This window comes from Cuculus canorus, chromosome 6, assembly GCF_017976375.1.
Source record: "Cuculus canorus isolate bCucCan1 chromosome 6, bCucCan1.pri, whole genome shotgun sequence".
Classification (NCBI taxonomy): Eukaryota; Metazoa; Chordata; class Aves; order Cuculiformes; family Cuculidae; genus Cuculus; species Cuculus canorus.
The window spans coordinates 15403736-15475824 of record NC_071406.1 but is presented as its reverse complement, the minus strand read 5'-3'; positions in this window follow the sequence as shown (position 1 = coordinate 15475824).

Here is a 72089-nt window from a genome sequence, read left to right as displayed (position 1 = left end):
CTCTGGTGTCAATTAATTTTTACAGTTTCAGCCAGCGGGGGGAATGAATAGGTCAAGTTGGCTGTGTTTTGTCATCCATGACTCTGGATTTTTGACACTTACCTGAGGGACAGCCCCCTGGTCCCAGTATGTTTCTGCTGCTGTTACCCTGGTTCAAAAATGGCAGCACAGGTACCTTAACGTAAGCAGCCAGTGGCCACTACTGGCAATCATCGTAGTCTCCTTTTTTGCTGGACTAAACTAGCACAGATACTTTAACCCCTCTTTGCACAGTCTATGCTTTTGGTCCCTGTTGTGTTAGACATGAGTAGCTTGGTTTTAGCTACTGCTTCATGAAATGTAAGAATCACTTTGGTAAGTGATTGATGGTAAAAGGCTTAGATTTTGAAGGTAAATCTCAGCCATGGAAAACACTGTAGAGAGTTATCACACTATTACACCCCCTGGGCTCAGCTGGAGTATTAGAGGATGGATTGACTTTATACTGAGTCAGTCCGTAAATTCTCTAAGCAAACAAAGTTGCTGCAGCATTTATATTCTATGTGTGTTTTTTTCCAAAAGATATTCAGGGCTTTCAGATACAAGAAAGAAAGAATTGAATCTAATATTTCACCTTAAACTGAGAAGGTTCTGTTGTTTAAAATTATTCTTTTTATGTCATTTAAAGTCAGTTTACTTCAACAGCTCACTTGTGAAATCATTTATTCATGACAAAAGTTATCACAAAGCACTGAGGACAAGGCAACTAAAATGGTACTCCCACTCTCTCCCTATTAACAGGGATATTGGCTTCTGATCCACATTATAGGTTTGGATACCTTGCAGAAAGTATTAGCAGTCTGGCTTTTGTGGTGCAGAACTAATTTTTTAAAAAGATTGTTATTAAATTTCTTTGATTTTTTTTTTTGTTCTAAAAGCATGATGAATCAGACTACTCCACACCGTTGTTTTGCATGTGCTGTTTTAAATCAAAGTTGAATCTTAGATTCCTGTCTGAATGCATGAGTCATGATTTGTTTGTCTTTTTTAACAAATATACTCCTTTCTTCATTGTTTTCCTCTTTTCCAAAATAACTGCCAAGTCATTTCATGAGCTCATTACTTGCCTGTGTGTCTGTTCATTTAGAGATGAGGGAAGTGGGAGAACGGAAAATAGTCTTTCCAGCTAACATCCAATCTCAAATATTTATTTTTCTATTGAGTGAATCAAACATGAAAAGAACAAATTGTTTAAAATTGAAACCAAAACTTTCAGAAGTCTTTTAAAACATATTTTAAAAGCATATAATTTTCACTGGAAACTGCAAAACCAGAAGCATCCAGCAGTGTCACACTCTGGAGCAGTGGTTACATTCATGAAATGAAAACAAAGCAAACCCTTCATCAACAGTAAACCAGACTGCAGAAAATTCACTCTCCACAGAGTTATGTTAGTCTTTCTTTTTGGCACTGGGGATGTCTTGAGAGAAATTATTCAATGAATTAATATTTGAGGAAGCAAGAAGCAGGCAAGAGAGAGTAAAACAAGAAAATAGCCTGCATGATCAAACAAAAAAGTACCCTAATGGGAAAACAAATATTATTCAGCTGACCAAATTTGGCTTCTATATGAGGTGGCAGCTCTGGGCTCCTGCTGGCTTCACAACTCAAATGTCGCCTTGTGTCATGGGAAGCAGCAGCTGTGCCTCTGGTGATGCCTTGGAACTATCCAGGATCTTGTGACTCTCCCAGAGGAGCACATCCAAGCAACTTGTAGTGCAGGGTTTTGACTCTTCATAGAAGTGCTGCTGCCAGGCAAAGTGAAGCCAAAAAAACCCTATGATTTTATACAGATACAACTCATTTCAAGGTGGTACATCATCCTCTACCTTCTCATTCTGAGCACTCTTTAACAAAGTTCTGATTCATGTTCATGTTAATGCTGCTTCTGATCCAATCCCTTCTGTAACACAGAGGGCTACTGGCAGCAGGGAAATAGTTAATGGATAGGAGGGGTTTGGAAATAAGAGAAGAAGTGCTTTGAATCCTGCTTTCGGAAATAGCCTGCACTTCCACCTGAGGCAGATACATATGCTTGTTCCTGATAACACTTCTCTGATTAACTCTCCCCTGTGCTTATAGAGGAGGGGAAAACCAAACACATAGATTGTCACCACCTCTTGAAAAAAGAATCTCTTCAGGGCTAATTAAGCTCACAAATCAAGGAGAGATGTTCAGATGGAGGCCTGTTCAGAGCACATACTCCAATCTCTGACAAGATCCAAGGAGGAACACTATTGCTACGAGCCAGAAGAAGGGGTGAAAAATAATAATAATCAAACCCCCACATGACTATGATCCATTTTCTTAGACTCCCAGTGGGAACACTCTGATAGATTTTGATGGAACTGGAGTGTTAATACATACAAAGCCAGGCAAGACCTCCAGGTGGAAGCTGCTCTATAATGCAAAGATTTGCTATTAATATTTATTAATCCGAAAATGCGTATTTAGTTTTCAGGCAATTTTTACTCCATTCTTTTCCCAAGCAAACTAACATTAAATGTGGGATCTGTAAATTCTCAGCTTCTCACTGCTGCCTGGGATATAAATTGTACTTCAAAGAAAAATGAAGGAAGTAGAGATGCAAGTTCAGAAAGTCACAATGTGAAGGCTAGAGAGCTGTTTGCGTAGAGCATTCCTGGCAAGTGCTGAACGTTTGGACTCCACATTGATCAACATAAACAAAGATTACAGACCTGATCCTATGGCCTCAATGAAGTTGAAGTCACGGGGAGGGAATTGTGCCCACAGGAACCTCCTCCCAAGGTCATGGATATTTTGATCATGTTTGTACTAATGGGAGTTACTAGAAGGGGTTTCAGGACGTCAAGAACGCACACCATCTGCTTCCTCAGAGCTATGTGGCAATGCTTCAGTAATTCTAGGGCTCAGACAATGTAAATGAGAGGGCAGTTATGTGGGCACCATGGCTATGTATGCACTGCATCCTGGGGAGTCCTAGGAATGAAACACATCATATTTTGTCATTGTATGCAGCTGGGAGACGGCCAGTCTGTGCATCCAGCAGCCAGAACTGCACAACTCTCACAGCAGATTGTAGGATAGCTCAGTCACTCTTACTCAGGGACCTAAGTTGTGCTACTGAGTTAAAAAACTGATAAAAACGTTTTTGTGTTCAGAAAAAAAAAAAAAGAACAGAACCGAAAGCTCCCGCAGAGCCTATGCAGACAAGTAAAAGTTTTCTTTGCACTCATCAGGCCTAAACCTAATGATGAGAAAGATTAAATGAAATTTGCTGCCTATCTCAATAATTTGAAGGAAATCACCCTTAAATGTGACTTAAAGAAGGCTCATTTTTTTAATCAAGCTTAACAAAAGGAGACAGAAACTCTACTCTCATAAAAGATTATTCTATAAATGGCCAACATCATTTTAGTGAATGAGTTCACCTATTTTTTTTTTGTTCCTTTTGAAAAGAAAGAAACATGGAATCTTTTTAGTTCTTCTTTTTCATCTATCAGTCATATAACTTCTAGGAAATTGTTGGCTCTGGAAAAAATTACATGTTTAAAGTTAAAAGTAAAATAATGGCTTATTTCACCCTTGACATGAATATGCTTCCTATTACATGCAAATATTTTGAATAATTGTCCTTGCTTACTCAAGAACCAAGATTCTGGCTTTTTGCTAGTACAATTAAAATCTTTTTCTCCCACCAAAAAAAGCAAATATTTTTTTACCTCAAATGAAATAAAAACATTAACATAATTTTCAAAGAAAAATAAAACAAGAGAAACTGCTCCCCAGTCACTGAGTCTCTATGTTAGCATAGAATTATTAGAGACATTCCACCAGCAATTTGTATCTCCAAACATAGGTTGCCTTTAATCTAAATGATCTAACATGAGTTGAAGTAAACTCACTTTTCTCAGACTCCTGATGGGACGCGAGGTGTCTCAAATTCCCTATCATATTTTAGCAGCACAAGTTAGTACGAGAGACCACCCATCAAAGAGAACTTAGAAAAAATGTAAGAAGAAAAGCCAAATTAAGTTTTCTGATTTCAGCAGACACTGTAGCTACTTCTGTCTCCTAATCAGATTTCCACAAGTTTTATATAATTACAGATTTAGCACTGACTGAACTCTTGCATGGCAGAAAGGAGAATAGCTGTGGATGCTGCAGCCCAGCCCTCTAACAGGTACCCTGCACTCAGGTCATTCCAGGGCAGCAGAGAGGCTCTGACCCTGCGCTCTGTGAATGTTTGCATGGGAAGTGCTTGAGGCATAGGATTCACTGTGCCTGTGGTTGAGCCTGGGCTTCTCCTCCCAGGACAGATGGTCTTTCAGGTGACCACATCCTTCTCCAGTCTGGATGGTGCTTAAGCAAAAAACTGCCAAGTGTTCTCTTTTCCTTACTGCACATCAGTGCTATCTTCAGTACAGATAATCCTGCATATATCATGACTACTCTGAGGGGCTGTGTTGTGAATGGCAGTTATGTTAACATCCCTTCCCATCGTGCTCTGATTTTACTCTACATCTTAAAGATATCTGTATGAGTACACTTCAAAGCTTTCTCCATTTTGAGAATACAGCGCACCTGCAAATGTAACCTCTGGCTCCCATTCTTATTGGAAAAGTAGAAATGAGTGGATCTTCATATTGTGTAGTTATTTGTCCCCTCCGTTTATGCCAGCTGGTTGTTGTTTTACTCTCAGCTCCTCATTCTTGCCTTGTATTTTTACTAATGTTATAAGTATTTTCTCATATATGCATCTTTATATCTAAAATAACAGAAATGTGTAACAGCACAGCAGGAAGAAAATCTCTCTCCGCTGAAGACGTTGCTCATACTTCTGCACTCTTCAGAGCTCCACAATGATCTGTGCTCCCTCAAAGTGAAGCTTTTCTCAGTGCAAGCTTTGTCAAATTTAGTAAGACAACTGAGTATAACACTGTATAGCTTTTGAAATCTTTCCTCCTCTTTCCTTCTTTTTAGGCTCTGTGCTCCTCATCATGTAAATTCCTTGTGAGCTGAGGACAAATAGGCTCACATACATGCACACAGCAACACAGTTCAATTATCATATTGATGTCTTTCTGTGTTACAAGCTGCTGGTTAAAAGGTAAAGTAGGTTCTCCTCACAGTACATTCAAGGTTTAACTTCGGGAGAACTACTAGATTCTTCCAACATGACATTGTCTGCAGATTTAATACATATATTCATTTCATCCTCCAGTCTCTTAATAACTCAGGCTGTATTAGACTCCTGGGGAACCCCACACCATATATTCTTCTCTTTTTAACAAGGTGTAGCGTGGACTGGCTAAGACCAGCAGCACTGTGAGTTGCCAAAGGCCAGCTCATTCTGCAAAATAAGCTTGACTTTTGCAAAAAGAGAGCGGCTGGCAAAGGGAGAAGCCTGGTGCTGCTTCAGGTAAAAACAAAGACACCCCCAAAAGCACAGACTGAGCTCCACACCCCAGAGGCATGGTAAAACACTGAATCCCTGCTTCCGACAACACACAGCACTCTTGTCAAGAGCTAATCAATACATACTAATTGTCTTAGTCTGACTCTATCGAAAGGCGCCAAAAAGTTTTCAAAAGGTATAAAACTGGCACCTGAGACACTTCTTGTTTTGAGAGGAGGAGTCACACTATTACCTTACCTGACAGACAGGTCAGTGGGCCTGGACTTCTCTACCTTTCCCCAAAAAGGGATGCCTTGTTGGAGAGAATTCCACACGTCTGTCTCTTCTCAGATATTCTCCCAGGAAAACGACTAACTTGAGATTTGCCCTCACAGGCAACCAGATTCTGACTTGTGGTAAAACCACAGATAAGCACACACACATAATCCTTAGTCATAAACCATTGACCAAGTCTGGGACTAGAGAATTGATCTAGCTGCACCTACATATCCTCTCTGAGGAGCATTTAGAAAGCAAGGGGGTCTTTCTTGAACCTTGTGACTTGATGGGAGGGATGTTGTCAAAAAACCCAAAGTTCTTAGATCTTTCTGTTCTTACTGCTGCTTTGTTCCATCCTCCAAGTGTCTCTCCCTATTGGTGTGTATTTACAGAAGAAAACAAATTTGATGTCGTTTTGAGTCCTTAAAATGACTTCTCTGTCAAGTGCAGTTAAGTTCCAGCTCAAGATGAAAAGGCACCTCTCATCTTTACACTATGAGAGTCTGTCCCCCATAGCAAACATCCCTACACTTCAGTCCCTGCCTTATCTCTTTAATCTCTACTTGTATCTTCCCTAGGCGTGTTTCTTCTAGCCATGTTTTTCTCCTGAAAAAGTTGCATGCTTCAGTCAATTTTTTATGAGGCATCTCCCAACACACACAATATTCTTCCAGAGAATCTGGGCCTGAGGCTTCTTTGTCCTCCCTGCATATGCCTTGGTCCTTGTTATCTGAACTTTTATCTGAATATGAAATAGTCAGTCTGATTTCCAGGAAACGCAGTTCATATTGTCCTGAAAATGCTGTTTGGGGAAGAATATTAAATTAATTTAGTAATGACGACATGTTTATTCCACCATACTCTTTAGATGTTGGGAAAAGAGACCTTGGGATCACCAAAAGCAGATCTCCCATCTCTAATATAATGACGGCTAAGACTTTGACTTAGAATAATCATAGAATCATTGTTCTGAAATGGTTTGGTTTTCTACTTATTTAGAGAAATTCAATAGCAAAGGCACCCAGGAAAGCAAAGGAAGCCTCCAATTGCATTCAGCTTGCAGTCAACAGGTAGAGTCCACTTGGTAGTGTAAAATATTTATATTTGGGTAGCAAATCAATTTTCATTCATTATTCTTCACATGTGCAAACACACACACATCTGCTTGCTGCAAAAAGCCTTTGTAGCATGACTGAATATTTGGTGTACCATATATATTGTTGGGAAGCAAACCAGCTCATGCTGTTTCTGGCAAGAATTCCTTTCCTTAGGGTGGTATCTCACCTTTTATAATAATGGGAAAACTATTGATCACTGAGGCTATGGCACTGAAAGAAGTGGGCAACTCAGATATATAGGTCATATTACATATAGGTTGTTACCTTTTTAACAATTTTCATTTGTCTGTGTTCCCCCTTCCACTCACACATGCACACGTATACAGTTTCCTTCCTTCCTTCTGCTCTTGATTTTAGGATCCCACACCTTAGATGTGTTCGTGTGCTGCTCTAATGATTTTGGAAGATTCTAGCGCAATTAAGCAAAACTAGAAGACAGTGGAGAGATGAAAATAGCTATGCAGTTATTGGTGTCAAATGTGGAATGCTTCCATAGGCAAGTTTCAGTAGAAAATGAAGGGGTGGTTGTGTGAGCTTCTGGAACATGACATCTGTGTCTCATGGAGAAAATTGTTTAGGCCCTGGCTGTAAGGACTTTTTTTCCCCGAAGAGTGTGAAAAGGGGAGATGTCAAACTTTCTGTGTGAAATTTATATAAGAACTGCTGTTTCACAGAACACATGGCTTTGCTTCTGAATCCTTTGTTGCATTTTTCCATACTCCTTTATTGGGCAGTGTGGTAAACACTGTTTGACTGCTTCCAGCCTACCCAAACTAATCTCACTTTTTAGGTGCAAATCTCTGTTCAGACACATGCTTAAGCATATATTAGGGCAAGTCACAACTGACCTAAGAATGTAACACAGAAGTAACACCTCCCTGTTTTCTTTTTGCTGTATGCCTCCCATCATGCAGCTCATTTGCTTTTGCAGTGTGAGAACATTGCCAACATCAAGTTGTCCAGTCAGTGCTGGGGCACTTTCCAGACAGAGCTTTATAAAACATTCTATAGGAACAAATGGGGTAATATGAGACACCTGGAATTTAAATTGTTTTGCATGCAAACAAGATGCACCACCTTGTATCTCTAATGCAGAGTTGGATCAAGGAATACGTAAGGCTTTTGGGCCTGTGACCCAAAGCACGGTATGTGCCTGGGCACCAACTTTACTGGATGGCAGTGACAAATCAATTTTCAAAGCATGAATACTCTTTCCAGTACATGTTTCCCTCTCCCATGTATTCAGGATGTTTAGCTCAGGAGTTAGGGTTCAAGTCTCTCTCCTATATAACTGAAGTATGCTGGAAGCTCCTCCTGCATCTGAAGGGAAGTGAGGATTGTTGTTGCCACTGCCCAAACACTCAGTTCTGCAGCTGACCTGATCATTTGGTTTCCCTTTGTGAAGAAAGGATGCACTCTGCTATGCATGCCACCTGATTCTCTTTGCAAAGTTCTTGAAAGTTGCACAATCTTATTCATGTGCCGCACATTGTCACGTCCAACCTACTTGCTAGCTTTTACTGAAGTTATAAAAGTAAATGCACCAAATCTACCCATTCCACAAGACAAATGTTGATATTTTTGCCATTCTGAAAGTAAACTCCTTTCACAGGCATATACCTATACACAAAGGAGAGGTGCTCTTTCCTCACACCTATTTATTTTATCCAGAAGCAGAGAAACATTTGACTGCAAATAAACTAATTTCAATTATTGTTTCTTTTATAACACTGGATCTTTAACATCATCTCAGCCAAGTCAACCCCACGGAACAGCACCCTGTTCTGTTTTACAAAAAAAAAAAAGAGTCCCTATGTTCTCAGTAAATATACAAGGGCTGCATTTGAAAAAGTCACAGGCCTGTTGAAGGCAACATTGTGTAGTATGACCTCTGCTATAGCATAGATCATTGAAATGCCTGGAATTAAGTCCTATTTAGATGAACAACTTCCCTTGATTTTAGAAAGGCAAGTTACTGCAAATCTGCCCCAGTAATTGGTGGTGTTGCAAGGGTCAGTTACTCTTAGGAAGACCTTGATTTTAACAAAGAAATCATTGTGTTCCTCTGAGCCTATTCCCTTTATGGCTACTAAAATTCAAATCACAGTGTCCTGGACTGGTTTCAGCATCCATGTGACCATAATTTTTGAATTTGATCATTAGACTGATTGGATTCTGAAAGCCTGGAGCATTACTGCAATATAAGAGATGTCTCTAATGGAACAGTTCTGAAAATGGTTATATTTTAAGATAATTCATCAAAGTCTTGGACGGATATCACAATTGATGCCATTTGTTCTTTTTTTTTCACTTTTCTTTCCAATCTTATGCTTAACAGCTATTCATTTCCTCCAATACTCTTGCTAAGGAGTGCTACAGATGCAAAAAGTTTGTGGGAGATCAAGACTGAATAAGATTTTGGAAGAGATAACCTTTGGAAAAGCAGACGTACAACATAGACTGAGAAATTCCCCTGAGTTAAAACACTTGGAGGTTGAGGGGAGTACTAGGGAGCAACTATCATATATCCCTGCCTTTTTCTTGTTCTCTCCTAGGAGCTCACTTGAGTTCTGTGCTGGATTCTGGCTAAAGACACCCTGGTAATGAATCAGCAAGACTTCTTTAATTTCTTTTTATATGGCAAGTGCTCATCCTAGGGATGAAGAATCTCTTGATTGTTTTCTTTTGTTTTGTTTTGTTTTGAGGTTTTTTTCCCAGAGGATGCACTACTCTCTTTATTCATTAGGGTGCCCATTTTCCTCAGGTGTCTATTGCTCTATTCAATACCAGAATTCTACATGAATCTTCACATCATCATCACATCATGTTATTAGGTTAGATTCATGCTTTTATTCACTACTCAGATCTTTGGGTAGATGTTTTTAGCTGTGCTACTTCCAATAAAGAAAATGATGGCTCTATCTTTACCCCTATGCCCCTTGTACTAACAATGAAAGAGTGTTTGTAAAGTGTGTTAGGGTCTAAACTGTAGCTAAGATGTTAAACTTTCTGCATTTATTTGTGGTTTCAGCAAGTGCCAAATGTGTCGTTTTAGTAAACTTGTGTGAAAATAGTTAAGCAAGTGGAACTGGGAAGCAGTGATACAACTCCATTCTCTGAATTACCTGGGCTGAGATCACTTGCCAAAAGATATACCACAATTAGAACAGAATTCAGAATTTTACCTAATTTCAGTCAAATGCCTCTGTCCCAAGATAGTCCTAGATCCTTACAGGGTAACTTCAGCGAAAGTTACTTGGCAGGTGAATGTTTTTACTTGGCCAGAATTGTTAGACCCTTAAAAGGTTTTGTCCCTCTGACAAAGGCTTCACTTAGTGTAATTGTTGTACTAATTATCTACTAAATGTCATCCAGACAGATTATTTAATTTTCATTTTCATCAAGACTGTAGCACAAGCTGTCTGTTCACCTTATGTTCTTGTATGAAATGTCACCATTATCTTCAGTGTTGTCTTGGCACAGTTATTAGAAAGATTGATTGATATGATATGATATGATATGATATGATATGATATGATACGATGGAATGAGAGGTGGGTAGTTAGAAGATGCATAGATGCAAGAGCTGATAGAAAAATGTTGCCTAGCTAGCTGTGTAGCTTGTGCCCAAATAACAGCACATATGATTATGCAGAGAGTGTAAGTGGGCCACATATCTTTACCAGTATATGCCAAAGCTGACTATCACAAACAAAAAAGCACTGAGAACAGGTCATGTGAAGCTGGTGTCTCTGGTAGGAAATGAAGAACTTGGATGTGAGCTGAGAAAACAATGAACAGTGCCAGTCCTATCACTTTGGAGACATAGACAAGCACAAATGCTGAGCACTGGGAGGATTGCAAGCTTGATTGCAAGCTTGATTTTACGCATTATTTTCTTTTCAACAAATGCAAGCAAATACAGAACCGTTTAAATATGGTGTGTTGCAAATATATTTCATGGCATCATTAGATCAAAAGAAAAAAGTACACAGGTTATTGTTTCTGTGTGTTCCTATTCTAAAGAAGAGTCGACTCTCAATGGCAGCTCTTTTGAATCCATTAGCTGTCGTCAAGTGACTGAAAATACCTTAAAGCACTTTTTGAATTTTTTTTTTTCCAAAGCATGTGTTTCAGAACCAAATGAAGAAATGGAACTCCACAGAAATGACAAACATCATCTGTATCATTCGATCGAGTCAAATCCTTGGAAACTTTTAAGTACTGTGAGTTTTATCAAGAAGATGTAGAAAGATAACCCTAGGCTCAAGATATTTATGCCCTATATTGCTACAAGGATGGAAAGTATGTATTGCCATTATCCCATTTTTATAAAGGGGGGAAGAGTAGCACAAAGTAACTATGTAATTTGCTGGGTGACAGAACTGTGACAGAGTCAGGAAGGAAATCTAAACTGTCGAGATCTCTTCACCTTGGCATTCCTCTGCTTCATGAAATTCTTGAATATGCAAAAAGATCAGAACTGAACTTATCATTTTCAGAGTGTGGCATAGGACTAGCCTTGGGTTTCCTCAGCTGAAAGTATTTTCTAGCTACAGCTCTTCTATGCCACTGCATGTCTGGTCAGTGCTTTTTCTGTATTTTCTTTAAGAGCTATTTTTCCCTCCAGTTTTAACACTAGTTAAAGACTACTTTGTTGGAAACACAGGCTTATGGCTCAAGCTTTGACACAAAAAACTTGCCAAGACAATTAGCCACAGAGTTTTGATCAACAGAGACTTCCCTGTAGAAATATGGCTGCTTTCAGGCAGAAATGACTGAAGTAGTTGATTACTTAGCCTAGAAATTTTGTCCAACATTAGACTTTTAACTCTGCAATACTTATTGCACATCACATCTCCTCAAGCTAGATTTCATAGAATCATAGAATGGTTTGTGTTGGAAGGGACATTAAAGACCATCAAGTTCCAGACCCCTGCCATGGGCAGAGACACCTCCAAGTAGATCAGGCTGCCCAAGGCCCCATCCAACCAGGCCTTGAACACTTCCAGGGAGGGGACACCCACAGCTTCCGTAGGCAACCTGTTTTATTACTCAAAAGACTGTTTGCCAAAGACTAGTAGCCATGAGCAGAAGTTGTCTGCATGATCTCAAATACTGTGGTTTGACTGAGAGAACTGGAATTACCTTGTGAAAATCATGACATCCTATCACTGACCTGTGCTCGTTATTGTGAAGAGAGGGCAGTAGGTTCTTTTGTCAGCTCTAACAGCTAAGAAAACCTTCATCAAGTATTTCAAATCATCTGTCCATATTGTGTTCCTGACTGCCTCCCTCAGATTCTCCCAGAACCTTGACCCGTAAAATCCAGACACTAAAAATTAGCTGTACTCCACCAGCTGTGATGGAAAGTACCTTCTGTGAGTCAACCAAGGTAAAGTGATCGCTTGATTATTTATCATGTGCAATTCCTGATAAGAAAAAATATTTTTTCTAAATAGGAGTTGGAGAGCAAGGTCTGAATGTCTTAGCAGATCAGGAATTTTCCATGAAGATCTCAACTTCATGTGCACTGTGTTTTATGTTTGAATTGGTGTTATGAGGGAACTAGAATTTCACTGTGGCAGTAAATTTAGAAATTAAATTTTGCTCCAAATGAGATTCAGATGTTGAATATTTGCAGGGATAAAAATCTTAGATCAGGGTCAACTAAATTTTTGCAAACCCTTTTTTAGCTTGATAAAACATTTTACGTATGTTAGATTTTTGGAGAAATTTCACTTGTTTTTAGTTTGGTTTGTTTCATTTGGTGGTTGGTTTTTTTTAGAAGAATTTCCTATTAACACGGATACATTCCCACCTAATGCTTCTGTCCATCAGGCTGAATTAACTTTTCTGAAGGAAAACACATTACACAAGATTTATTTCTTGAATGTTTCTGGTTTGGGAGCTTGTTTTGTGTCTTCCTTCATCTGTAAAAGATGAGCTAATGTAGCCATAGAATGTTCTCTGGGCAAAGGGCAGCAAGTATCTACAATAAATTGGAGAAAGAAATGGGAAAGAATTTGTATGAGCAAGTCTTTGTCCCTCTCGTTGTTGTGACTGACACCATTTGCTGAAGTTATTTACAGACATATAATCCACAGTGTTGTGGGACAAGTCAGTCATTCAGTTCATCTCACAGGGCAAATAACATTAATAATCCCCCCTTTAGAAAAGTGTCCATAATGTTTTTCTTTCCTCTGGTACAAAAATATCTAACATATAAAGCAATATATTATCAAAATCTGCCATGCAGTTTTCAACAAAAGTTTGCCAAATACCTGCATTGAATTACTCAATTGACCTCTGCTGTGTTAATAAACAAGCAGTGGTTGGTAGTAATAGTGCTGTAGTGATTCAGTAGTAACGCAATTCCATTTGTTATTGCTTTCACAGAAACACAAGACATGTGGCTGGCAAAGACATCTTCTGCCACTGATCCCAACCTATGCTAATATAGACAACAACGTCATATAATTCCCTTACGAAATGTATTAGTGTCATCTGCCTTAACACTATTTACCCACTGATACTTTTGGAAGCCAACTATGCAATCTGACTAACCTGGTGGGTAGGAAATGTCTGCTAATTTGCAATTTTAATTTATTCAAGGCAAGCTTATGTCAATGTATAAATAGTCCCAAATTATTGCTTAATTTAAATAGCTCCTTTAGCTCTTCTTTCTCCTTGGAGACTTATTTTCTCCCCGTGATGTATTTATAGGGATCGGTTCTATAAGCTCCCAGATTGCCTTATGTTAGTCCAAAAAGGACAAACTCTCCTATCTACATGTGATAAGATAAGCTCTTCATGCCTTCAGTCAGCCTATCAGTGTTTGCTGCAACTGTTTGATTTTATATTCCTGAATATAAGTAGCCAGAACAGCACACAATCTTCCAGACAAATTCCTTGTATCATGCAATTAATATTTCTCTGTCCACAACAGAAAAAGTTTGCCTGAATGCAAGCCAGGATTATGTCTGATGTTTTGATGTAGTTCAAAGTGTTGTCCACTACACCCAATGTTTGTCTCGTTGTCATTTCCAGTTTCTGAGCTCATGGCCTATAGCCATATTAGTAGCTTCCAAGAATGTAAACCTGTGGTTTACACAATTTTCATCCCATTTCTGCTAGCATTTTCAAGGTCATCCAGCTCTTCCTGTCTGGTATTCTGATCATAGTCTATTAATGATGCTTTTCAACTTAATTAGAACACTCCCACTTTTGTGTCATGATTCTTAATGAAAATAAGTAATCCTGGAGGAATTCCACTACTAATGTTTCTAGAACAATAGTTCTCATTTTAAGACAATCTGTTGTATTGCCATTGGCGAGCTACTTGCTCACATCAATTAACTGAAAATTGTCCAATTTTTTCTGCACAAGGAATGCTTCCTGACAGACCAATCTTCTAGCTGATGACAATGGATTATGCGAGTAATCAGTATCAACATTTAATGCTATTTGAAAAACGTGACCTGCTGTCAAAGTACAACACAGCGAAATCTTTCGGTGTTAATGGACTGGACTCGATGGTCAAGGAAATTAAAATTCCTACATTTTGTGGCTGCCTTAGAAAATAAAAATAATTTGTGATTATAGACAAAATAAATATTTGCAGCCTTTGCAATGCAAATCATTAGTCAAAATCAATATAACTATCAGACAAAATAATATTCTATTGTGTCTTGTTAGCTTGTCAAGCTAATCCATGCAAATAGTCTTTATGCATAACTGTCTTATGCAGATACTTGGATGTAATCCATCAAACACTTCTCATCCATTAAATATAATTATATGCTTTGTTGGAATAACCAGATGTTTAGTGCTAAGCTGAGCAGATGTCTCTGCTTCATACTGGAAGGTTATAAACCTATTTACACCAGCAATAAACTACAAGTATTAAAATCATGGAAGAATGAGTAGTTCTCGCTTCATTTTGGCTAATTGCCAGTAATTCATTCTCTGTAGATCAGCTTAAAAAAGGTTCTACGTTTGCCAGAGGGTAAATCTGATGTAGGAGTTTGTAAAACTTGGTTGACCTTTTGTAACGAGTGTAATGATGACCACTTTGGGTCCCTTAAATAGACTTAATTAATCTTGCAGTGAGTTTGTGCTCAAAGATTTCAGGCCAGATTTTGTACAGGGATAAATAAAAGGTGCATTGTTAGAATGGTTCCTTTTCACTTCAGGAATGTCTTTGGAGTAGGGAATGCAGCCTATATTCTCTGGATAGTCTTTTGAAATGCAAGACTGTGTTTATAGAAACTTTTCCCTTTATTCAATGTACCTTCTCTCCCCCAAAACTTAAGTTCCAGATTCAAAGCTTTCAAGTAGTAGTCCAATGAAATGTCTGAAACATTTTCACACTGAGATAAATGTAAGTGATAGCCTAGAATTTGTTATCTTTCATCCATATATATATTTATTACCCTACTTTCCTGAAATTTAATCTGTTTTCACCGGTTTATCTGCAAAGAGAACTCTGCTGAAAAAGCAGAGTCCAAGTAGAACTGTGGGGAAAACATGTATGGGTAAGGTTTAAGTTGGTAACTAGAGCTGCAGGACTAATTTCCACAAGAATGCATCTGCTATGTTATGCCTGCAGTCTACTAATCTCTTTTAAAATTCTTATGCACATAAATACTTTTACAGAATCCACTTTATAAGCATTTATCAGCTACGTACAGTAAACATTTTTCTTAAAATAATTTTGATGATGTAAAGAATTATCTTACTTTTCTGTTCATGGAATTCCTTTAATTTCTAAGCATTTCAGCTGTATCAATTAACCCTGAAATCTATGTATTTCTTCAACTGTAAAAGTTAACTAGGACAAGTAAATAATTAGTACATCTGGTTTTGAGTTGATGCAATTAATAATAAATGGTGGCAGATAGAGTGACTCATAAATGATAGGTGTTAGGGTAGAAAGAAAGCCTAGAAGCCCAAAGAGGAAGAGGGCTGGCTTGGGCATCCTTTTATATGCAAAAGCAAGAAGTCCTCAAGAGGTATTAGTACATTGGGAGACAGGAGGTCAATAATTCTGCTGACTTCTAGAAGAAAAGTCCCAGGGAGATAAACTATGCTAGTATTTTGAACAACGAGCAGGTAATGTAAGGCAAAAAGGGAAGTAATCCAATGTAGGGAGCCATGAAGAACAGTGGAGGGAACAGGTGCTCATTAGGTAGACATCTGTCTGCCTGCTTGGGGTTTATCTGTTTTCGATGTAGGATTTCCTACTTTTTCAAAGTAGGATTCCTCTGGGGTTAGTACAGAACAAAAAGAAACTACAAGACAGAATTACTGAAAAGCAGAGACAGAAGGTAATATGACATAGGTCAAAACAGAATTATGTCTGATGAATTAGACAGGAATCTGAAGGAAAAGATCATAGCAACTTTCACCAGGGACTCAGAGCTGGGGAAGATATAGTTCCCTACAGGACACCAATAGTGTGATTCAGGTCTTGGTTCAAGAAGAAAGAAATACTTAAAAAAATGAAAAAAAAAAAGGCTAACTTCCCTTTATTGATCATGGGATTTACTCTGAAAAGTCACATGACATTATTTCTGTCTCCTGATCTGATGAGCTTTGCAAGATTACTGGAATCAATTTTTCTCTAATATTTATTCCTGCGCATTTGAAGAAAAAACTCTTTTTTTTTCATGCTCATAAACTACAACCAGTTGCAGTTATGCACCCTGAAATTGTGGCTACAATTTCATTGGACAACGAAGCTAAAATTGGGATGCAGGGCCTTTATATTCATTTCTTCTCCATAGAACGCATCCCATCCTCCCACAGATCCTGAAGAGTAAATAGATCCTTTTTAAAGAGTATCACGGAGACAGCTTGTCATTTCATGTTAGCTGACTCATTAAGATTTCTGTTTCAATGATTATCTAGGCTGATGGAGGGCCATAGAACTGTTAAAGTAATCTTGCTCTAATATCTGCAAACACAAGTTCTGTTTTAAAAGTTTTCATGTGATTTGCAGTTATTGAGTTGTAATTTTTACTTCTGAATGCAATCATGAGATGTTATTTCAGTAATGGCAAACCAGTTTGAGATTAAACAATCGAACAGCACTGATTGCGTCTCTGTATTTGTCTTTGGTTATTGGTAATACTGTTTGAGTGGATCTGGCCTGAGCCTTTCTTTAGGTCTTGGATTCCTAATCTCTTTGAGAAACTCTATTAGTTCACATTACTTAGTGCTGGGTAATGCCGATCTGAAAAGGAGAGCGGTTTTGTGACAGAAGTGGAGTTTTGTTTGTCTGTGAGATGTTAGATACATGACATCATAATTTTGAGTCTTGATTTATTAGAAGAGATAGAGAGATGATACTAGTCTATTTCCATTATGATTTTTTTCCATTTCATTTACAACATCATGACAGTGGAAAACAAAAGCACATCGACATAAGTGTTCAGCAATCAGGACTTGCCTTCACCATTTAAATACTAAAATTTCATTTCTTGTTTTTCTTTGCTACTAAAAATTTCAGGTTAACATTTTGCAGGCAGCCAAAGTTATGAGTGGTATAATGCATTTTCACCTTTTAAGAAAAGCTGAGATTGTCTGATAACAATATGATTCCTGTAAATGCACGCTAAAAAAATTGTTGCAGGTTGCAAATTCCATGATAAAAATCAGGACAGATGAGCATCTTTAGAAGTATCTTGTGTTGTGTATCAGGACTGTGTAGAACAAAGAGAACATTTCACTATGAAAATAATTAATATAATAATCAAATCTCAATATCCGATCTTATTAATCTAATCCTGATGAAAATTCACTCATATGTGAACTGAAGAATGTGAAATATTGCTAGGGTTTATTTCTGCATTTTTAAAGCAACAAGGCAATCAATTAACAATCATGCTTCCCAGGGATCCTCTGCCAGAGTAATGGAATTAACTAAGGGATTCAATTATCACTTCTGTTCAGTTTGAATTCATATGGCACCATGATAAATGGTTCCTACTGCTAGTAATAACAATACTTTGCACACATTTATTTTCTCTTGTTTACTTAACAATTAATATGCCACCCACAGTGACAATATGTGGGCTTGTTTACAAAACCTTCAGTAATCAATAAGTGTTGCTCATGTGACACCAACAAAAAATAACCCCAAACATTGCTGTGACAACTCTTTTCTAATGCTCTCACAGGGAAGCCCTTCCTGGCTTTTCGCACTAACTTGTCAAAAGCTGTGGAATATGAAGTCTAAGTATTTGTGACAGTTTTCACTCTATTTTTAGGGATGTTGTTTAAAGATAGACAAGCTGGCTTGCTTAAGGCAATTTAATAGTAGTAACACAGAGTACCATTGGGCAAAACATCTGGGAAACAGGTTTTCAGAAGTAGTTTGGTTTTCTGGGCACTTTTTCATACTGTGCAAGACAGAAACTTCCGACCCAGGTCCTGAAGAGGGGCATGAAAATTGTTGCTCAGTTTTACCAAAATAGATGCACAGTCCTCTGTGAAATACAAAAAACGAATGGGCAGAAATAGCCCATTTCCCATGCAGTAAAGAATGAAGAATCACTGTTTTGCTAGTGCAACACACATATGTACTTATGACTAGTATAAAGAAGAAGATCTACACAGTGACTGACTCTGTTCCTTTCTAAACACCTATGATATCCTGCTCTAGCTGGGCTTCTTGAAGGAATTTATACCTGAGAGGATATTTGGGTTCCTGCAATAAGGCTCACTGAGAAGTTGAAGATTTTCAATTGATTTTGAATACACATGTTAACAGTTATTCACTTCAGGCAGTCCTCTACCCACATCAAGCCACTGTAAGTCTTATACTTTTGGGTTAAGACAATATTCTTTCTAAGGAAAATTGTTCACTCACCAGACTGGCAAGTCAGACTCTTGTTAAAGAGGGGTGCAATCTCTAATGAGACCAAGTCGTCATATACTATCACTAAACTGGAATCCTCAATGCTCTTCAGACTAGGAAATCCTGGACTGCCCAGATGGGTGCATGCCTAGATGGATAGTACACATCAGGAACAAACTCATGACCTCTTTCCTCTCATTCAAGACATTTGTGTATTTCCAGGAAACACAGGCTCAGCCTGCTGCTTCTCTAAGCCCTGTGACAGTCCAGGTGCCATTGTTCTGCACTTTCAGTAGGTTTCAGGCAGAAGAATGATGCGTGGCTGTGAATAAGTAAATGAACAAACGGTCACGTACATAGTCAGGTCCCACATAAATCTCTGGGGTCTCTGATCACAATACTCACTGTCATCTCTAGGTTTGGTTAGCATGGAAATAGAGAGTGGTGGAGGTTTTTCTTTCCTAGGTTATGAATTGTTCAAACCAGCCTTGTTCTTCTACAGTCCACTTCAGCATTATTTATTTGCTTAACTCTGTGCATTGCTTCTCTACCTTCTGGGAGGTAACTCTGATCAAAGAGAAATGCTGGGTTCTGCTTTACTACGTTATACATATAACAGTCCATCAAACAAGCAGTGATCAGTCTATTCAGGTAGAAGAGATTAAAGTCTAGCCAATATCTAATCTGTAGAACAGATTATTTCATTCATCCCAACCCTGGAATGATCTCGTTATTAAGACCTGAAAGTGGACGTTACTACAATTTTTTTATGCTTCTATGTTTTTATCTTTTTTTTTTCCTGACCAAGTATTTTAGTAAACAAACAAAGATTTATTTAATACTTAATTTACACTTACAGAGTCTACTATGCTGTAGAAAAAAGATATGAGTAGCTGGCAGCTCAGTTGTCTGCATTGGTTGTAATCGTTGTTGCTGGGTGGTGTCCAGTTGCCATGATACCAGCTTGCTCCTTTTCCAGGAAACATGAAACCAGCCCGGGGCCCTGAAAACTAAAAATAATTTATGCCCCCTTCCCTCTGCCTTTAGGGATACTCGCTCGTAGTAGCACATACTCTGCAAATAACCCTTGCAGTTCCAGTGCTACCAACCATATACTAAGGTATTGTTGAGTATAAGCAAAAAAGACACACTGATCCAGTGGATGCATTCTACAGAAACTGTGAATGGTTGCACAAGTAATTCTAGGGGTGTAAATAGTGTACAACCCTAAAGCGGCTTCTAATTGGTGACCTTATGAATTTCCTTGTCTCGTTGTCAGCTTCTAGAACAGAAATCAGAATTTAAATTTTCCTTCTACAGTTGTAGTGGTGTGAGCTGCTCTTGTAGTGGTTTTGGCTCTGCTTGAGATAGAGTGTAACTGAACCATTACAGTGTCAAAGGAAGGGACCCTCCCTGTGTCTGGGGCTATCTGCACAATGCTCTATGGAGAGTAGATGTGGAGATCTTCCAGTCTGCATTGAGAACTGATTTTTCTGCAGTTCAAACAACAGTACTGGTTTACAATAGATTTGCTGGTTGAAAACGCAATGAGGAGGGAACTGATTTTCATTAACTTAAAAATATTTTTAAAGGGTGACTTTTGAAAAAAAAAAAAAGTGTTATTTATTGTGGGTCCACTAGAAGCATTTAATTTAAATTGAGTTGAGGTTCTGTACCATTTTTTTAGGTCATTTCTAACACTGTCCTCTTGTTTCTTTCCTGTCTGGCCTTGTGATTTAAAAGCTTAGTTTTGGAAAAGTTTAAAAACTTTGAAAAAACCCCTTCCCTTTTTTAATATACAATGTGAGGCCAAATCTATAAATACATTCTCCAAAACTTTATTTTTCTTCAGCAAAAGTTGGTCCCTATCTTAAAAGCCAATAAAATAATTGTAGGAGAGAATGGAAGTTCGCTCATCTTTGGTTGAATGGAATTAAATAAAATGAGTGCCATCTACTGGTTGTGAGTTCTAACCTGTGGATTCTTTAACCTGCTATGCACTTTGGCATTGCAGACCTTGTCTTTTATTAGAACTCATCTTTATTCAAGAAAGATAATAAAATACTTCATCTCTCCACTGCCTCCTGCTTCTGGATGAGCAAAAGACATTCTGTTGTAGTCTTAAATTACAAGTAAAGACACTTTATAATTAAGAAGGTGCCATTAATCAAATCAACCAGCAATAGCTCACTATTTTAATTATACACAAATATTGTATTTAGTCTCTTCCTTTTGGTTATTCATCACATCCATCCACTAGATTGCTGTCTGTTTATTATTTATTAAATCCCACTGAAGACTTGCTATATTTTTATGAGCGTAAGAAAGGTGCTGCGGAATTGATACTGACATTGCATCTTTAACCACAAAGCCGCAATTAATATTTATAGTTATAACTGGATTATATGTACTGTGCCCTTAGCTGTATACACATTTGCCTGTAGCAATAATTTCCATTTATTATATATAGTGACTTTTGTTAATTCTGCTTTTTCTTCCACACTTAGTGTGCACGCACACCAAATAGGATTTCTAATGAATTATTCACATTTCTCTTAGGTAACAAAGTTAACTTTCAAGAGTAAGACAATAATAGACTTTAAAATTACCAAGTCAACAAGATGTGTCTTTGGTCTTATAAACTTGGATTCCTGAAACACATAAAGTTGCCAAATCAATGCAAAGTTAGCATGAATCAAGAACCCAAAACTGGTTTAAAACAACTGATAATCCTGAAAGCAGAATAGAGATCAAGAATTTTAGGTTTCCAAAAGTTATAAAGGTTTCAGTGTTGTCTTTTATTTTAATTACTGTAAAGATTTGACCTTTCCAAACACGTAGTTGTTGGGGAAATAAAATCTCAAAGCTCAAAATATACAATTCCTGGGATCTCAGAAGTACAGGATTTACTCCTCACCAAGAGGACTGAGATTCCAGCTGGAATATGCCTAGATGGCAGCTCTAACTACTGTGCTGTTAACCATACCTAGGCTGGTCAAGCAGGCTGCACTTTGAAATGCACTTTGCATTCTGGGAAACTAGCGAAGTCCAGGTTGAAGTATGTAAATTGCAATTGAATTCCTGTTTCTAAAATTTCTTTCTAGCACCATAATTCAGATCCTTCAGATGTGCCCAGCAATTAAAAATAATTGTTGGATGTTGAGGTCAAATCTGGAGCTAGGTCCCATCACTTTGTGAAAACTGAGATCTTGGTGTTATGTTTTATTTCCATTGTCAAAAGTGATGAGCTGTTCAGGATGCTCGCCATGATGCTGGACATCTCACTGAGGGCTCAGTATATCTCTGATCATAAAGAACCACTATGACAAACATCTGCACAAAAAATGGGAGAGCAGTTTAGTCAAACAGCAAAATGCTGGAGACGCTTACCAAGAGATAATGAAGTAATTACCTCTTTTTTCCCCACAATGAACTGGTGTATGCCTGCTTCATCATCATTGATTACATGTTTCTTATGTTGTCCCATTCCTGGTTCTGCTTATTCATTCATTCTTGTTGTGATGACCTTAAAATAAAATCACAAAAGACACGTAAATGGAATTACAGTAGTTGAGTGTAAGTGATACAGGCTGTTATTCTCACAGATTATTTGGAGGACAAGGAACAATTAAAGTTTCCTTTTTTGTACTCCTTTAAATATCCAACTTTCCTTCTGGACAAAAACTATCTGCCTCCATGTTTAACAAAGAGGAAGAGAAAAAAGAGAAACAGGAAACTTAGGGAAAACCTGTTGTCTCCGCAGGTGCTTCTCTTTGAGAAGACTTCCTATTCCTTTCTCAACAGCTGGTTCACAGATACACCTGGTGTCCAGCAGCACTTTTCATAGCCAGATAGGATGCTGGGCTGGGGACTGTGTTGGGATTTGTGAAAGGAAGAAAGGCAGAGCGGGACAGGACAAAATTGGGTTCCTTGAGTTCACAGAAGGCACATGATCCTGGCCCAAGTCTCTAGAATCCTTTCAGATAACAACTGCTACCTCATCTAAACAGAAAGAAAAAAATTTGTTTGCAGCAAATCTTGTGTGACCCCGTGGACAGATTGTCAGCTTTATTTACAAATTATGCCATTTGGCCTAGGCCTTTTGACAACTCCTTTCACAAATGGTGGCTCATGCCTGAAGGAAAGTCATTGAAATACTTACTTTGATGGCAAGACAATGATTCAGTCATTTTTTGTGTGCTTGAAGGGTACCATTCAACAGATCAGTGCAAGTGGAGAGTATAAATTACATGGACATTGTGGGGAGTCACAGTTAAAACTCAAGTTTTAACATAGCTGTAACGAACTGGACTTCTGTAAACTGAAATCTATAATGGAAACATTTTTTTTAACGAAGCACCACACCACTTTCCTCCTCATTTGATGTCATTACTATCAACAATAACCTATACTACCTTAGGGATTGTTGCATAGACACATTGATTTAATATAATCTATTTTTAGCCTTCCTAAAATCAGGCATTTACTTTAAGCCAGTCAGCTTCTGTAGTCAGAGTGGATGGATATTCCCTTCCAAAAGATCCATCCCACCTACATCCTGCTTGTGTCCATCTCATTCAGAAGGCGTTGGTGCCCTCTGCCCTATTTCCAACAGTCATCAAGAACACATGGCAGTCATAATCTCCACTATGATGTCTCTTATATTTATCTGCCAATAGCACTCTGGACCTTCCCTGGTGTGCGCAGAGTGTTTTATCTCTTTGCTTTCTCCTTCTGAATGAAAGTGTAAAGACAAAGCAAAATGGACTACTTCACACAGCTATTGCTGAGACCTGATTCAAATGAATGATTTTTGTCAGTCTCTTGCCTTTGTAATGTTTGCCTGCAGTGGAAATACAAAGTTCAGTGGAAGGCCCAGTTTTACAGAATTGAGTTTTTCTGTTGTTTTTTTTTGGTTTTTTTTTTTTATTTTTTTTTAAGTTAGAAACAACTTTTATAGCTTGCATAGTAGTAATCTCATTACTTATAACCCCTTCACTCTTTAGGTCTTTTCTTAGCTTGTTATTTATGCTGGTAGCTACTAGTGACTGAAGAAAGGGAATACATATGAAAGCCAGTGTGAATACCTTCACTTAGAATGTACTCATTTTGAGTTTTCTGGAAAAAAATTAGACCATGCCTCCAGTATAATGTGAAGTGCTTCCTGTGCACTGTAGCAAATAAATAATTAAAAATGTGTAGTCACAACTTTTCCAAAAGCCTCATCTTCAATTCAAAATGAGTTGGGGCACTTTTGAATGATTCACCTGAAGTGTCTGTAGTGTTATCGCCATGTAATTTAACATGGATCCAGAAGTCTTGCCTTCAAAGATTAACACTCACTAAGAGTGCAGGACTTGGAAATTTGTGTTGAGTAGGTGACATCATACAGTGGAGTTTGATGAAGAGTCACCTAAAGTAGTAGACACCTGACTGGCTCAAGAACTATAGAAAGAATAACTCATGAAGATGATACCTTTCTGAAACAGCCATGCTGATTTTCAGTCTGGGTTCAATTTTTTCTTCACTTCTATACCATGGCTTCTGGTCACATCAGTTGGGTTAAGCAGGAGTTTCAGAATGTTTATGCTGTACTAATTTGCCATCTTTTTACTAAAGGGAACAGAAATAACTCTGTACTCTCTTAGGGCTGGTCACACATACACAGGCGAGGGCTCTGAAATTCACTTCAACTCCCCAAATAAAACTTGCAAATATGTAAACGCCTGAAGTCTCTGTATCCACAAACATCATAAAGCATAAGAGCTTGCAGTAGACATTAACCCAATCAAATTTCTTTAGGATTATAGAAACCTTAACTCATTAATTTATTTAACGAATTTCCTTCCCATTTTCGATGTTTTAATAATCCAAAGACAAGTCTAGAATTTCTCGATCTTGTACATCTAAGAGTTTCCATATAATATTTCCAATCTCTAGATTACATGGAAGAGACAATCTTTGTGCATTTCCAACAGACAATTAAAGGCAGTTTTGAATCTGAGAAAGTTTTGTGTGTGCTGCTCACACGGGAGGGAGAGGGAAGCTGTCGCTTCTTGTAGATGTCTATGTGAATACTAAATAGGATATTTGTCTGCTGTGAATGTTTAGAAGCGTGTATGTATACTTTATCAGTTTCATGAATGGCTTTTCACCAGTTTCTGTACAGTGATTTATAATGATGACTCTTATTAAATACTGGCTTCATATTCAAGGGGGATTCTTCTTCCAAAGCAGGGTGTAATATGGCTGCTCTTCATATGAGAATCACACTTGATATGTGAAAAATTCAATGGTGACACTAATCCACATTTGGGAAGTTTAGCATTCCTGATTTTTAAACTTCATCTGAGGGATAGATTACATCACCTTTATTGAGAAGAAGAGAGTGTTCAGCAATGGCTATTGTGAATAGGATACATCTCACATGACAAGAACCCTGTAAGAGCGAGAAATCCAGTCTAAGGGTTCTTTGTTTCATCAAGAAGTATAGAGTTATAAATCTAAAGGGTGATTCAATCTGCTTGTGTGGTATCCCATCTCTCTTAGGCTACGATGGCCTAAAGACATCACTGTTGTTGTTTAAACTAAACAGAGCCTAGATGATCAGCTGAGACAAGGCATCTGGCTTTTCAGCCACAAAAAAAAGGAAGGTGAATTAAGCTATAATTATGATACTGGAGGTGGATAAAATAGTAGAACAAATAATAAATTAAAGAAATAAAATTAAAAGAAACAGTTTTTTTCCACCTGTCTTTTGAAGATCTCTCTTTAGTGATATCCTCAGTCTGTTTTCTTCTGTTGTACAATTATCCTTTTCATTGAGTCAAAATATATTATCCCACTGAGCAACAACTCTTGTTCCAAACCAGCACCTGCCAAATAAAAAATATCCTCTTTTTCATTGCCTTTACTTTTCTTGTCTGAATATTCCTGAATATACTGTGGAATTTGCTAAAGCTAGACCTGAAATTTGGCTGCCCCCATATATCATTCAATTATCCCTTTGTCTTACAAGTGTTCATGAAATATTCCCTGGCCAGAAACCTGACTACTTTACTGGATCAAAATCACTGAAAGAAAGCAACTGTGAGCAGTATTATTTAAAGGTTTATTTCTGATGTATGAAAATGTCTGCCGGGGGAAGGGTAGAGCAGTGAATTGTGGATTAAATGAACAGGGAAGGGAAAACATCAAAACTTTGACTAATGATTTTAGTAAGTCTAGAACAAGAGGGGTTTTTTTTTGCCTCTATTGCTATTTTAGCCCTTTTGACTCAAGATTTGTTAACTTAAGCTAAGCTTTGTCTACCTGGTGCTAGGTGCACGTCTCACTGTATGGCTATGCTGTTCTAAAGGTTTGTAGCATGAAGAATAATGACCCAATGAATAAATCCTAAGAGAAATGGGGCTGAATGTAAAACATGTATCAAACTTTTATCTGGAGAGAAAACCAATTTTCTTGATGAAGAGTAAAGATGAGGAGAGAGCTGCATTTTGTTGGTAGCAAAGTCAGCTTAGCTTACAATTGCTCAATGAATTCTCTTAGAGTTGTATTTATTTCTTTATTTTTTATTGAAAGGACTTTTTTTTAATTTTAATCTGTACAGTTCTGTAAATTTTAGGGAGTGTTAGGATGTTTGACCTGTTGATAAATATAGAAAACCGAAGTTTTCCAATATTTGATCATCTCCATTTAGATTTTCTCGGAGTAATTATTTGGACACAAGTATTCCCTGGTAAAAGGAAAATGTTGATGTGCCAAATCATATCCTGGCAGTGACAGGTTATGGGACTCTACAAGCATCCTAGTGAAGTAGAAAGTTGATCTCATCAGAAGCTGTGGTTTTAAATTGAAATTGTCAGCGTAAGCTCTCTCTTTTGCTCTCCTCTTGACTTCCATAGAAATTTCTTAACAAAAAAATAGAGAAAGGATCAGTAAAACCTTACCAATAGTTACAACCCTTCTTTCCAAACTACAGAGTCGTCAGTATGTCCCACCGCTGTTCTTCAAAATATCACATTTAATTGTCCTTCAGGAAAAAATCAAGATGTGTCCTTTCTTTCACTGTAAACAGAAAGAGATAACTACTAAGCAAGTCACACCAGCGTACTGTGGTGAGCTGAGCTGCCGCTAAATATAATTCTTGCAGGGTTTTGATTTCATTTCCAGAAGATCTCATTGACAGAAGGGTATCAGCACCACACGTCCACATACAAGGCAACTGATGATAAATAAAATAATTATTATCAGTCATGAAATATTTTATGCTAGCAGTTTGTTCTTCCAAAGAATAGTGCAATTTCAATTAAGGAAAATGAATAAAAATGCATTTATTTTATATGTAGTTCTATGTAACTATAAGTATTTACATGCATGCACACCTGTAGAGATTTCTTTTTTCCTTGGGAGAATATCTACATCAGTGAAGCCTTGTCAAAGCTCAATGAGTTTATTTAAGGACTGGAAGAAGTAGAGCTGAATCAGAGCTTGTCCTAATTGCACCTGCTGAGAAAAGTTACCACCAGTATAAGTTAATTAGTCCTATAACAAGTTATTATCCCTGTACGATGTAGCACTCTGGTGTGTGGCCCTGCCAAGGTTATGGACCTAGGTTATATTTTTCTTACGTAAATTGAAGTGAGCCATGGAGATACATCTCTGGTAATTAGTGACAGTGAAATCATGCCGCCTCAGTGGATGCCAGGGTGAATAGTATCCTGAACTGCCCTATCCCTCAGAATGTATTTCCTCAAAAAAAAAAAATCTTACATATGATGGACACCTTTGGAAGAAACACAGCATACAACTTACCTGAGGTTTCTCATAATAATGAGTTGCATGGAAACCTAAGAATCACAGAATCAGTTATTAAGGAAGAGACTCTGGAGGTAGTCTGGTAAAGTCTCCAACATTCCCTGCTAATTCTAAGCCTTATATTCATATACTACTTAAGGACTATGAGAGTCAAAGAATCTATATTTTTAGAGTAGTTCTTGAAGCAACAAAGAATTTTGCTTTAAGATCTGTAACTTGTTAAGATCAAGGGATTTCTTTCTGAAAAGGGGACTTGATATTGTAAAACTTTCTTAACAGAATTTTATAACCTGATCTTGCATCCATACTTCTACATTATCATCTCTTAGAAACTTACATACCAAAACCCTACATATTTGTTTCCATCAACATTCTGAGCTGCATTTCTAAAGAAATATCTGTGGAGGGAATAGTTATTTATAGAAATACAGTAAGGTAAAGCCAGGACTACCATAAATAATTTATCTAAATTCTGTGAGTTAGATTATTGTTCTTCTTCACCAATTCCAATAGCATCAATACAAACCAATCAATCCATCCATCAGAGACTATAACCTAGACAACAGGTTATACCTATTTTTTTCAGTATTAAACTGGAATAATGTTGGTGAAATTAATTGAACAGCATGAGTTTGCATCAGCAGAGTATCTAGTCCATCAGTTTTGGGATGTTTGCAAACTTTCACAGTCATGGTACTCACTTTGAACTCAAAAAGGACTTCAGATTCACAGGGATACAAATCAGGCCACATGTTTCAGATTTATGTAACTTGGATGTGGTTGAAACTGGGAGAATGAAGATTAAAAGCTTGGGGAGTTTGGTAATGAGGTACATTCTCCTTACCTTGTGAGCTGGGAGATGTTGATGGATCGCTACATATCTTCTACTTTTTGATGTCTTTTCTAATTAGCTGTGTAGCAAGATAAAGAAAGGACAGGAGGAAAGAAATGTTTCCTCTTTATGTGTGGGCATTAAGACTTCCCACAAAAGATGCCTTCAAAAATCTTTGTGGTCCCAGGTACTGCATGAGGTTCACATCAAAGGTAAAACTCCCAGAAACAAAAGTGGGAATAATATTATTGTAGAAAGAGAAGATAATAATTTATACAAAACAGAGAAAGAAAGGATTAAATAAAGGGAAAAGGAGAAGAAAGGGAGAAGGAAAGTTCAGCAAAGTTTAATATTAGACAGTAATCTTAATTACTTTTCTGAACTGGTTCCTACACTGAACTCATGGGACTCCATGTGGCAGATAGGTAGTTATGTCCCATCACATGGTATGCAATTACATGCGATAAAATGACCTGATCATCTTTGAGGAATAGAGCTAACATATATATCCTTTCATCCTCAACATGCTTTAAAATATCTCCAAAGTTACATGAGGCAGAAGATACTGGCAACTAGGGAACATTTTTTCAGACTCAGTTTTCCATTTGCACATTCTCAGAACACAAGCCTTCTGTTTTTACTTTAGCAAGCACAATGATCTCATGCAACTTCAGTATATTTTGGGATGTCTGGGCTCTGCCCTTATTCACAAATTTAACATACCATGGAATGTCTGCTGCATTATTACCTGTCAAGCAGAAGAATACCCAAACTTGATTCTGTAGCTTAAGTTTTGCCACCAAAGAAAACCTTCCTGCAATTTGAAGCTTCTTTGGAACTAATTAAAAAAAATAATTAATTAAAATTGGAAAAAAAAAGGGTCATTAATATTGGAAAAAATCGCTAAGATAAATATGTCCAACCAACTCCATCACTAAATCATGTCCCTAAGTACCACATCTGTGTGTCTTTTAAAATACCACCAAAGATGGTCCTCAATCTTTTCCCTAGGCAGCCTGTTTCCAATGGTTGATAATTCTTTCTGTGAAGTAGTATTTCCTAATATCTAGTTCAAACCTTCCTTGGTGCAACTTGAGGCCATTTCCTCTCATCCTATCACTGTTGCTTGGGAGAAGAGACCAACACCCACCTCACTACACCCTCCTTTCAGGTAGTTGTAGAGAGCAATAAGGTCTCCTCTCAGCTTCCTCTTCTCCAGACTAAACAGCCCCAGGTCCCTCAGTTGCTCCTCGTAAGGCTTGTGCTCCATACCCTTCACCAGCTTTGTTGTCCTTCTTTGCACACCTTCCAGCAGCTCAATGTCTCTCTTGATGTGAGGGCCCCAAAACTGAACACAGTACTTGAAGCGTGGCCTCGCCAGTGCCAGGTACAGGAGGATGATCACTTCTCTAGTCCTGCTGGCCACGCTGTTTCTTACACAAGCCAGGACACTATTGGCTGTCTTCTTGGCCAGCTGGGCACACTGCTGGCTCATTTTCAGCTAGCTTTCAACCAACAACTCAAGGTCCTTTTTTGCTGGATGGCATTCTAGAGACTCTTCCCTAATCCTGTAGCATTGCATAGGGTTGTTGTAGCCCAAGTGCTGTACCTGAGCCTTAGTCTTGTTGAATCCCATAGAGTTAGCCTCTGCCCATTGATCCAGCCTGTCCATATCCCTCTTTAGAGCTTTCCTTCCTTCAAGCAGACCAACAATCCCACTCAGCTTGGTGTCATCTGCAAAATTACTGAGGGAGTACTCGATCCCCTCATCCAGATAATTGGTAAAGACATTAAACAGAACCCTTCCCAGTACTGAGCCCTAGGAAACGCCAGATAAGATAACGTGCAAGATGAGTAACTGTATGGTTCACTGATGGTTTTGCAGTGATCTGAAGTTTTAGGAGTTGCAAAAATATTAATGTTTACCTCCAAGTCAGTCTTCATTACACATATAGTGCTTTTTGCCTTAGAGGAAAATTATATTGATTATTATAATTATTACCCACTATGATGTCATCCTATTCTGAATAGAAATAAGATATTTAAGATTTATAATATAATTCAATTATTTAAATGTCAAAGTCTATGAGGTTTCTACGATTATAGATTTGTAAATCTCTTTTCTTTTGTTTCTTTAATTTTTTTCTTCTCTGATTCAACTCCTCAGTGCTTTTAGAAACTTACAGAATTCACTTTTAACAAATGAAGCTGTATGAAATATATTTATTGTCTCTCATTTCAAATAGTCCTCTTTAGTCATAAATGAGTATAAAGGAAGCATGACAAGCAATTTGCTGCATGGTAGGTGATATTAATGACCTGCCACAGTCATATACTCCTTTGTGATCTGTGGCTATTATTTTTTTTAAGTGACAGGTTGCAACAGAGAATGTTCGGTGTCACTTGTGTCCTGTTCTTTACTCCCTGTTAATAAGAAATGAGGAAAATAGCTTTTTTGTTGTTAAACCCAGGCACCACTGACACTATAAGTGTTGCTCTCACAGGGCCAGAAGAGAAAACTTGGGAAATAACATAAGAAACTGGCTGACCACAGTGTCCTCCTATTAAGCTAGAGAATCACTTTTTGCTGATAGTGGTAGACGTTCAATCTGTTGATTACAAACATTTCATTCATCATGTTTAACTTTGTCATTACTCTGTGAATTCCCTCTGAAACAAGCATGACAGTCTTCTGTAATTATTCAAGAAGTCTAACATATGAAGGCCTTCGGATCCTTGTCATTAAGAATGATCCACGAAGTTGATGGAACACACTTTAACACAAAGTGTGCTTGCCAGAATACTGATGAGTCCAGAGAGGCCTGAAGACATTGGAGGCCAGGCTGAAAGATTGCGTGACAAGGGCTGGAGCTGCTGCAACAGCACCCAGAGTTACAGTTTGGTGTTTGGTCTCTCATGCTAAGCCCACAAGAGCTAGCACAAGAGCTGGGCACCTTGGGAGAGCAGGACATACCGCCAATGCATGGGCCAGTGGGATCTGATAGGCTCATGGTGAGTATTTGGACTACATCTCTCTAATCACCTTGAAGAGTGCCTGGGCTTGAAGGAGACATTTATCTTCCTCACCTCAATCCATTGCAAGATAGAGACACCGAATTTATCCATCAAGGTTATTGTAACATTCTATATATAGGGCTTTGATTCTACTTCCAGTTGGGCATAGTGATTTTCCACATTCCCCACACTGGCCATCAAGCACTGGGTGCCCATACAACAACCAGGTGCTTTCAGACCTAGAAATAGGAGAAAAATTACCAGAGCCTTAAGTGTGCCCAGTGATTTTCTATTCTCTGGATGAATTTTTTTGATCAAGTTTGCTTTGTGAACATGAAACTGCCTGTCACCATGCAAAAAAGAATTTTTGAAATCTCATGGATTTCAGACTGGTTCCTTAAACTACCTGCATCCTGATAGACTCTTTTTTTGTCTTGTACTGTCTTCTGCTTGATATCTTTAACAAGAGCTTTTAAACTGGTGACGCACAAAGAGAAATGCAATGTAGTGTAGAATACAATGAGAAATTAAACTCTTAATATTGACAGCAATAGGAAGTGGTTGCTTAGGAAAGTGTCAGCTGCAGCTCACCTGTGCTGCATACAGGAGTAATAAATACATCGTAGTCAAGCTCTGTAGATGTTTATGGACAATTGAGGGGGGTTATTTGGTTGGGTTTTTTTCCTTTTTTGTCTCAGAGCTTAATAATTCCAATCAGTTCCATTGACATGTACAATGTGATATGTTTAACACCGTGTGGTGGAACTGTCAGAAAAAACAGCACAAACAGTTCTAGATTTTGTCAGAGTGGATGTGATTTCATTACAGTCACCACAATAACTATCCATGTATTTGCTCCAAAACTGCTTAAATCTTTCACAGCATTCCACTTCTAAACCAAAAAGTCTCAAATAAAGGTACTGTTAGGTAAAATTAATTTAAATAAAAAGTAGAAAATATTCTGCTTTTTACATGTGTTAGAACAAAAAAAAAATAGTGAGAGTTTTGTAAACTGTGAATCAAGGCTGTGCAATTTTATTTTCTGATAATAAGGGGTGTATCTTATTGATTTGTATATGTCAAAATCACTTCATAGTTTTTTTTTATCATTCTCCAATGCAACATCGACATTCTCAATGCAACAGTGAAAGTGAATACACTATACATGTTGCAATGCACTCAATCAACCAGAAAACTCAAAGGCACATTTCCATTACTATTTTCACTGTTCTTGATCCATCTTCTTTCTGCTATATGAAAGCTAATTTGGCTTTTTAGAGAACAAGTTGATGTACACTTAGAGTCTCAGCAGTCTGTGTTTGTTCCATTTGTCTAAAGGAATGGGGGTCCTCTTTCCCTTTGATGTGTGTCATTAAAATCAAGCGTGAGAAATAAATAATTGCTACCATCATTTCATAGAGACTTCATGATTATGGTAACTCCTGACCTAAATTCAGAATAAACAATTCAGTTAGCATGCCAATGCCAGTAATTCAATAATGTTATATCGCATCACCAATAAACTGCTGAACTGCCAAGTCATCAGGATTTAATAAACCATTACACATCATGGGAAAGGGGAATCTGGAGAAGGGGCAGTCATTTTGGTTATGAGTACTAACTGCAAAGCTCCGGTGCTTACAGCTTGCAGGCTGTCACCTTCCACTGCTATGTCACCACCCTGTCACATCATCCACTGCAGAAATGACCTGCTATGATATGATTCCATTGTTGTCATGCTTAGTCATGCTGATCCTACATTTACCTCCTAACCGTGTCAAGATTTGACATTACTCTTTATAGTGGCAGAACCCTGAGCTCTCTGGAGTGGTAAGTTAGCATTGAAAAACTAAGCCCCATACCACAAGAAAAAGAAGGTATTAAACTGGTGAAAAAAGGAGCAATACAGCCAAGATATTGCTTCATTTTACATCAGAATTCTTCCTGTGTATTTTTTATTAATATCACCCTACGTAATTAACTAAATGCTGACAATCTGGATAGCTAAATGTAACTATGAGATGAAGAAGGGCTGTATCCATGTGGAGACTGTGATCTGTAATGTGAAACTTTTTGAGCTCTGCTATAGGGTATTGGATATTTTGATTTTAAGATTTATTGCTGAAAAGATATTTCTTGTCTTTGGAGAGCAGATTTGTGAAATAAAAGCCTATGCTGTATACAGATATGCAGGAAATAAAAGCACATCCTTAATCATTATGAATGCACCTACAGGGCTCAGCCCAAAAGACATCTGCATAAAATTGCCCAGATTCTTTCAGCTGAGTAATAAGCACAAAGCAAGTGATACATCTATGAAGTATATTAAGCTAGACTGTTATATATGGAAGGGTCTTATAGTTCAGCTAATGTTACACTTGAGGCTGTTCTGCAAAATATGTCAGCACAATTAATGTCAACACCAGATAACCAGTCACTGCAAGTACCCTTGGAGGGATTTCTTATATCTTTTAGTAGCAATCCCATTAAGAAGCAAAGTTTCCAAATGTATCCCTGAAAATCAGAGGTCAATTCAATAACCTACAAACCAGCAGGCAAATTCCATCTCCTGTTAAAGGCAAGTGTTATATCCTGTGACAAGAGTGGGCTAGTGGGAAATGAATAAACAAATGTCTTTATTTCCTAGAACAGACTCTACATTAAGTTTTCAGACTGTCCTTTATGTTTGAGTTGTATTTGGCCATTACTAGGTTGGGCCATACTATTGACAGCCAGGCAAGACATTTAACACCACAGATTTCAATCTGTCCCGTCAGAGTTCATACCACCCTTGTAAACCTACTGACTTCATTGCCTTGCTAATACTTCTGCCTGTATAGGATTGTATCTATGCTGTTTTATTCTTGTTACTAATGAATTAACTGTTGTACAGTAATATTAAGAGGACTAGGTGAAGACAGTCCGATATGGTATTTGTTAAGATAGAAAAGCAGCAGAAGGCATGTTTACAATTTTGAAAAGTGTTTGATAAGGAGACCAGCAGAAGCAGAGAGTTACCTTAGGCAGTAAGTGAAAGGCAGAACTAAGGACAATGTTTAGCTCATTGAAGCTTTCCTTTTCGGGCGCTGCTCTCCTGCATAAAATTGGATAGCAATACTTGCTGTAGAAATAACACTTACTTTCCCCTTTTTAGACCAGATTGTGAAAATCTCATTTTCTGGAAAGAGGTATATATGGGGGAATCTATTGGAGGCTTCTCAGCCATTTTGTAAATGCTCTTGCATCTAAATAATTGCTCAATTGTAGCCAATATTGAGTTTATTATGTCCTTATTTTCTAGACATTGATACCAAAAGGCTTCTTCTGTCATCATAGTATCCCTTCAAGCCAGATAAAAACACAGCAGAAAAGTAATTTGTGTTTGGCTTATGAGGCTGCATCACATTTTACAACAGACTGATTTTCTACATCATGCATCGGATTTCTCGGCAGCACTTTTTCCTCCAACTTTATTAAAGAACTGTTTGTCCTCAAGTTGGTGTACTACTATCAAAATTTGTTATGGATGTTGTTTTTATTATGACAACCTTTACATTTTCATTTACTTTACAATCCTACTTAAATAAGTTGATAAGAGCTATTCTAGAAACACACTTGCTCCAAACCTACACTAGATACTCAAGAAAGATTATCTACTATAGGAAGACAAATGGAGAAACCTGAATCCATTAACATTATAAAAAAATCTTATTTTTCTTGCCTATATCTTTTCAGTATCCAAGAATCCAAGACTCTGTTTTGAGTAGCTATGATCTAATCAACCTTTTCTTACCATGTAGTAACTGCAAGATGATGGTCCTTACAACCCACTTCCCCCAACAATTAATTGTTTAGAAACAGAGAGTAGATCTGCAGAGAGTGGTTTCTGCTCTCCCCCCAAAAAAGCAGAACTTTACAATGAAGTCATAGTTCAGTTAAGGTGAAGTCCCTTAGAGCTTTCTTTCCTTAATGTAAGTCTGCATTAGAAACTTAGAATACAGCCTTAGATGGGCCTAAGAGTGAAAATATGTTTAACTATGTTTAAACCTTACAGTCAGCTATGCTGAAGGTGTGCATCTTTTAGTTGTCTTATGAAACATTCAATTTTTCATGGCTTTAAAAATCATTTAGGAATTGTCTTTGTGTATAATTGATAATTGAGTGCTTCTTTAATGTTTAAGTGTCTAAAGAAATGTGTCTTCTGACCTCTGACAGCCACTCAGAGATTTAATCTCTTAAAGAATATCTTAAAATACATGCTACATATTTCATGAGAGTCACCTCAAACAATAAGTTTCTAAAAAGTAACTTCTATTTTACAGCAACAGTGAGAGATTAGGAAATTATCTGTTGTAATAAAAGGAATAAATGTAGAAAACTGTGAGAGGTACTTTTATTATTTCTTATCTTTTGAGATAATGTGGATTAATCTAAATTAGCTTTGACAGAATCGGCAACATCCATCTTTTCACTGAGGAATCACTTCAACACCCATGTAGCAGAAAGTTGTGAGGAACAGAGCTGGGAAGGGCCTGATAGGTCCCCTTTGTGACAACCTTTCAAATTTATTCTTATTCTGCCATAGAATAGAAACAAAATCTGTGTGGGTTTTTTTTTTTTCATTTTATGAAATTGTGTTGAAACATCCAAGTCTGAATCAGACACGTGCTTGAACCTGCATTCCCTGTGCAAAGCTGCTGGCAGTGGATGTGGCCCCACAGAGGATGTGGCCTGTCAGAAGCCAAAACTGAAAAGAGATGCAGGAATTCCTGGAGTCAGTTTTAAGGTCAGTGTTCTTATAATCTTGTACCTGTATATAGTATATTATAGTGTGATTGTACGGAAAAAAATGATCAACTGAAGAATTGATTAAAGCTGGTTGATGGCAGAAAACTCTGCTTGGCTATTTTACCTGTGAATGTTCAGAGACGGTGGTGCCACCACAGTAGGTCACACTGGACTGGGACGATGATTTTCAGTTTGTAATTTCTTTAACCATCTTCACAACAGTCAGAAACAAAGGAAAGAAAACAGAGAAAATGTTTTCAAGTTTAAGAAAACACCAAAATTCCCCCTCAAACTCAATAACAGTGATATGAATCCCGTCCTCAGGATTTTGCACACTTTTACTCCTTGTATTTCTTCTACACGCTTTTTTTTCATTTAGATAAAGCTTAATTGGATCTAATTTACAAAATGAAATTGAAGTCAATGCTTTATTACTCAATGGAAAACTTGCTGAAAAGAAATGAAAATGTGGTAAATAAATGAATTCTCTTTATGCCACTGAAGTGAATATTAAGACTAACCACCTGTTTACCAGTTGATTCCACAATGATATTATCTTGGCACTAAATTAAGTATAAATGACAACAATTGTTTAGTTAGAGCTTGTGTAGCAGATATTATACTTCATTATTTTTTTTGCTTTGTGAACCACATCATGTTTATCCTCATAACTGAGTATGTATTCTAGGTGATGTCTTTACAGCCCATGCACTACGCATGATCAGTGAATGATGAAGCATTTTATTCAGCCCTTCATGAAGTAATGATATGGGTAATTGGCACTCCAGACTTCTAGGCAGTTAAGAAGCAAGTGGGTGATAGAAAACATCTATTTTCTGAATCACAGCTTGCTATCAAATGCCCAGAAGGACTTTTGTTAGTTTTAACTGACAAAATTAAACATCTCAAATTAACATATTTTTGTCTTTAAACTCCAAATATCATTTTGTCTCTGATTTTCTTTTTGTCTATTCTGCCATACATATCATTTATTGATACAGTCCTCCCAGCTGTAAATCAAAACAGCTTACTCTACTCTATAGAGTAGATTGAGCTAGGTTCTATAGATATATGTTCACAGTGGACTTGCTATAGGATTTTTTTTTTATTTATTTACCTTTGTCATTTCTAAAATTCAAAAAAAGTACCCAAGGGGTGTAGCAAAGACTCCAGTCCACTCTGTCATGGACACTGGGCCATGTAGGATTAATGCTACAAAAAGAAATTGCCTGTCATGTTTTCACAATGCTTGTGATGGAATTGTTCATATTCTTTTTCAGTTCGTTGAGACAAATATCGCTGCTGATCAATATAGTAACAACTCTGATATTTCTATGAAACTTACATTAACTCTGTTTTCAATTATATGCTTCTTCAGCATTAGGTCACAGTGGGATATAAGGAAATTTTCATTGGGCTACATTAGAGGCAATCTTAAATCTCATATTAGTTTGGAAAATGTTTCCTGACAAATTCTAATTCATTTGATTGTTATTAGCTAACCCCCCCAATAATGTAACCATTTTGAGTAATTTAGCATGTAGTATATTAACATAAACCCTTCAATGACAATGTGTAACACTATTGAGAATGGCACACACTGAAGGAAAATCATTCAGAGTTTTTATATTTTTTTCTGAGTCCTTATATTAAAAAGTAACCTCAGGTGCAGAACAAGACTGAGGTGAAAGAAAGAAAAAACATGTTTTTAAAGTCATTGTATTGACTCTACCTTTCATCCCTGAAACATATGGGGAAAAGCAAGGAATAAAGCTGTTCTGAAAGAGCATATGAATCAATCAGAGATGCATGCATCTTTATTTTAAGCATAGAAATACTTTCATATTCCTCAGCCAAAACTGAAGATAATTAGGACTGGCATGAAAGGAGGTTAAAAACCCCTTAAATATAATTTTGAAATTTAAAAATCTTTTTCTTTGCACCATCAAAATATTTTTATTGATATAATTGGCTATATTGATATATGATGGATGCTAATGGGAAAAGAGAAATGCAAAATGAACTATTTTAACAAGTTTCCCACGTTCTTTTTCTGATATTTTGCCAAGCAGAATGTTTAAATTCAATATTCTGAAATGACTTTGCATTTAAAAAAAAAAAATTGGTGGTTTATTTTTTCTTTAACATCATATATTTGGTGCTAGACAGGTATTTTAAGTATTTTCTTACCTGGAACACTGGGAGTAACTTTACAGCTGTTTATATTTTAGAGGGGTAGTACAAATTTCTGAGTTACCTAGTTGACAGCAACTATTGATTATCAAGATAACTGTGTTAAGATTATGGAAACATCCATACTTATGGTTATCTGTGGACTATTTTCTTCAGTTCATTTGGTTTTTTTTGCACTGTGATTTGACAAACTCCTTCATTGAGAAGGAGACATGAGACAGAGATACTTTTTAATATCTGTTTTGCTACCAAAAAAAACCATGAGATTTTCCAGTTCTACCTAAATCCCTAAATTCCTCCTCAACATCTGAAAACTGTACTCAGCTTTGATTAAAGCAAGCCCTGATTTAATTTACTGTATTGTTCTGCCCCAGTGAACATTTTTAGCGAATATGGGAGGGCAGTAGATTTCTGGGAAGTAGGCTGGACTCTTAGATTTGGCCTTGGCCAGGAGGATTAGAAAAGCACCGAACACTAGAAGACTGAAAAGTTTAAAACCCAGTAAGATAGGTGGAAAGAGATGGTTGTACCTAGTGTTCATTGTTTGGGTTCTTCAGTCAGAATTCATGACACAACTACAGGCTCTGTCCTCAGGGAGTAGGTAAGGAGCCTGCTGGGACCCAGCAGGGACTCGAGTGCAGTGAGGATCAGCCTGCTGGAATGAGAGCCTCCACCAGGAGTGAACATAATTCACATCTAACTCAGACAGTGATTTTTCCAGCGCTCAGCTGATCTTTCCTATAATCACCAATTAATGGCTGTCACAACACACTTAACAGGTAGTTGATGAGGACTGAGGTTCTGACAGGTTGATGACTGCACTTGGGCTCTGCAGCTAATAAGTGGCATTCAGAGCAGAACTAATATCTCGCACTTGGAGTGGGTGCTTTCTTCCACGTAATCTGATCACCCAGGAAACTTAAAGTGGGATTTCTCTTAGTGCAAGCATTTAAATAAGCCAGAAAACCTCTAGAAAGACTCCTATACACAGAATGATGTAGTTCATCACAGAACATACTAACAGGCTTATCACAATTTTAGCAGTATTCCCAAACAAACAGTGTGGTGGGTTGTTTTATTATTCATAGCTCCGCGGGTGCTCTCAGCACAGTCTCAACCTCAAACTAAACTCTGCTTTTTATATATTACAGTTTCCATGTTTTTATTCATGACATTGAATCTAAGTACATGAACAGCTTTATTAAAGTTTGCACAATGGCATTAACCATATGTTTCATTAGATTATTGAATCTGGGCTCTCACTTCATCATCTCTGAAGAAAATAAGGTCTGCACACGGTCATGGCTCACCAGATCCATTTTGTAAGAGTTGCCCTTCAAGGCAGAAGTTAGACCAGAGACACTCCCAAGATCATTCCCAGCAAACGCTCTACGGTTCTGTGAAGTAGTAAGTGAAAATAACCTCACAGAAGGTTTAATGGAATTCATGATTCATACAGTCGAACGTGGAAACCAAAATCATTCACAGTACATGATTGCCCATCTTGAATGAGATGCCACGAATAGTAGGTTACTGAATATTATTTCAATAAACTTAACATACATGCATGTCTAGATTAGTGATTGATCCAAATTTTGGATAATGTTGGGAGATGCTATGGTATGGCTGTATGACAGAATGAAATTACGCTAATAGAGTTTACATTGACTCTCATATCTAGAGCCACAGCAACTGACTCCAGCACATGATCAGGAATTTGTGATAGAAATGTCCTTGTTTGAACCAGCAAAGTCAGTAAGTGGATGAACATCCGGTGGACATCTGGATGGCTTGAATGAAGCTAGTAAAATAAATTTCAAGGTGACATAAAGCAGGTCTAAGAAGCATCCCTGTTTTCTGCAGTTTCAAAGCACTGGCAAAGTATGAATCTGCTATAAAGACTGATGGGTTATAAATGGAGAAAGAAAGATACTTCTCAGAATATTTCTTTTTACAGCTGCCCAAATACTGCCGATGTTATTTGTGTGACACTATGAATGTTAAGACACCAGCTGCTGCATTGCGCCCAGTTTTAAACACAGCACTTTGGCAAAGGTATGGAACATTTGAATAATACCTGGAGATCAACAAAAATGGTGTAAGAGCCTAGAAGCATGACTTGTGAGAAAGGTCTGAGGACAGAGCTTATAAACACAACATGAAGTTATTTGGGTTGCTTGATTTGAAAGAAGACAGAAAGGATAAGAGAGAGAGAGATGCATAAGGAACATCATAGTGATCTTCAAATATGTAAAAAGTTGTTGCAAAAAGAGAAGTGAATAATCTTTCCTTCATGTCCACTGTGGATAGTACAAAAATTAATGGCCTTTTTAATAGTGGCAAGGGAAATTTAACTTAGATGTTTAAAAAAACCCACCTTTCTAACTGTAAGGATAATTAGATACTGAGATAGATTGCCTGGGGAGGCTGTGGAAACTCTATCATCATTAAAGCCTTTAAAGAGCAAGCTGGACAAACACTCATCTGGAATAACAAAGATCTAGTTGATCTATGGAGGGCAAAAGATGAACGTGATTGACTAAAGGCCTCTATAGATGTGCTTTCTGCTTAGTGACAATTTCTTAGCAATACGGGGGATAATATATACTTGTCATACACAAATCAGATGGATCTAACAGAATAAAATATCACACAGCATTTTTTGATAGAAAAATATGAAAATAAGTCAAATAATGTGGAAGGCCAGTCACATTTAAATAATAGATTTTCCAAATTTAAAGTTAAAGTTTCTTACACTCTGTTGACAAATACATCAGAAGATTATATTTAAAATATATATAGACTGTTGCAAGGACAGGAAAAAGTATGTCAATTCCTTCAGAAATTTTAAACATAATTTTATTTGGCAACAATAATAGGAACCAAGCGTGTTAGAGAGTCTGTTTATGTTCAGGGTTATAGAGGCAGAAAATGAAAGTCTATTCCTTCCTCTCATTCTTCCTTTGCATTATTCCAGACTTCCAGAGCTCTAGCTGAGATAAGACTTCATTTCCTGATCGTTTATCCATACCATATCCAAGTTCAATTACATCTTTTCAAGGGATTCCTGAGTACATTGACCCAGGGGCAGGAAACAGCCTTCTTACTCAGTGACTTACATGGAAGGGGAGATAGATAAAGATGTACAATAATTTCTTTGGTCTTGCCTGGGTAACTAACTTCCTCCTCTTGAAGTACAAGCCTGCTGTAATCAGTAGGTCATGGTTAATGAAAAAAGCTCATTATTATCTTGGAGATACTGTCCTCTAACACTGCCCTTTGGATTGAAATGTATGCAAATGAAGATTATTTAATTTAGAACTTTTACTACTTGGACCTTGTAAATATGAAATTTTAATTGCGAAGTGCAATATTTATCATGAGGAGCTCTAGCTCTCCTCTTTACCTTACCAAGCAAATAAGAAAATATTCCTTTTGAAGTACATGCTTATTTAATAGATGTTTCTGTCCAGTGTTTTCATGAAACTGTGCAGATATTCACCACATCAAATATGCAGATTTATCCCCTTATCTTGAAGAAGATTATATTAAAATATATATAATGATAAGCGTCCAGCAGTGCTTGGCTTCACACTATGATAAAAGTCCAGCATTTCTGGCTTCTTTAAGAGAATTTGCACATCAATCCAGAAGGAAGTACATTTTTAAGAGAAAAACTATGGTGTAACAAAACAGCTGTCAAACGACATGAGAACAATGAAGTGCTCTCATAAGTAAATGGTGCATATCTCATGATATGTTGTCGGGAGGGGATCATCTGAGGCAGGCCTGTATGCAGAAGAAATGTTTCAGACAGGAATATTATCCTGCACATATGGAGGAAAATTTCAGCTGTTGGAATAATTGAGTGTATTGCTTTTGCAGATTTGATAAATAAATGCAGAAATCCAGAAACAGATTTGGGTGGATCAAATACTTTTGTGTGTAGGGGAATATTGGGTAAACAGAAAGGTTGAAAAGAGCACGAATAGTAAACTATGTTTTTATGTTTAGACACATGGTTTTGTAAACCAGAAAGGTCTCTTGACAATTGAAGCTATTTTAATACTGGAAAATCTCCAAATTTGATTCCTAGAATAATGAAACCCATTTTTTTTCTGACATTTCAGAACTTCTTCTGCTTTGTCCTTATATTGAAAAAACCAATATAAATTAATAAGAAATTTTGTTATCACCAGTTTTCCAGCTGCCTCATTAGTGTGATCTCCTCTTTCGCTCCTTAAACTGAGTATAGAATATGAATAGATAGGAAAGGACAGGAACTGTTTATATTATCACAGCAAGATTTGTCAGCAAATGTAATATATTTGATTAGATCAGTTGATATAATTAGGGAAAAATACCCAAACAGACACGATTTCAAGTGTACAAGCCCTTCTTCAGATCTGAAGCAGAACTGGTCAATATAAAAATTAAGTACTGTTACTGAGATTGGCAGTGGTGGCAATATATGTTCCTCTTCCTCCGGAATTTCCCTTTGTTGCATCGTTGGATTATCACAGCTACGCAGTGACTGCTACTACAGACATAATATTTTGAGTTAGAAAATACAGGAGTCCTTAGGATGCTCTGTTTCAGAAGGATCTTCAAATTTTGCCAAGACTGACTTTAATGCCGTTTAAATTGGACGCCTATTAATAACCAGGGAGTTTCATTCAACCTCCTATACTCGATCTTTATCTAGAAAACAGCTGAATGGCCAAAACTTCTCTCACTTTCAGATACTTTCTCAAGGTATCACCAATAAGCCCAGTTCACCACTGCTAAACAAAGCTGTCCTTTGAGTGGTAGTGAATGAAAGTGTGCAAAATTCTGTTTGCAGGACAAGTGCTGTATGATGAGGCACATCCCCTACCAGTGTGGTCCTCTTCAGGGATGCGTCTTTTTCTGTGGCCTTTTCTGAGATACAGGAGGAACCTGTCTGTGGAAATCTGTGCCTATTCTTCACGCTAAGCTTGCTAACAGGACAACAGTACTAAGCCTGCTAAGAGGCCTTCCTCAGTGGACTGAGTTCATATTGTGACTTTTTTAAGCACATGGAAATAGCAACTATGAACTGTGCTAACAATGCAGATGTTGGTGGGGTCAAAGCTTCTTTTGATGAGCATTTTGTTTGGATGCTGTCTGGGAAGGAGCTCTTTCATTGCTTGTTCTGTGCTTTGACGAAAGCTAGCACAATCCTGTGTGTGACTGAGCTTCTTGTAATGGCAAAACTTGACAAAGAATACAACCTCCCCTTCATCCTTCCTTAGGTCACTTTTTCATGAGTGCCTTTCCCCATGCGTAAAGAGTGTCTGCTGTCAGGATTTTACTGAGTTTAAGAGTGTAATTTACTAGGGCTCACAGGAGGTGGGCAAGACTCATGCACTATGAGTCAAGCATTAACAAGCTCATCACTCCTGTTGAGCCACCTGGGCTGTCTTTCCTGACCAGTCAGTCATGAGAATGATGAGGAAAGGCATGTCTCCATTACTCATTTGTTTATAAATCAAACATAATCTTCAGATTCTTAATTTTCTCCCCTTTTTTTTTTCCTTTAGGAGTTGCAGCTCTTCTTGTTAGTATTTTTCCTGTTGAAGCCTTGAGCCTCTAATTATCACTGTCTAAACCATTACAATTTTCTCCATGTTTTGGCTTTTCTTATCTTCCTTGACTTAATTTTATGGACTTTCTCATGTGCAACAATTTTCTCAGTGAGACTTAGCAAGGTCATACACACGAGCTAGGCCTTGAGTTACAGACGGCTGATCCCCAGGGCTGAACGTTGCAAGATGACATTTTGCACATGAGCAGAGGAATATATTCCATGGCTGTGTGCATTGCTGTGAACTCAAAAGACAAGAATGTTTTTGTTTGTCTCCTCAGATGCTCTTTGCTTAGATGTTGAAGCAGCCAGAAAGAAAAAAAAACAACCCAGTTTTCATAAAAGCTTCCAAACATAATCTCTTTCCCTCATTTCTCAAGTCACTGTAAAAAGAATCTTAAAAGAAGAAAACACGAAGATAACTGTAATGATTCACATTTATCTAGTGATTTGCATCTCTGAAGGCACTTTAAGAAATGTCATAACCGCTCATATCCATGTTGTGGGTTGTCATTCAGATTATATTACAAATGTCAGACATTATCCCGGTATTAATCAATATAACTACAACAGCATTTAATTATTCTTCCATACTCAGACTCACCATTCATTTAAATCTGGAAAATAATAGTAAAATATATGTCAGTGTTGGGGTTTTTTTGTTTTGTTGTTTTTTTTTTTTTCTGCTGAAGTTAGACTTCAGTAAGAGAGGAGAAATCCCATCATAGTAGCGGGGTTATAGAAAAGGTCGGAGAGTGTTTCCTCTGCGATTTTTGTGATTTATTATCAGCAGTAGAAGGAGAATGGTCCTTGCACAGACTGTTTTGGGTTCATATACTACTGTTTATTCTGCTTAAATCAACCAGTTAACATTCTGCCATTTTGGGTGGACAGAGACACTTGGAGCAACCCCACTCCTTTATCATCCAGGGAGTGCTATCTTCAGGAGCAAACATCATCATGGCCTCGGGGTTATGAACCAGTGCCTCTGTGAGTGATTCACAGCCTGCAAAAGATAATGCTGCCCTGACTTTTTATAGCTGGATCCTTCAGGAGTTACATTCAGCTCTCTGCAGCTTCTCTTAATATCTTCCCATTGCAGCTGTTTCCTTAAGATTTGGCACGAGAGTGTGCATCATATATCCACACAGTGCCCCATAAAGATGGTAAATGACAGCAAAGCTAAACTACTTTGTAGTGAAAGCATTACACAGTCCAGTTGCCCTATAACAGACCTTTTATACGCAATCGTCATTCTCTTGAAGTCCTTCTGTATCAGTCATATCCCACAACGAAGTCTCTTTCAGCAGTTCCTGGTTGTTCTCTCTGAGTCTCAGTGGATGCACCATAAGCTGCTGCTACAAAACCTCCAAATTTCAGATGCAAGTGGATTAAAAGCTTCCTTTCTCTGATTCTAGCACAATATTGACCTAAAGATATTAAATAGAAGGTATATAGATATAAAGCTCATCACGGATATACAGGTCTAAAATGCTTCACAAGGCCATTTTCACCACTCTGTCAGGATAGTAATAGCAAATTGAGTTACTAAACTTATTTGTGCCCATTTTGATCCCAGCAGCTCAAATCGCACGTGATGCTGTGCATCATGATAGAGGTCACAGGCTCAGTACACAAGGATGAAACAGTTTTCTCAGACCTCTGCAGAACCAATCAGCTGTGTTTATGGATAAATGCCTTGTAACACCACTCACACATGACCAATTTGTTGCTTCATGGCTAAAGAGACTGGGAAATAGCTTGTGAATGATGTACCTCACTTTTAACAATCAAGTTTTACCTTTGGTAGCCTTTAAGACATGCTAGAGTTTTTAAGTTTTATTTCTTTGTTGTAGTTCTGTCCTTTGCATTTTAAAGATGTAGGCTGGTACACATGTAAAACTGATGAACAAAAATCCTAATGCAATAACGGTTCACTAAACAGCAGACACGAGAATACATTTGGAAAAGATCAAGCCATCTCCCAGATGTGAATGTCTTTAAAATGAAACTTTACACAGGAATGAATGAAAACATTTAATTAAAATTGACAGTGAAATTATAAGAACTGCATAAAGAACCTTGCTTGGGGAACAATCAAGAAATAAAATATTTCTATTCCCAAAGAATATTCTGAGGAAGTGAGTGACAACCAATAAAAGAGCAAATACTTGAATATCAGCTTGCTTGCTTTCGTTTGAAGAGGTGCTGCTCTTTATGATCCACTCATTTCACAGAGTGATATTTGATAATTTGTTCAGAGAACATTTTTGGAGGAGTGTATCCAACGTTTCCAATTACATCTTGAAGGTTTGGCACAAAGAAATAAGAGATGAGAAAGATCTTAAAAATGGAGAAATGAATAAATACTTCAGGCTGCTTTTTTTCCCCCTCTCATTTGACTTTTGAATAATCTGATCTGCTGGAGGTATTAAGAGGCCTTACTGAGTAGCTATTATCATCAGATAACAAGTTCTGAAAAAAATCCTCCAGGAATGAGAATCTACTGTTTGGTACCTAGTATTGAAATAAGCTCTCAGATGCATGTATATCTCAGCTAAACAGAATAGTTTTAAGAAAGTGATAAGAGTGGGCAGGAATGTTATTCAATGCGAATAATCAGGCACTTCATAAAGTAGTTAATTACATAAATCCATAATATACCATAGGCAAATAGTGATGTTAAATAAGTATTTATACGCTGTTCATTCAGACACAACACTGGGTATGGTATTTTGTTATGCTGTCATTCAAGTCCCTTGTAATCTATGTAATTGATTCCTGGATTTCACCAGGCAATGCAATATATTGCAAAAGGGCAAATGTATTTGGGGATTATCTCATCTCGTGAAGAAGAAGAAGAGGGAAGACTTGACAGAAGTCTTCAAATATGTAAGAATCAGCTGCCAGAGAGGAAGGCATAATTTATTCTCTACAGCTCCTGTAGAAAAAGACATACTGGGTTTAAATTTTAGCAAGGAAGATTTGGGTTAGACATCTGGGACACAACCTGTAAGAGAAAGCAGACTTCTTACAGGAGCTGTTTAGTCTGTGATACTCCAGAATCTCCATCTGTGTAACCAGTCCTTGCCAGGAATTGTTTAAGACTAGCCCATCCTGTGTGAGACAAGAGGAAAAGACGAAGGACTAAACAACTCCTAAAGGACTCTGCCAATAAAATTTTCTCCTCTAAATTTTCTCTAGTGCAACATTTTACACTTTCCCTTTAGTCTCTGTCTCCTCTTTTCAGCTGGATATTATTGAAATGATATAAAACGAACAATGAAACAGAAGAGTGTGTCTTCTCCCCTCAGCTCACGTCAGGGTGAATAACATCTTCTGGCACTGCATGTACAAGTTTGAGGTGAGCCTCAGTCCCAATGTGTTATATGCAGTTACAGTGAACACATGCAGACTGTGGTGGAGCATAGGAGCTCCTCTTACCTTTCAGTGGTGTGTTGCTCAAATGATAAGATTTATGAAATTCTAAAGGAATCTTATTTTCAAAAAGTGAGGTAAAAGCTCTTTTTTGAAGCATGCATTAAACAAAGCTCTCAGCAAGAAGGTGTGTATGAATAGGTATTGTGAATCCTGCAATCTGAGAAAGCTTCAATAACAAATCAAATCCTTCCTGGCATGGTTTTCTGCACTGACGTGTTTGTTCTCTCTGGGAGGTCTTCTCTTCTGCACTCTGTGTCTGGAATGTAAAAATGGAAATAATTTTCTTTTCTAAAGTGAAGGAAGTCTTGCCAGAAAGTTTTCACTGGAATGTATTTTTAAGTCTTTAAAGCTTCCCCTCCCCCGCCTCCTTTTCTTCCCCTCCTTGGAAGCCTCTCTTTTCTTTAAAGCCTCAGTCTTAAAGAATTGTGACAATACTTTGTGGAAGTTTGAGTATCCTGTGTTTTCTTTTCATTGATATAGTCGTGGATTCCCACCTGGATCATTTATTATGTGTTTTTTGTTATGCAAGTGTTCCCGTAGTATATATGGTAAGACAGCAAAATAGAAGATGGTGGTGAATCATCGGAAATATAAACCGACAGAGAAGACTGAGAGGATGAGACCTCAAAGCAACAAAACATTTCTGTATGTTGAATACTATAGGGTGAAGGAGATATCGCGAGGGCTATGTATCTGAAAGTGTTGGATCAATGTAATGCTCCACCTGAACAAATTAAGACCTAGCTCATACATCTTCCTGGTGCACAAAGACCAGGATAGCTCAACCTCATGGAATTTGTTTGTGCAGTTTAAACAGCAAATTGGGTTGGTGTTTGCCTAGGTGTGCTGTCCAACTTGCAAGGTAGGCCTTATCTATATTTCTCAAGGTAATGGCATATAATGGACAAAACCCTCAAGTTTTGAAACAACAGTTTGGGAATGAAATTTTGGAAGTTAAGAATATATATATTTATATACTTTTTAAAATACATATAAATAGTGAATGTTGACAAAAAGTTTTCTCATGAGCACACGTACAGTTTTGTCAAACTCTTTTATTGACTGTCATCAAATCCTGACAAAAGCTACAAAGAAATCATTGCTGTAACACCACGCCTGCACTGGTTGTGCTCAGAGCTATTTAATACGGGTCCACAGACAGTGTAATAATTTTGTAAACAGAAAGCATTTGCAGTTGGCCATGTATTTCCTGCAGGCAGCTGCTCTGTCCCTGACAATTGAGTCAGAAATGCAGATTCCAGGAAACTATAAGAAAGTCACTATTTAACCAGAGCCATTTCCAAAAGTAATAATAATGAACACATGTACAATACTTCTCACCAGGGACCTTCTGTCAGTCTGGGTTTTGCATGCTCCTGGGATGGGAATATTAAATAGCAATTAACATGCCCCTGTCAAGAACTTATGCCTTTTATATAAATATTACTGTATAAACCTCAGGTCAGCAATTTTCTTTTTATTCTCTCTTAGATTAAAAGTGCTATAAAATCATCAGGCTTGATAGTGTTCTGTGCAAATGCTATGCTGGTTACAGACTTTATGGAACAGTGTGGTTTTTCAGGAGCTAATAAGGCTGAACCTCCCTGTGTATCACTTATGTACATCTACACTCTTGGCAACAGTCTTTTTTTCTGCCACATTTCATTTCCTCCAGTGTTGGTCCAGATGACACTAATGATGTTGAAAGTCAGGAGAATGCTGTTAATAAATGTGATCCAGAGGCCTGGTATGTATGTGACCTCTATCTTTCAAATAACCTGTGCAAATTCCGTCCAGTCAATACACCAAGATAGATTCCTGCTTTTCCAGAGCTATGAAATTAGGTTAGAAAATTCCAGGAATTGATGGGATTGCCTATCTGAAACTGGCCATTGCTGCAATTATTCTGTAGGAACTCATGGATGTGTTACCGGGATCCATCACACCTCAACACGAATGGATGAGACTGTAGCTGTCTGCTGAAGGTTATTACAAATCTCAGGTGTGTATCATTCTTTGGGTGTCCTGGGTTTTACCTTACCGTGGTTATCCAGGGTTTCATTAAAACAGAATATAGACAGATATAAACTTACAAAGATTTCTGTCCTATTTGAGTTGCAGATAGATGCCACGCATGATATCTGAAGGCATCTTAAACCGTACTAGGAGACTACATGAGTTTCAGCTCAATCCCATTTGAAACAGCTTCTAACACCTCACCACAGAGAAACATATGTGGTCTTGAAAAAGCTTTGAAAGGAGTATACAAATTTACACTGCTAAAACATACTAAATAGAAAACCATAAACTCCAGCCACTTCATGCTTATACTTGCCCAAAAGATATTTCACAGGTGCATTTCACAGTTGTTCAAAATTGACCTCTGAAGACTTCTGTTTTCCTAAAGTTTGATCTGGACTCTAGTAAATAAATTAGACATTGATGTGATTTTGTTAAAAAATATGCATCTTTTCAGTAGTTCCATTTTAGAAACAATCTTGATTAGATTCCTTGAATGACTGGAAGAAAATGAGAATGGAAGAATGACTGTTGTCACACCAAGAGAACTGTTAGCATAATACAATGCCCTCAAAATAGTCAATTTTGGATGCTTTGGGAAAAACTAGTACAGATTGGGCAGTGTAGTATGATTTGTTCTGTTGTTATGTAGCCTCTGTGTTTTATTTTGCCCCCCTATGTTCTGGTGAACAGTGGTTTAGAGATTTTCTGGGATAACTATTGCATTCAAAGCTCAACAGCTGTTCATAGACCTGACTTATGCTTGGTAACCTGTTTAAGATAATAACTAAATAGGAAGAAAAAATAAATCCACAAATACATTTTTTTAATTTCAAATATGGTGAGGTATTCTAATAACATAGAGTGATGATGTCATTTTTTATGTTGTCTGAGTTTAAATGGTGCCACATTTACTTTCTGGGAATGCTTGGGCAGCAGAGCATAGCTGCAGAAAAATACTCACAAATAGCAAATAATAAGCTTAAATGCTTGAATATTCCCTTAAGACAAGTTCAAGGTTACCTATTCTGCTTTGTCATTTGCAGTTCTTTCTCTAGCTATACATTGTCTGCATGTCAAAATTAGCTAAAAAGGGAAGGGGTCAGCACTAGGAAATTTTAAATAGGTTTATACCAAAATTCACACTGCAACACATCGTTCACTAAATGATCAAAATCCAAGAATAGTGTCTGGAGTGAAACAAGCAAAAGAAACTTGTTTGCAAATACACTTTGTAAACAAGGAAACAAAGATTTATTTTTACTTGGATGATCATTTGGCCATGATCAAAGTGTTCACTTCCATTTTATTCTTTTCTTGGAAGGAGGGCAAGATTCAGTTTTACTACCGCTCGAACTTTAAGAGGTACCACTGTCAAACCTCCACATCTTTTCCAAAGGGCATTAAGCTCTGACAGGTTCAGCGCATACATTCTTATCTGAGCAGTGAGCCTGCCTATGCTAACTTTGCTGTTCACATTCACGTGTAAACATCATGACTGTATTTTTAAAAATGCATCTTTTGTGTTCTGCAAAGATGTCTTTTACATTTCCTGAGACAGAGACGGGTACCAATGAGAACTTTATCATTGACCACAAACCACATCACACAGTTGGGTGAATGTAACTCAATAAAGATCTTACAGTTAGGAAATTGATGGAAATGATTGATACATAAACAGAGAACAATGCAGACACATTTAATAAGTCTGATTTAACTTTTCAAGCTTCAATCTCATTCTGACTCTGAGATATGACCTCTCATGACAGTCTCTGAAAAGCCTCACTGTGACATTAGTCTTATGAGAGTTTTGTCTTCTGCATGCTAGTAAATTTCACTTCAGTTGTTAAAAATATGTTCTATGTATTATGTAAAATCTTTCAAATAATGTTTGGCTAGTTTACTACAAGGGTGGCAAAAATTAATAACACAAAAGTATTAAAGCAGTATTTGGATAAAAATTGCCTGTCTATCCCATCCCATTGCTTAATATTACGTTTTTACATTTTATCGTTACACTCTCATTGCAGAAAATATACTTTCTTTTAGAGGGTAAGCCCACTTCTTCCAATTTAAATACCTTATGAATCACAGAAGCACTCCGTTGTCAGTTATGTTATTTTCTTTCTTCAGAGGCAGATTAACAGGCAAAGAGTAAAATCAAAGACCTGCAATAATTAGTATTTCCTCATCCCTCCTCTAATAATACACTCATTGTGCCAGACAAAATTAGATAAGGGAAAGAAACAGAAAAGCAGTGAAGGAGATATCACTATATTAGGTCAAACAAAACAAGTTATAAAGTGCCACTGATGCCAGGGAGATGTTAAATGCCTGTAAGTTTAAATGGTAAAGTGAGTTTTCATTTAGCAAGATAACAGGAAATGGTAAGTTAACAACATTGATCATGGAAACTATGACTTAGGATATAACAATACAATGAAACATTTTAAAGAACAGATGACAACAGTGCCAAAATATTAAGGCCACGCCGGCAAAAATAATTAAAGGCAATTACAGAGTAAATATCACTTAAGGGCATCAGAAGAAATATTGTTTTATTTACTTAAACAAATTGAACTATATAAACAAACAGCTTTTCAATTCCAGAAATGTTATAAATTTTATCATCTTAAATTCATCCAAGCTACCGCATTCTGCCACTGGAATGAAATATTATCAATAGAATCGACATTCTAGTTAGTCTCCATTCAACCCCAAACTTTAATAGAAATAACCTGTCGGATTTGACTGAGTGTGATATCACTAGAGAAGCCTTAAATTTAAACTGGCTGGATAAGGAAAATTGCATGGTTTGTGAAGGCAGTTTTGAATAAAATGGAAATTTTGCTTCTATGTTATTTAGTTGTCAAAAGGCCACTTCTAATACTTTCATAAAGCTATTTCCCTACAGAACAAAGATAAAAGACCTGGGAAAAAAATAACAACATGATCCCAGAGCAAATAACAAAAAGACGAAAAACAATAAGAAAAATTATCCTGATTTTCTAATTTCCTTTGTTCTAAGTTTAATTTGCATTTGTGTGTGCTATTTCTTCATGGAGCTTCAAAACGTTAAAAAAAAATGATGAAGATTTATTCCAATCGATTATTAGATTCCAGCAAGGTTATTAAACGCATTCATTTTAGTTAAGATTTTAAACTAGGAAAGAACAGAGAAACACAAAAGCCAGAGTGACATGTAAATTAATGAAAAGATAAACAAATTAAAAAAACCTATTTTTGAAGTTGCAGGGAAACTTACATCAAAATAGGAAAAAAAAATAATCAGAAACTCTTGGCAAATGGGGGTTGGAATTTTTACAAGATGAAGAAAAGTCTCCCTCCTAATAAAATGTTGCTTCTTGCATTGATGCTTGCAGAACATAACGATCATACATACTGCTCTGCACTGCCTGATCACTCAGAATCAATTTGTTCATCCTTAAAATAAACACCATGTTTGAGCTAATTAGGAAACAGTGATCAGTATTTATATCGTTAGAGAATAATTTCTCCTTAATGACTTAGGTAACATTAGCTTAGTGACTAGAACAACAGGGGTCACCTTTTTTCCCTTTATTTTTTTTTCTCTCTGCAGTCCTACAATCCATTATCTGTCTTCGTCTAATTGAACTGTGCAAAGAATGAGCATTCAGTAGATGTTTCTGAAGATTTTTAGCCCGGAGTACACTATATGACCTCATATGTAATACAGAATGGTGTGTTCACAGAGAAATTTATGAACAAGAAGAAGCTATGCTACCTCATTATATAATATTACTGCCTTCCTGCCCGTCGTGATCCTATACTATGCACTATAGAGATTATAACAGGCAGATAGACACAGATACACAGGTCTGAAACGGACGGCAGTACTCATTCTTGTGAGAATTGAAAATGTTTCTCATTTGGAATAAGTGAACTTTCTGAACATCAGATATTCACTTAACTCCCTGAGAGACTTCCTGTTTCTTACGACTTCCTGGAGAGAGAGTGGACATCAGAGAAGATAACAATGTCATTGCTTTTCTGTCCCTACTGCTTTAGCTCAAAATCAGAGAACATTTGGGTAAAAAAAATCAGCATACTTACACAAACCATTCTTCAGAACTTGGCTTGAGCCCCTTTTCCAAGCAATTGCTCTACCACATGGCTCGGCAACAATCAAGAAGGGCAGATGTGTTGGTCTGCCACAGGCTTCCCATTGGAACACAATATATGCATATTTTTAGCCTTTTGGAATATTCCTATTGTGCTCTGGTTTTCAAGAAGGGTGCTATAATAAATCGAAAGAAAGAGCCATAGTGAAGGAAAAGGAAGGGTTTCCTTACATAAGGGAAGCATCCTGTCTTTGAGAGAACACAGGCAGAAATCTGCCTTCTAGAAGGGAGGAATTTCATTGACCAGGAGCAAGCGGTCAATATTTGATATGGGAGGAGAACAAATTCTTTGCTTTGTTCCAGGTGTGCCCGTAAATAAGAGATGTCCCAGTTCCTGATTTGCTAAGCTGCATGACAGTATCTTCAGAAAAATGAGAGCCAACAAACATATAATAGACCAGAGTAGTGATAGTTCACAATGGGATCTCTCTGCAGCTGTTGTGGGGGAAGTGCCAGGGTGGGTCGGCATGGAAATGGAGCTCAGGACCCTTCAGTGCCTTTGAAGTCAGTTCTTGATGTCTATCTTCATCTATCAGAAAGGGATGTTGATTTTTCAGCCACTGTTGTTGATTAACCTGCATCAGAGCTGTATTTGGACTGTATGGGAGCTACAAGCAATGGGTAGCTCCCCAGTGCCCATGCCTGCTGTGTGCCATGGGCTTTAAGGCTTTGGAGGAAACTTCATGGTTTGGAGGCATTGCTTCTTTTTAATGCTTCCCTTTGTAGACAGTGACATTCGCTCAGAGTTGTTACTCTATGTGTGCGCCATCTGGTGCAAATTCTCACAAGAGAGTCTCAGGATATGGGTACACTCTTGAAGCCTTATTCTTTGCCAGAGACATGTTTCAAACTTTCCTTGCACTCCTGGGAGAAGGTACCAACTGGAGGAATTGCCTGTTACTCTAGCCTAGGTATATATTGCTTACAGGTTCTTGGAAATGGTTTGTTTATATTAGGTTTGTTATTTTTATGCGGTGGCAGTATCTCCACTTCTATAGTGAATGTGACATTTCTTAGTAAAAAGAGAAGAAGTGAATGTGATGGGATTTCATCTGTCAGCCTGGTATGCGTATAGCTTGTGTGCAAGTTGTGTAAAAAATATACAGTAAACTGAAACAGAATATTTCACTGAGAGAGGAAGCCTGATTTACTTGCATGGATTATTGCCTCTTTCATCAGGTAAAGATGAGAACTTCCAAGTTAATTAATTCATTACCTCTGTTTCTCTACAATGGGCATGCTAGAAGCTCGGAGATGAACAGTTATAATCAGAAAATAGAGAAGAAACAGCAGGAAACAGTGGGGCACATTGTTATAAGCAATATTAAAGAAAATGAAAAAGCTGTTTAGCCCTTTTTCAGCAAAATTCTTAACCACGTGCATCAGTGTAAGAGCATGAATAGTCCCGCTGATGTCATTGAAGTCAATCCTGATCTCTGTTTCACTGTTTTGCTGAATGGGATCCCAAAATTACAGTGTGCAACAAAGCCTGGCTCATGATATTTTGGATGGAAGATTACAGTGCCTCTAAGCCTTACAATAGCTAACATTAACAATAGATTTCCCTCTCCATAGAAAAGAATGTTCCTAATCCAGCAAGCGATTAAAATCATCATTATTTTGCTGTCACCTTTCTGGTAGGTCCTTTTCCTACTGGTTGACAACTGAGATAGCAGACAAGGAGACTATCCACTTGATACACAGTTTTCCTTTCCTTTAGAATGATCTGTGACAACTTCCATTTGTGACAGGCAGGCTAGGTTAAAGCAGCCTTTGCTTCTCAAATTCAGCTACAGAATAGGCGTGCCTCTGTTTCCTTGACCTGCATTATTTTAGAGAACACTTGTGAGACAGGAGAAAACGAAAACTCAGCTCATCTCCCAAACTATAAAGGACACAAGCAGAATTCATACAGGAGAGAAACTGCTGAGAAGCAGCGGGCTGAGAAGAAAACAAACAAACAAAAACCTCAAGTCAAAGAAGTGGCAGCCACAGCAGGGTACTAAGCGGGGAGGTTTTGCTGGCTTGCTTGAAGTAGTCAAGTCTTGGAATAGTTTTCACTATCCCAATTAAATTGCAGACAGCTGGTTATTTCACTGAGAAGAGAGAAGAGGCAGTTGCTGTAAAAGGAGGAGAGAAGCAGAATTTGAAGCATGGAAGTGGCAGTGTGCTTGTTCAAGGGTCACCTGTGTGGTTGGCAGTAGACAGGAAAACTGCCACAGGGGATTTTCTGTCATTTGATGAGGGCAGTTCAATACTGATGCTTCTGAAATATGGGAGAAAATATCATCGGAAGGGATTGTTAGAGAAGTTGCAGTCTTATGGGATCCTAATTACACTTTGTCAAAATTCAGACTTTGTTAGAGCCACTCGAGGCCAGTACATTCTTTCTCTATGTTGAGAAGGATTGCCTGGACTTCACAATGTATAATAATGTCTTCTAGAGCCAAAGGACGGCAGGCATAACTAAAGCTATCGTTTTGCTTTAGTGCGTACTTTGCTGGGCTCTAACCTCCACTCTTCTGAGTTCTAGGATGAACTGATTTCACATGGGGAGATATTAACAGTAAACGTCTAGTATAAATCGACCCAGAGTTTCACAATGTTCCTTACATTTTTGTCGGTCTCAGATTGAATGACCAAGAGTGAGGTTTGACTTCGTTCGTCTGCATGGGGTTTTGACTCGTGGCCCAAATTCATTCTAAGAGTCCCTGTAGAAAAAGACTGTAGGCCTTAACACCCACAGAGTCAGTGAGAAGGAACCAAAGGCCATTTTTCCACATAAAATCTGTTTTTCTTTCTAGTGAGTACTGTCTCTGTCTTTTCCTAATAGGTTATGGAAATGTACAGATTTTGTTCTCATTTAGTGCATATTATTTTATTTACTGACAGAGCAGATGACAGAAGTTTTTGCACTAGTGATTGTATATCCAGTGCACTACGAAAAAGATTCTCATAGATTTATCATTTTTTTCATAGAGGCCTAAAGAAGTCAGTCTTCTAAGTCTAAGAAGTCTAAAAGTTCACCTATAGAGCCTGGAGTTATATATGATGGATGATCACCTAAAGGGCTGCAGGAGGACATCTCAGGCATGGAAGGTGATCATAGAAGTGAGAAGTATTATCATGGTGTCTTAAGTAAGTTTCAAAAGTGCAAACTAACTGGACTGTACCTCTTGCTACAGGCAACTTTCGAGAATGGGTTCCTAATTTTCATGAAGTTCTAGTTCAAAAGGTTTGAAGCAGACTTTTAAACCTGTCTTGCCCATTTGTTGTCAGAGTGCCTGAATATCTAGACTATCATGCATGTTGTGGGCAATCACTCCTCATCTCCTCTTTTGCATATGTTTCCCTTTACCTCAGTAATTAAACATTCATTGGACAAGAAAGAGGTTAGGGAAGTCAAGCATGACAGAGGAAAACCAGGTTACTGCTCCAGTAGTTATTTAATTAGTTAAACAAAGTTGGACAGTTCCAGAGGACACAGCTGAGAAGATCTAATAGGTTTGTTGACTCAAATACTCTGCTGGAAAGACAGGAAACTTGTGTTGGAGTCTCTTGTCCATATCAAGCGGCCTGAGGGCAGAGTGTGTGTAGCTTGCAAGTGAATATCCTAACCGCTGTTTTTTCTGGAGACATAATTTGTGATAAAAGTATTTCACTGGATTTGTGAAATAGAATCTACGCAGAAGGTTGATTGGGAAATTAAAGGTATGTCAAATGCAGTTGCCAATAAGTATATTCTGCATTCTCCTGGCATGCTAAGATGAGATCCTCCTGTGGATGAAAATGGACCCTATCAGCAACATTTCACTTGAAAAGCTAATTTCTAAATCATACCAAAATTCAACACAGATGCTGTTTGGCATGTGTTGATAAAATGCCTTGGGAAGACTATGCAGGAGTAATCTGATGAGTATTATATTAGAAAGAGAAGAAAAGGACATTTTGTTGCTCTTTATAGCACATAATACTGTTTTTTTATGGATTTAAAACCACCTAATGGCTTTTTCCTCTAAGGGATTCATCACCTATTCAATCATTTACACTCTGGTTAACAGTGCTGCAGTATCATCTAAATGCTATAAAAATTGCTCTAGTTTAGTAAAGTCTCTCACACTTTGATTTATCCTTGCAAGTCTCTTCTCACAGATATTTTTCAAGCCTACCATGAAGGTGTGCAGAGAGTTTCCCAGCCTTGTTTCCAAGCACTAAATCACCAGCACTGGATATTCTGAGGGAACAGCCAAAAATCTGTCTCATTTAGACTGTGGAATCTATGTGTTCACAAAAGTGAATGACATACAGAAGTGAGAAATGAAATTTTGTGCTGATGCAAAGATAAGGCACAGGACCATAAGAGGAAATAGGGCTGTCATTGCTATACGGGTAGTAACCTCATGAAAGCTTAGTTATATTTTACTTGCTACAAGAAACAAAGTGGTTTAAAGCAGGAGATGACCCAGTGTTGCAGTCTTAGACTCCCATCAGCCAGAACACTGTATTTCTTTAACGATCAGTAGTTTTATTATAAGAATTTTTCTGATTTCTCTGCTCTTAAATATCTACCAGACTCAGGAGGATACTAGGAGGTGAATGATGAAAGTGGTGAAAGAATAAAGCAGTAAAGGAGGGTTGAACTATAGTAATGTGAGCTTTCCCCTTCTAGATCATTGAGTCTGTTGTAACTTGGAAGAGACAATAATTTATTACTGAACATTTAGTTGCTTTGGAGAAAAATCTTGGACATTTTCAGTCTATTTCCTATCTATAAAAAAGAGATGTCCCTTCATCAGAACCAACATTGCAGCTTGCACTATCTGCAGAAACTTTGATGCACCAGAATTGGATTCCCAGCCTTGGAGATGAGGCTTTTAGGAGACCAGGAAAGCAACATTCAAAAAGCTCTAGGGCATCTACTATATTAAACAGGGCAGTCTAATTCTGTGCTTTGTCTAGGAACTGTTGTGAGAAAAGTAAAAATCAAAAAATATGTAAACCAAATCATAGTTACATGAATTAAAAAAAACATGAAGACCTGAGGAGTGATTTGCATTATTCAGATACTCTTTCCACACATTTCCATTTCTTAATGTGCTTGCTTAAGGATAATATTTTTTTCTATTTTATGAGACCACTAAGGATGAAGGTAGTTGACACAGGGGAGTACATTCTGTGATAGAGTAAATTCCTCATCTATAATGTAGGGAGTGAGCCCTTGAGGTGAAGACCAACCTGCGTAGTGATGAATAACAACGCTTATAATATGTGGCTGAATTGGGATAATTTGAATGATAATTCTGTCAGCTATCTCAGAGCATTAGATAAGCAGAAAAGTGCTTTTTGACTGAAGTAACTCTGGACAAGGAGTTTTCATTCCAGGAGGTTTGCATCTCCACTTCTACCAACATGCATTAATGCATAAATATGTATAGCCTGTGAGACAGTTTTCAGATATGTCTGATTCCACTGCATCCCACTGTTTGACAGCACAAACTTGTGCACTTTGCCCTTGGCTGCATCCAGCCACTGTGAGCTGTTGGCAGCTCCTCAGGTGCTGTGTGGGCTCTGCGGGGCAGATGGAGAAACAACCGAGACAACGAGAGCCCGTGTGAATTCCTTCCGTGAAGGAAGCAATGGCCAGGCATTGAGAAAAGAGTATCACAAATAACTGAGCTTTTCACATTTCCAGAAAGGCCACTAAACATTTTAATGGTCATCTCCTCTCTGCTGTTTCTTCTATCTTCTGATTCATTCAGGCCTCTCTAGCCTTGACTTAGAAATCCGTTGGCTTCTTAATTCATTGTTTTTCCCTACTTCAGTGATCACTCAGATGACTTATCTCCTATGTTTGTTGTGCTTTGTGAAATTGCCATTTGTTTTCCCAATCCCCATGTTTCACATATTACAGATTCAGGTATATATTTTGTTTTCAGTCTTTCTTAAAATAACACATATTCCTATTGATTTATCATCATCATCAAAATCATTATTATTGCTCTTATAATTGTGTGTGTTAGTTGATTTTGTCCAATTTTGATGAGAAGTAAGAACAAGACTCATGCTTTTCCAGTCCCCTTCGTTTAGTTTGAAAGAAAAATCTATCATCTCTGGTATTTATTATTTCTCTATGTAGCAGACACAACGGTTAGGCTTCTTGTTTTTCTCCACTCTTCATTCCCCTAGATGAAAACTTAGCAAAGTCAGCACCCGTGAACTTTATTTCGGACTTTGAAGGGTTTCAGGACCAGGCACCCTATGGAAAAAGAAGAAATCCTGCAGTTTAGGCCTGTTATAAAATTCCTTTATTTCCATGTGATGCTCCCTTCCCGACTCCAGAGAAAGGGAGCTGTTTATTATTGCTCTTGGCTAATGGGGATACAGCTAGATTTTAAAAGGACTTCAATGCCATATTTATCCCTTATAATTTTAGGAAGCTGACTGTGACAGCTATGTCAGAGGTAAAGTCGGTTTGGACATTTTTGCAGTGCTCAGGAGGAGAGCGGTCAGCTAAGGGGACTCTGGACAGCATCAAGCTGAGCATCTCATCAGCTCACATCTCTCCCTCTACTCAGCCATGCATTGATAAAATCAGAGATATCGCATGGTTAGTTTGGGATGGGGTGTTTGAAAGAAACCTTGGTACATTATAGAGTTAAGGAGCTCTGCTGCACTGTGGGGAATTCATGCTTAAGTGTGGTCTTAATTTGATTTTGAGCTGATTCTAGAGATATTTTCCGTATCCTAACAAGAGTCTCAGTTACAGATTTATAGAATTCCTTGTTGAGCCTGTGCCACCACTTACAAAAATGTGCCAGATTTTTAGCTAGATACTCAACAGAGCCGTGCTCCAGATCTGGTTGAAGGTCTTCCTCTGAACCTGAGAATGCCCAAGTCTAGTACCCCACACTCCTGAAAATGCTTTGCTGGGTTAACCTGCTGCAAGTCCTACAGGTGGAGGAAAGTCAGAATTTTCTGCCAATGCAAAGTAGGAAAAAGCCCCAAAAGTTCTTGTTCCAAACATCAGATTAAGTTTTATTTTACTTTTGGTTTTGTCTTGTTAAACAAAGAAAGGACATTTTCCAGCCAGCACTGTTATTGCTTTGTGGATTTTCAGGTATTGACTCTTAGGTATTCACTCTTCAGCTGTAACACGAGAACTCAGACTTTCATAGGAAAAAAATGACAAAAGCTGAAGCTGCTACAGAGAAGATGGAAAGACCGTAGGGATTTATCTTTAGGCACAATGAGCAATAGACACTAGGAAAACTGTGAAACACCCAATTAACTGGTCTATAACAAAGCCTGTTCTCTTGCCTTTTAAAGGAGAAGCAATTGCATCTGTTGCAAGAAATCTATTTCCTCTTAATGCAGGTGTGGCTTTTAAATTCTCCTCCCGTGATCTTTATACCTTAACATAGGCTTATGGGTAACACTACTGGAGAAGGCTTTGTGTATCTTGTGAGATAAAACAAAGAAAATCCAAACAATCAAAAGATGAAAAACCTTCATTTCTCTAAATGCCTTTTACTGAAAGAGCTAAATAGATTGTTATCCCAGCTATTTTAGCTTTATGGTTACCCAGCTGTCCTAAGAAATAGTATTTAAATGAAAAAACAATGGGAAAGAGTTTTGTTCCATGCAAGGTCATGGTATAGAGATTTGGAAAAGTTAGGGCTAAAGTATAGGGTAGAAAAGTAAAGAAGCTCAGTAGCAGGGGAGAAGTTGTTAACTAGATGGTTGGAGGTGGTAGTTGATGTAAAAATGTCTGTTACATGGTAAAACCTTACACTTCTAAAAATCTTTAAATCCTTCTGTGAAACATTATCAAGAAGACTTGAAGTGTAAGGGAAAGGAGAAGGAATAGATCCTGGAAGCACTAAAAATAATTTTTAGGAACTGTAAGTGTAGAAAATAAATTGTATCTTGTATCTTTTCAAGGAGAATAATTCTAGAAAGTCATCCTGCGAGCAAAGAGATTTTAAAATGAAATCTGCATTCATAAACTCTTAGCTATTATCCTGTGAATGTAAAGACAAGTCTCAACTGAGCTCCTATTGCATCTTTAGCTCCCCACAGCTTTTGTTCCTTGTTAATTACTTTGGCGTCTTTGTATGCATTTGAAATACAGCACTTAATGAGCAGATCATATGAGCAGCTGCCTTTTATTTAAGGCATGTGGTCACAGATCAGATCTTAATTATGTTCCTGTATGAAAGAACAAACTACAAACAAGTTTATGCTTAACTGTCTTCTATGGGGGAAGGAAAAGGGGTTGAGAGTGAGGACAGAAGAGTTCTGTAACATTTTTTAATGGAATTTCAGGTAATGATGTAAACTCTTATTATTACGTTTTTTTCAGAACTTGTGCATGTTTCCCTAAGGCCCAAGATCCTCGAGTCTGGTGACAATATACAATTTTTAATTTCTGAGTATAGCATATAGATCTTGCTAGGTTTGAATTGGCAGGTGCAGTTCTTGTTAGCTGTGAAAGATCTCTATCTTACATTTCCTAAATGAAAGTTCAATCTTAATTTGTTTATAGGAGTTTGTAAGAATATATAGGAGTACTTTGGATACAAGCAGCACGTGCTTGATTGTTGTAATCAGGCTGTTTATCAGCAATGGTTTAGACTAATATTAGCTGCTGAAATACAAACTATTTTTTCACCACCCTTCGCTAAGGAAAAGGTGTGATTGTTCTAAAGGTTATTTGTTCCATAATAAGTGAGAGTGTGTGTTTTTTTTAAGTAACTTTTTAAAGTTGACATTTAGAAGTAAAAGCTGTGAGAGGATTGGACCAAGAATGGAGAGACAAACGGATGAGTGAAAATCAACTGGTAGATGATAATTGCCCTCTTTCAGGGAATCTGTGATCTGTGTGACATTCAAATGTGGTCTATCTTTGACTCTAAAATACAGAAAAACAATTAAGTTTAACTAAATAAAACCAAACTGACTAAAAATGGTTGACAATCTTTCTTTCACAAACTTTTAAGTTCCTCGGGTATTTTGTAGTTGTCATTCAAGTCAATTGACAGACAATTTGGCTTTAGCAGAGAATACAACTTTCAGTGTTGTATCCCTGCAGATAGACTTTTTTCACCTCTCCTATTTTAATTTCATGCTGTCTGTTGAGATGTTATGTTTTTAGGACAAAAGTTCCCTCTGGTAGCTACAGGCAGCACCTGCACAGGGAATATACTGAGGCTGGAAAGTGAAACCGTAGTAGGTCCTGCGGCAGTTTATCTTGCTAGTTTACAAAGACATTTCCTCCCCCCACTAAAAAATGCACCTTTCCATATTCTCTCAATTTCTGGGAGACAGATCACAGCTGTTCTTTTTAAACTGGGAGACCTCTGCCAAATTTAATCAGCTGAGGATGTGGCAGATTTTCTATCAGTATCTTTGTCCAGAGAAGATAGATTTATGCTCTCTGTGAGGTGGGAGGTGTTGCTGGAAGCAGCTCTCACTGATGCAATGTCAAATTCTCAAAATGTCAGATTTATTTGTGCATGTGATGGTGTAATTTGGCTTCCTGCTGTGCAAATCAGAGGTTTAATTTCCATAATACAGAATTTAACAGTGCAGTTGATATTTCTCCATGTCTCAGCACAAATTAGCAGCTAGGGGTGTCAGCAGCCACTTTAGCTTCCTTCTTGCCCACCTTCCAGATAGCCATTGATGAAGACCCCTGCCCCAATTAAATAATAGTGGATGCTAAATCGGTTTTATTTCCTCTTGCTCCATTTCCCTCCTTTTTTTTCCGGCTTTGAGGCTTGTAGCGTTTCCTACAAGTCATGGCTCTGACTGCCCTTGCCTGAGCAAAAACCTGCTCCATTCCTGGCTGTGCATTCTCTGTGTGATGCACACACAGGACAGGGAACCTGGTGCAGAAACAATGGTGCATAGTCCTCTCATAGGAGATGTTGTCTCATCTCTGAGGAACAAAAGAAACAATTGGGGTCAGTCATCTTTTAAGTCACTTGGAAAAAGTTTTGAAGAGCCCACATAATAGAGTCCTTGCAAGTCTTCCAGTGGATTTACAGGTGATTCAACAATATGATGGACTTTGCGGTAGACAACAAATGCATTGAGCCCCTGTAGACTATGAGACATAGGTGGTCAACTGCACCAGGTCATAGAATCACAGCTGGAAATTCTTGAGCTAGTCCACAGATGGGTGTTATGGAAAAGCATGAAATCTTGGCTCTAAGCTGTTAGACACGGAGAGCTTTGTAACTAGGCCAAAAAATACATAATTCAGTTTGGAACTTCAAACGCAGCAGGAGAGCAATGAAAAGAAGGGAGATTTGCTCTCTCTCACTTTTGTTCCTTCAGCCAGATCCACTGTGGAATTTCACTCAACTCTGAAATCAAAGTTTTCCACTTAAGTTAATAGTAGTGAGTGGCACACATTTACTCATGTACACTACAGGATCAGGGAAATGTTTTTTAACCTGGAAAAGGTACGTAAATGGATCATAGTAGCTTGTATGTGACAATAGTTCTAAAGGGTATGGATAATCAATAATATGTTTTCAGGACATTAAGGTATGTTAGGGTTTTAATCTCAACACACTGGGATGAATTTGGGCTTCTCCACTAAACTAGAGATTTTTTTTTTCCCCCAGAAGTTTCATGAAGCTCAAGAAAGGTCTGAATCTGGCTTTTTTCTTTTAACAGTTCCATAAAGAACCATGGGGTCTACATTATGCTTGTCTATTAATGATCAACCCCCAAAAAGGAGTGAGAATTAAAATGCTAATATAAGTTAGTGTCACCTGATAATGTTGCCACCTAGGTTTCAATACTGTTGAAATACTGATGAAATAATAACTCTGTGGACCAGATTAAACAAAAAAGCACTTGCGATTCTGATTTTTTCCTCGGCTAAGCATATGTATGATAATGTATAAATACAAAGGGCAATGCGATTTCAAGCTCAGATATGATATAGGAAACACATTCCTAGGAAACACATAGCTAGGCTCTTATAATGATCTGTCAGATTGTTTAGTGTTTTTTCTTTTTGAAGTAAGACTTAAATGAGGCCTTATAAACTTAACAGTAGAAGGAAGAAGTGAGCTTTTATGGAAGAGAAGGATCCCAGACCCTTCTGGCTTCATAACTTATTGGGGGCATGAAAATGGACCTTCATGCTTTTGCAGATGTCTTCTTACTCCAGATTGTGACTCTCGGCTTCCATCTGTCCTCTACAATGTTAAAAATTTTCACCAGTGCAGCTGTAAGCAGTTGTCCCATTAGCTTCTTTCACCCGTAATAAGAAAAGAAACAAAACAAAACTTTTTTTTTTTTTTCTTCAAAATCTGAGAGAAATGTGTTCTCACAACACGCATATTTCACCGGTAGAACTCGCTGCTCTGGAGACCATACTTAAAGCCAAGTAGGTAAAACAGTAGGTGGTTGCTTTTTAAATAAAATTGAAAAACCTGTAACTACCTGGTAGTGGACTTGCTGTACTTTTGTATGTAGAAAGACATTTGCTAGTTGACACATTAAGCTATCCTTTAGCACTGCTGTGAAAGGCTTCTTGTAACTTACTGCAAAGCCTCCAGTGCTGGTCACTGTGAAAAGGAACCTAACTATGTTGACCATGGGTCAGACTCACCTGGGAGATAGTAGTTTATCTGCAAACACAGCCATTCTCAGAGCTATTAGCGACTAATTGCTAACAACAGTAGATCAGTAGTTTCTAGGGCCGATGAGTGACACTGTCCACTTGGAACTGGGAGTTCCCTGTTTTCCCCTGCTGAGCTCACTGAGATGTGGGAGTAAAAAAGGGCAGCAAACGGAAAAGTGTAAAAATGACGATACTGTCTGCTCCATGTGTGTAGGTTTTTCCTTCTCTCGAAATATAACGTGTCACTATTCCTATCCTGGAATATCAAGTTCAGCGCACATACTTTGCCACTGAACGCTTTCCGTGGGCTTTTATACCTGTTGCTACTGAAGAACATCATGAGTTTTGTTCTTCTAGCTGACTTTTGAAAATAAGGAAAAGTCTGGAATAATTTGTTAACTACAGAAAATGTCAAATTTTCATGCTCAATATAAAGACATTGGATGCAATTTCCATCTTTTCATTAACCTCTTCTGGACTTGTTGCAATGAATAAAACCAAACATGCTTACATCTTTCCACAGTAAGATCTCTGAAAAAAACAGCCTTGAAAATTGTCACTATGCTCAGGACTGCTATTAATGAATTCTCTAACATATGGTGGTTCTTGAAGGGTACAACTTCTGAAATGATTCAGAGATACTTTATGAATGAAAGAGGGACACTTACTGTTATTGAGCGGGGTCATATTATTCATTTGACAGTATCTGGGCAACTGCCAGTTCCTTGGTGAAAATATCTATGCTTTGAGAAGTTGTGTGCTCCAAACTGTCATACTGAAGATGTGATATCTGTTAATATTTTTTTAAAATTGATTAGTTTTAAATGACTGGATCCTCTGCAGAGTAACTGTCTTAAACCAACAAACAGCTGTGTAGTCTAAACTGTCAGATCAGTCTTCATGTGCCATTGATGGAGAGAAGGAAACAGTCAGTTCTAAGATATGTCTCTGACATAAAATGGTCTTTGGAGGCTCCTATCTCTTTTCATTGATTGTGAACCATTAAACTGCTACACTTTCTCTAGACAGCTAACCTTAACTGAGACAAATACACCAGTGAAGGAGCAGAAGTACTAACAAGTGGCTTTGATAGGGGGGAAAAAATGAGCATTGCTATTCACAAGTAAATTGAATCACTTACAAAGAACATATTGCAGGAAAATAGTGCATCAGACTAAGCCAGAGCACTTCTGAATGAGAAATTGCTGAACACAGAATGCTGGTACCCCAAAGTCAGTTCGTAAATAGTTTATTGAGTAACTATAGGTGTGTATGCCCACCACTGTGCCCATTCAGAGTCCTGCAGTGATTGCTGTGTGCATTGTCACTCTGTATTAGTGTCTGATCACGACTTCGTACAGTAACAGGGAAATACTGCATGTAGCTTGGAAACATCTAACCACATTAACGGTTGAGCCAGGGTAATGCTGCCATATAAACACTAATGAGTCAGTATCTCTGCACAACTTTGTAATGCAAAGCACTCTTTTGTCTACTCCTCTGGCTTCTGGGTAATTTGGGTTGAAGCATGCTCCAGATTTTCCTTTTGATTCAAGTATGGTTTTCAGGAAAAGAAGTAATTTTCTGAAAAAAACTGTTGCAACTAACTTTGTTTTCTTTTGGCTTCTTCGCAGCAGTGTAGACATGGTTCTAAGAGGCATACATCTGTTACGCTTCCATCTGCTTCAGAGGCAGTAGTGACTTGTGGCACCATTAATGACACTAGAGGTAAAAACAAAATGTTCATCCAATCCTGACGTTTGTGCTTTGCGTCTCCTATGGATACATCTGAACAAAAGTCTGGAAAAAATCGCCAGAGTGCTTTAGCTACTTGGTTTAAGCCAGCTGCTCAGTTTTCATAGAATCTTACAATGTCCTGAGTTGGAAGGGACCCACAAAGATCCTGTCCCTGCAAAGTACAACCCCAACATTTACACCATGTGTCTGAAGACGTTGTCCAAATTCTTCTTGAATATACTTTGCAACTAGATTTTCTCGCAATCTAATATTTTTATATAGACACAATACGAGGTAGGGTGATCTTCTATAGCTTTGTGTTGATATGCCCGGACAGTCCCTGCCATAAACAATACACACTTCAGGTAAAAGCCTTTACTCTCCGAGGAACATGACTCGCACCTACAACGTGAGGAAACTGTGTTGACTTGGACTTGCTTAGTGCTTCAGTAAGAAACTTAAGCAGCCCTTGCCCACCACCTGCACCTTCCTGAACAAATACACTACATTAGAAATATTTCTGGGAATTCTACAGCAAGTCAGATGAGTTTTTGGTTTGATTGTTGGTTGATTTTGGGTTTTATTATTGGAGGCAGGAGGGAAGAGTGAGGTGGCTTTCTTTTGTTTTGTTTTATTTTTTTTTTCCTGAAAAAGGATATTTCTACAGAATTTTGTCACCTTGTCATGCAGTTCACCTACCTGTGCAGCTTCTAACGACCACCATGAATGACAATGACCAGAGAAAACTGAATTTGCTGAAGTAGAATCTCTTCCTCTTCCTTATGTATATTTGTTTCTTCCTCCCCTCATAGCCAGTTTCACTCTTTCCTAGCCAGTTAGTGCACAGACTCCCTGTATTTATGCTAAGCTTGTGCCCATATAACATCCGGATGTCCCAGGGTATCCCTCTGCTTCTCTGTCATAAATAAGTAGTGACCGGGCACAGCTCTTATTTTAAGACTGGTTTGCAAAGTGTTGCTCTGTTTTCTAAAGGGGTGGATAGACTTCAAAATGAATCTCTTTCATGCCTGTAGTTGACACAATATGAAAAACAGCCTTCTGAGGTACCGGTCCTTATTCTAGGGCAACGCCTTTCACTTCACAATGGTAGATCCAGAGCAACACAACAGGATTTTTCCACTGACACAGCCACAGAGTTGAGCAGAACCTCCTGTAGCTTTATCAATTTAATGACAAACACACTCTAGTTAGTAAAAGGTGTTTGACATTCTTTTTTTCCAATGACAGTTGATTTACCTATTAAAAAAAGCCTACTACAGATGTTTTCAGCAAATTAACAAGAGTTTTGGTAACATTCTGAGATTTTTTTTCTTCCACATAAAGGCAAGGAATGAAGTACTGTCTAACCTGAAGTAAATATTTTGAAGATCTTATTTTAATTCAAATGGGTTTTATCTTTATTTTATTTATTTGATGCCATGCTCATAGGTGTTGTTTCTTATATGTTTTATCAAGGCTTGTTGATACTTGCTGATAAGAGTATGACAGTATCACCAATAAGTTGAGAAATCTTACTAGGAGGGCCTGTAGGGGATGGAGTCTCTAATATATGTGAGTCTATGTGCACGCACAATTTTTGTCTGGTTCTGATTAAAGCTAGAAACTTTGGCAATACACTGTAGAGAATCAGATCTGTCTTTTTCAGATTGTCTGCCTGAAAGGATCTGTGAGGGTTTTAGAAACTTTTGCATTAAGGATATGATGTGAGAAGCAAGAAAACCTTGCTCAGTATCTCTCATTTTTGTCTGAAAGGCATGAGAAATGTTATTGTTACAACTATAGGATAACAATACTGTTCCTTTCAATCTGCAATAGTCTGTGGTTCTAGCATCAAAAATCAATTTCCTCTAGAGGACTGGCTTGGATTGTCCTTGGAATCAGTGTTTTAAAGGTGGGGTTTGGGGTTTATTTGTTTCTCGGCTTTGCATTTTGAATGTCAGCTGCACTGTTATTCTGTGTTAATGGGCAATGAAGAATGAGGTATGAAGGAGATGGTGATGCTTTTTATATTCTGCCTATGAATATGATAATTTAAATTTAGAAGTTATTATAATAAGTGTTCAACAATCTTTTGTGGGGTGTACGTAGTCTCTACTGTTGTACCAAAACCTTGAGATATATTCTGAGGCCAGGAAGGGTGCTACTTTCCCAATTTATACATATTTTAAGTCTGAAATGCAGCCTACATGTCAAGCCAAAGAAAGACTAACAACAAAGCATAGGGCTTATTTTATGCAGAACCATGATGCTTATGTTACAGATTAGGTCTTTACTTTGTATATGATCTATGCTCCCCTGTTTGTCATAAGAGACAGCTTTAAGCCTGACAATATCATGTTGAGAATCACCAGGTGGAGTTATTGCACACATTTTAGAGATTATTTTTCCGACTGCATAACCACTGTTAAAGACGTAGTTACATTAGTTGTCATTTTGTGAAACAATTTCTGAATGTAGGGTATGTCCTAAGTGATGAGGGATGCTATTTTCCATTCTTAAGCTCCCTATCTAGAATCTTTTCTGTTAGCCTGTCTGAAGTAAGCAGTTATATCTAGTTCTAGTATCTTAAGACAACTGTCTACCTGTTGTTTGGAATCTTCTCTGTTTTAGGATTATGTATACAGTGTAAGCAAACACATTGCACAATATATAAACCTGAACTACACATCAGACAAGTTGTAAAGATGAGGAAATACACAGATAGAGGATGAGATATGTTACTGATTGATAAGTATGGGTTGTTGCTGTTGAATGTGAAAGATGAGTCAAAATCCACAGGCATTATGGGAAGAGGGAATCGCTTGGTTGGAAGCTGCTGCAGGAGAAGAGACAAGAAGTTTCACACAGGGCACCTGAAGAGAAAAGAACACGAGTCGGTGGAAGTATAGGGAAAGCTAACGGGGAATATCTGAAGAAGGGTGTAGAAGGGGATAAGAAAACAGAAGAAAAAACAAGGGAAGGATGGATGATGTAATGCAGATGCGAAACATGCTGAGGTCCTTGGGGTATTGGGCAGACAGACAGGTGAAAAATAAATTTAGAAAATGCTGCAGGGAGAGTTCTGACTTGTTTCATGCTTACTCTGCTAGCAGTCATGTAGGATGGGCAAGAATATGACAGGCATCTTTCTCCATCAGGCTCCTTGCTAGCACTATGCAGGAACTCTATCTATCCCAGTTTAACAAAGCTGTATTGATTAACTGGGAATCTGTATACACAATTTTAGCTATTCTGTCTGAATGCCAGTCATATGATGTGAATGCCTTCTTTAAATATTAAAATACTCTTTAGATTCTTCAGATTGTAATCACATTTGTTTCTTTTGCTCTTTGGAGTTAATCCACTGAGATCTCTGACTCAAGGACAGAGTGATCTTTCAAAGCCAAGTTGGTATTTGTACAGAATATCTTCCCTAAAAATAGAGACTAAATATCATATAAACAAAGGCACTCAGCATCACACTCTAAGCTGGGGAAATATCTACAAATACTTACAAAGTAATCTAATTAAGAAATAACTAATAGAAATTAACTATTCGGTTACTGTGACTCTGTGGGCAAATTATAACATCTGTCCACCTTGCAAATAAAGACATAACAAAAAAAGTAGTCAAATCAAGGAAAAGTTCAAACCATGAGTTTCACTGAAAAGCTTAGTGTAGAGTATGGTTTCTCTGTCACTTCAGATTGCTATGGAAGATAGATTGCTTTGAGATTGGTATAGATTTGCTGAGAGAAAATGTGCTATATGATATTCAATAGGTCAGTCATTGATATTCTCTTTAAGTTTATAAACCCATTAAATGCCCTATGGGACAAACAAATCCACTAGTTGAATGAAAGAAAACCCTTCTATTTGGAAAGGATGGTTCAAGCCCAAATTCTATACCATATTAAGATGCTGAACTCTATTTCCATGGCAAACTGATCCTAAGTCCTGAATGCAGTCTTCTCAGAGATACATGGAAGTGCATATTCTGTGTAACGTTCAATTGTTTGCTGTGTAGAAAGTTGACTTTTACATGGTGAGCAGCAGAGGCAGAAACCAAATAGTGAGTCAGGCACTCGAGATTTTTACACCGTCAATTGATGATTGGCAGGAAATCTGGGAAATGCTTCTAGCACTGTGTGTGCTTTGATATACATCAGGCAGAATGCCCTATATCTCACTGAAATAGAATAAGATATGCTCATTTTCCGTATAATGTATTGTGTTGGAGAGACCTTGGATGCTCCGATTTTTAAAACACAAGATCATGACTGATCTTTAAACTGCAGGATTTAAAGGAGGGATGTAATTCCATATAGCTCTCTTATACTACTGGATTGATGGATGTGGAAAAGAGGAGAAAGTACCCTAAGCAACATTTGAGGACTTGATTCCCTCACGCTCTTTTTAGCTCTGAGGCAAAATAAATTTTGTTTGTGCATCTTTCTCTCCTTTTCTTTGTGCTTTTCTCTGATGACATTTTATTGTCCTCCTGTTGCTAAACTGATATTGCAAGAGATTACCTATTGTGAAGCTGAAGAAAGAAATATTACCACTGGCTCCTGTCAGTTACCTTTCTAGGAGCTAAGGTTACCAAAAAGAAGATTAAGGGCTGGGGGAGAAGCAGCAAAGTGGAAAAAAGAACAACTTTCTGTCCAGGAGGGTTCTCTGCTAATCCAAGGAAGGTGCTAATCAAGTAAGTGATTATCATCCCTTTTGCAGCATGGGTATCTGTACATAATTAAGTGTACAAGCTGGCAAATCTCTTCTTAGAAGACAAGTCTTGGGGTCTGAATCTGCATTAATAATCTTTCATATTATTGGTATGAATGCAAGGAATGTTAATATCCCTGCCTATTTCCCTTCCAATAGATGTACATTTTCTAGCAGCAACTTGTTGTAGAAGGATATGGAAAAGAGAAGAAATAACTGTTAATTCCACTGAAAGGGTTCACTGTGCTGATATAATTTCACTAGGAAATTCTTTGATTCCTCATTGGGATGTAGAACTGCAATGGAATGTCCTTAGTCTCCCTATATTTTATTAGAGGTTTTTATTATTAATATTTTTCCCCTCTAAGGAAGAAAAAGTTTGCACTATAACCACCAAATTAGTTAATCTACATGCCCCTATGGTGGTTTCAAAA